The 69,787-nt window shown below is 50.8% G+C and overlaps 1 protein-coding gene across 1 annotated transcript; it reads left to right on the top strand.

Moving 5' to 3' along the window:
• Positions 1 to 5,211: 5,211 nt before the first annotated feature.
• On the top strand, positions 5,212 to 44,617 carry TBX5 (T-box transcription factor 5). Its single transcript, XM_051633622.1, has 8 exons — positions 5,212 to 5,386; positions 7,113 to 7,207; positions 9,920 to 10,039; positions 11,033 to 11,180; positions 13,427 to 13,579; positions 23,586 to 23,677; positions 35,083 to 35,309; positions 44,019 to 44,617. The coding sequence occupies exons 1-8, from the start codon at positions 5,240 to 5,242 to the stop codon at positions 44,600 to 44,602; spliced, it is 1,566 nt and encodes a 521-aa protein (XP_051489582.1). The 5' UTR covers positions 5,212 to 5,239; the 3' UTR covers positions 44,603 to 44,617.
• Positions 44,618 to 69,787: the final 25,170 nt, after the last annotated feature.

Genomic DNA, 69,787 nt, shown 5'->3' on the forward strand with positions numbered 1-69,787 from the left:
CCCACCTTTCCCAGCGGGTGTCCGCGAGATGGGAAAGAGCTCCTGGAAAGCCCCCCCAGGAGCTGGGGCTGCTCCCGCCGCAACCACCGGGGCAAAAAAAAAAACAACCCCAACCCAACACCTCCCGGGTTGTTCGCTCGTTTGTTTGCGTTTGGAAAAGCTCCACGGTTCTTTTCCCCTCTAAAAAGGATGAAAGATGGGACGAGCTTTGTTCTGTTTGTTTAAGTAGCGTTCTCTGGCTGATTCTCTGCGGCTACAAGTGCAGTTATTTTATTATTCTGATTTGCAAGCGTTTACTGTTGGCTGTTTCTTCTCAAGTAGCTGGTTGGACTGGCGTGCACATGGGAGAGGGTTTGGGAGATGCCAAACTACACCCACACACGCCTTCTTCCCCCCCCCCCCCCTCCGCTCTCCCCCTCCCCCCAATAGCCCCTCACCCCCAGACTTTTCCCTTCCTCACCTCCAAACTTTCCGAGGGGCTGCGGTGTTGCCGGGAACAAGGTTGGATTTGCTGGAAAACTTCCGAGAAATGCGAAAGAAATGACCGAGAGGCAGGGGAAAAAAAAAATAAGGGTTGGGTGCTGGTGTTGGGGGGGGGAGGGGGGAAGGGAAGAAGCCAAGGGGGACACGGACGCTGAAGAGAAGAGGGTGGGGGCAGGAGAAGAAGGGTGGGCAGAGCAGATCTAAACCATGCCGTTTATTCCGAGTCTTATCAAAAATCCGCCTCGCCAATCTGGTTCTCTTCAGCCTGCAGAATGCGACAGGGAGGCTGTTTACCCTGCGCTGACCTATTCAACTTTACCCTCCAAATAATACATTAAAAAAAAGGGGAAAGAAAGAAAAAAAAAAGGGAAAAAAAAAAAAAAAGGGGGGGGTGGTGGTGGTGAGGGGGGTGGGTTGGGGGGGGCGAGAGAGAGCGGAGGAAGATGTAGATAAACCCACCCCATCTCCCCGCTGACCGTTTGATTATTTGAGCACGGACAAGAGAAAAAAAAAATAGAAGAGCTCCGAGAAGGGGCTGCGGCCCTGGGCCCTGGGCAGCGCTGCCAGGGGGGAGGAAGAGGATGAGGAAGGGCAGGGGAAGGCTCCTGGATGCCTCCAGAAGCGGGGGGTGGGGGGTAAAGGCCACAACCCCAAGCACACCCCACTTGGTCCACCTTGCTTGGCTTTCAGTCCCGTTCCTCCTCGTTTCATCCGATTATTATTATTATTATTATTATTATTATTATTATTATTATTATTATTATTATTATTATTATTATTATTATTATTATTATTATTATTATTATTATTATTATTATTATTATTGTTATTCCCACTAAGGGAGCCCATGTGGTGGGGGGGATATGATTCTTCCCCACTCCCCCAGTTAAAAGCACTATAAGATATAGAGCTGAGTTTAAATCCACACCTCTAGGCTGCCTTTGGGGGGGGGGCGGGGGGGGGGGGGCGAGGTTAGGGGACCCAGCGATTTATTTAAAGGGGTGAGGGAGGGATGGGGTAAAAGGGTGTGGGGGGGGAAGAGAATATTCCCAGACGCTGAATTTTCTCTTTGGTTGGGAGAGATGGATGGAGGAGGGAGGGAGGGAGGGAGCGGGGAAAGGAGGTAAGGGAGAGGGGGAGGGTTTGCTGGGGAGTTTGATGATTGTCTTTGTGCCTTGTTCTTGTTTGCCGGCCAGAAAAATAGGCTGGAAAAGGAGGTTTAAGGGGGGGGGGGGGGTGGGGGGGAGGGGGTTGGAGGGAGGGCTGTGTGAGAGTCAGTCTCTCCGGAGCAGGATCCCAGCTGGTTGGGCAGTGGGTCCCGGCACTTGGCGAACGGAGTTGGACGAGCCCACGTCACCTCCGCGTTACTCTCCGCTCCGCTCCGCGCCCGGCTCCGCGCAGCCACGGCGGCAGCGCCGCGAACCTGCCCGGAGGAGCCGCAGCTGCCAGCCCGCCCGAAACTTTGTGTTTCTTTTTCTTTTCTTTTCTTTTCTTTTTTTTTTTTTTTTAAAGGGGGTGCTGTTTTCTTTTTCTTCTCTTTTCGTCCTCTCCCTCATTTTTTTTTAATTTTTTAAATTACTCTTATTATATATATATATTTTAATTTATTTTTAACTGGGGAGTAGAAAGAGCAGGGTGGGGAAAAAGATATCTTCCAGATCAGGCTGAGAAAGAGGTGGGGGTGGGGGCTTTATCTTGGTCTCAGGATCCTTTCTAGTGCGTCTGACAACCTGGAAGTGTTTGGAGAGAGCAGGAGGGAGAGCGAGCGAGGAGCAAGGCAAGCAGGCTTGCATTGGATAGATCCTTTTTTTTCCTTTCAGGCTGGGTTTTCACACGCTGATCCGCAAGTAAATAAATAACAATCATCATTAATAATAATACTAATAATAAAAGGAAATATGCACACGAGAAGCCTGATCCCATTGTAATTTCCTAATTGCAAAGGGGGAGGATAAAAAAAAAAACCCAACCCAACCCAACCAAATCCAAGTAGGCACATATATGATGTATATGGAGATGCATTGATTGCATGGAATTCGACACGCAAGGTAACAGCTCTTCCATTGCCATGTCTGTCCGTCGGTGTCTGTCATCTCTGTGTGTGTGTGTGTGTGACCGAGGGAGAGCGAAAGGGGCTGCTTGGCGGGGGCTGGGGGGGCACGGTTAGACACCAACTGCCTTTACCGAGGAGCTTGCGAAGCCTCGGGAGACTTGGGGTGCAGGGGAATAAAAAAGGCAGAGGCTTTGGGGGGGGGGGGGCGGGTTGCGTTTCCCAGGGCTCCCACCGCGGTGGGGTTGAGGGGGGGGGGGGAAAGGCCGGGCCGGGGTGAAGCAAGAGGGTGGCTTGTTTTGCTTTGGTTTTTCTTTCCCCCTTTTTTTTTTCTTTCCCCTTTTTTTTTTCTTTCCCCCCTTTTTTTTTTCCTTTCCCTTTTTTTTTCCTTTCCCTTTTTTTTCTTTCCCTTTTTTTTTCTTTCCCCTTTTTTTCCTTTCCCTTTTTTTTCTTTCCCCTTTTTTTTCCTTTCCCTTTTTTCCCCCTTCCCTCTCTCCAAACCCCATCCCGTGCTACTTTAGCAACGCAAGATGCATTTATTTTTTTTTTTTTCCCATCCGGCCGCCGCGGCCTGGTTCTGTCAAGCTCCATTTCTTCTCAGAAGCTCTTGAAAGGGGAAAAAAAAAAAAAACCCCGACAAAACAACAACCAAAACCAACCCCAAATAATCAGAAGCCACGGATCGCCAATTGCTCTTAGTCGCCGCGTAATTTTTTTTTTGCCGTCACCCTCCCCCCTTTTGAAAATCATTCTTATTTTTATACCTGCTTAATTATGTCTGGTCGCTGAGTCTCCCTGGAGCCGGGTGCTGCCATAGCCGGGTCCCTCTTTGTTTTAATCAACATGTTTTATTAATAAATGTCTTTTTTTTTCCTTTTTTTTCCCCCCTTCCTCGCCCTCTCCTCTGACTTTACCAGCTCAGGAGGAATAATAAATAGCTCCAAACCGGAGAAAAATCGATTTAAAAGTGGATAAGCGGCAGTTCTCGAGCTGCAGCAAGAGGGGAAAAGACAGAAAAAAAAAAAAGCAAAAGCAACAACAAACAACACAAGGGGGGGGGGGAGAAAAGGAGGAGGAGGAGAAGGAGGGGAAGAGAAAAGCCTTAAATGGTCCCTGGAGCTGCTGCTCTGCCCCGCCGGCTGTGCCCGGGTAGCGGCTTCCCCCAGGGCCCCTCGGCCCCGCGCACTTTCCGCGCATTTTCCGCGCTCCTAGAGGCTTCGCTTCGCCCTTCCAGCCCCTGATTGCCGGTGTGCGCTGGGAAAGGGGCGATAGGGAGGGGACAGGGGCCGGGGTTGTGCAGGATCTTTAGCTCCAAAAGCGTGAATCCTTCTCTTTTTGTCCTTTGCAATCCTATAGATTCGTATATATTCCCCACCACTAGCAGGGAAGATCTTTTTCTCCCCCCTCCTTTCCACTCCCAATTTTCTTCTGTATTTAAAGGAGAATTGCCTTTCTCCCCCCTCCCCCCTTTTGATTTTTTTTTTTCCTTTCAATATTGTTGCAGGGAAGAGAAGAACTAATTTCAAAACATTCTCGTGTACTTAAACCCAATATTGCCTCCATATGCTTGGCCTTTCAAAAATGAATCCCTTTCTTGGAAACATGCTAGAGATTTATTATTATTATTATTTTTAAAGCTAGTGAAACTCCTTAAGAAAAAAACTAACAGATAATACCATCGTTTTGATTTCCTTTTAATTTTTGGATTTGAAACTTTTACCCCTCCTGATAAAGAGATGTTAAAGCTGTGGTGAAAATGCTACTTTTAAAGCTCGCTCTGGTTACTCACGTCAGATGTGAACTGTGTGTGTTTTTTAAGCTGCTTTTCTCTGCAGTTTCAGCCGAAATGTTACAGTTTCTATCCCTTCAGCCCCAATCTCACTCCCCTCTTCACCACCCTCTGCACTTTACCTTGCGCAGTGTCTCCCCCGACTGATTTATTTGCACTTTTATATTTTAGTTATCTCCTCCATCCTTCACTTTACATACAACTGTCGGGGGTGGTGGGAAGGTTTTTTTAAATGTTATTGTATTTGGATTGTATTTTTTTTGTCGCTGGGGTGAGAGAAGTTGAATTTCCTTGGGAAATGGGGGGGGGGGATACGTGGGGCCTCGTGTGGCATTTGTCTGGCTGGAGCTGGAGTGGGGTGAAAGTTCCTGCTTCCCTGGGAGGAAAGTGGGGGCCTTCAGCCACAGGGAATTGGAGGTGCTCGAGGCTCAGGGGAGGCTCTGCCCCCCTCCCACCTCTGCCCCCCGACCTCCAGAGTCACTCGTGTGATGAGTTGCCTGGTCCGCAGCCCCCCAAGTGCCTCGCTCCCCATCTCCTACCAGCCAGCCCCAAAAATACACTGCTTACCTTTCCCAAAAGATGCATTTAATAATATCGCCTCCCCCTTCCCCTCCCTCCCACCCCCCTCCCAAATCCTATCATCCCTTGCGGGCTGCGATAATAAATAAAAGTCTTTATTTCTCCCTCTCCCAAAGTTAAAGGGCCTCGTTCTCTCCCCGGGCAGCTGGAAGTGAGTTTGCGGGGCAGCGTGGGTTTGTCGGGCAGCCCTGCCCGGTGCTCCCAGCCCCTTTTCCACTGCCTGTATGGATATGGATATAGATTTTATTAAACGTCAGCGTTGACTTATGTGTCTCTTATCTCTGCTCTCTCCCCGATCTGTGCCTGCAGTGGGGGATTCAGCGAAGGAAGCTCGTAACATGGCGGATAGCGAGGAAGGCTTTGGGCTCCCGACCACGCCAGCTGACTCAGAGGCCAAAGAGCTCCAGGCTGAAGCCAAGCAGGACACGCAGCTGGGGGCCACCAGCAAGTCCCCCACTTCACCCCAGGCAGCCTTCACCCAGCAGGTAAGGACCCACCACCCTCCTTCTCTCCTCTGAGCTCTTTATTTTTTTGTTTTGACTCCCCTTTCCTCCACGTATTTTGCCCCCAGCCGGGCGGCTGCTGCTGCTCTGGGAGGTGCTGGGTTGTTTTAGGCCCCACGGGAGTGAAAAGTGTCACTCGGTTGTCAGGGCCCTTGGGGCCTCATCCTGCTTGGTGTTATTTGGGGTGGCGTTCAAGCGCTTCAACCTGCGGGGAAGCGCACGGGTGAACATTGGGGTGCAGGCAGGGGAAAGCACCCGAAATACCAGGGAGGCACCCACTGAGGCAGCAGCAGCCCCACACCCATAGGTGTCCGTGCCTAAGTGGGCAAATGTACTTGCACAGACAGCTACATCTGCCTGGATCTGTCTGCTGTGGACTCGGGAATGCCCGCGTGTATTTATATAGGTAGAAGCATATATATATATACGTATATATGTATATATATGTCTTTTAGGGCCAGGTGTAGGTGCAGGTCCAGCCTCACCGGCACACACACAGCTCTGCCCTCACCCCCACAAGGGGCCCCGAGGGCAGGATGAGGGTCTCACGCGTGGGCACCCCCAGAGCCCTGGCAGACCCCGGGGCCAGGCCCCCTTCATCCCCTCCATCACCCCCTGACTTGCCAGGCCACTAGTTGGGCTCCCACTCGAGACCCTCCAGCAGCAGCTCCCGGTGGAGCTTGGGAATGCTGGGGAGAGCAGGCTGGCGTGGCAGCGGGTGTCCCGTGTGTGTGTGTCCCGTTCCCCCCCCCCCGGCTTCTCCTTCCCCGCTCGGCTCCGGCCCCCGGCGCTCGGCCTCAGCCGGCTCGGGGCAGCCCGGGTGGGGAGGCGGGGAAGAGGGGCTTTGCTACCGAAATCTCAGGGCTTTCGGCGGCTGCGGAGTCCTCCGCTTGTCCCCGGCAGGTAAAACCCCCCTGGGGGGTGGGGGGGGGGTAGTGGTGGGAACCTCTGCCCGCTGCGGCTGCAGCCCACGGGGGTTCGGGGGTGGGTACCGGTTCCCGTCCCGGGGCCACCGGGTGCATTTGGAAACCCGCCCCCGAGAAGCGTTTGGTGGGGTGGTTCGGATCCGTTTTCGGGGAGGGAGGGGGAGGGGAAGATGTGCTTGGCTTCTGGGGGGTGTCCATTGTGCTTCCCACCCCCACGGTGGGGAGATGCATTGTCCCTGCGATGGTATTTGTGGTGCCCAGCGTGGGGTTGGCACAGCCCCGCTGCCCTCCCGGGGTGTTGGGCCCCTTAAAGGAGCGGGAGAGGGGAGCAGAAATGACCTCCCCCAAGCAGAAGCGGGTGTAAATCCCTCACCGGAGGGGTGGGAATCTCCTCCAGCTGGCTCCGGAGAAGAGCTGGGCCCAAGCGCTGGGGCTGGGGCCGGGAGGATGCGGGGGGCTGGAGCAAACTCCGGGGGTTCCAAGCTTTTCCCTCCGCTCCCCGAAACCCTCAGGATCCTACCCCGACTCCCCTTCCCCTTGACCCAGGACCCCGGGCTTGAAATCCCGTGCTCCCCGGCTTTGCAAACGTAGGAGCGGGAGGTTTTTCCCGGGAATGCCCCGAGCTCCAGCTCCTATCCCGCCGGCCTTTTCCCTCCGAGCTTCCCGCCGGGGCCGTGCGGAGCTTTGCCGCCCCAGGCCGGGTTCCCCCCTCACCCCTCCGGGCTGACGCTTTGTGCCTTTCCTCCCCCCCCCCCCCCCCAAACCTTCCCCCAACTTCGCAGGGCATGGAGGGGATCAAAGTGTTTTTGCACGAGCGGGAGCTGTGGCTGAAATTCCACGAAGTGGGGACGGAGATGATCATAACAAAGGCCGGGAGGTAAGAAAAGAGGGGGAGGGGGGCGCCCTTCTCCCCCCACCCCCCCTCACCCCTGTGTCTCAATTTGCTTTCGTTTGCTCGGGTCTGTGGAGGGAGGGGGGATTGTCTGCGAGGGGGGGGGGACACGCGTGGACGGGGGGGTGCGTGTCCTGCTCTGTTTGACACTGGTCCTGTCGCTTCTCTCGTGTGTGAGACCCTCTCCCATGGACGAGACCCCCCCCCCCCGGGTACAAGATCCCCCCCATGTGTGTGCCCAGGCCCCGGGTGTGTCCACAGAGCCCTTCCTGACCTGCCCCGGCCCCGCGGGGACCCCTTTCCCAACCAGGAGAACATCCCAAAGAAACCCATTTCTTCTGACTCCTTCTAACCAGAACAACTCGGGGGTCGTTCATCCCGATTTCAGAGCTTTGGAAGTTTTCCAGGCCAAATCGAGTTGCAACCACCACTTGGCCAAAAAAAAACAACCCTAACCTTGCTTTGAGCAGCTCGCCGGGCGATTCCTCCATGATGATGATGATTTTAATTCGGAATTGAACGAGCAGCTCGGCCCCGTTGGGCGGTTTTTGCAACCCCTGACGCCGCTTCCCCAAGTTTCTACATTGATTTTTTTTGCTCACACCGGGGGCGAATACACCCAGAACACCTACGCTGCCCTGTTTCAAAATATAGACGTGGTCTTTAAGCTACTGTTTACATACCGATAGCAAAGCTGTTTAGATGCACAGATAAACGTGTCCGCAAATAAATAGCATGCGGGTCTAACTGCGTCCAGATACACAGTTCCTAGATGTGTGTGTTTGTCTGCGTGGGTGTGTAGAAAAAATATACAGCCTTGCAAATCCCACTTTATTGGGATGGAGCATAATCGGTTCCATGACCGCCTTAGTAAACCCTATTCGTGAGTATTTATGTGGGTATTTGAGGCGATTTAACGTTATCTTTAATATCGATCCGCTGGAGGGTTGGTAAATGGGAGAGTGCCAGCGAGCTCCAGTAAAATAGTCTCTCCAGTCCCACCAGCAAACTGGGGGCAGCCCGAGAGAGGTTGTTTTCGTTGTGATTTGAAAGGAAAATCCTCGGAGGAAGGGGAAGGAAAAAGCCTTTCACGCCTAGAAAGAGTCAGAGTAAGGGTGCAATAAACTACGCGGAGTCAGGGTTTCGTTTGGCTCTGTCATCTGGTGTTTGGTGTGGTCTTCCCAAATTTGCCCGAAGAAGAGGAGGGGAAGGAAATAGAAATGCTATCGAGCTGGTTGTGAGAAGTTTTAGGGAATATAGCGGCTTCCCCTTGAGCCTCGCTGCTGGAAAAAAATCGGGTTTCAAGGCGAGTTTTGTGGCCGAGGGGACGTGGTGTGAAGCGGAGGGGAGGGAGAAGTTGTGGGGGTCGGTGGGAGCTGGGAACGAGGGTTGGGGGGAGAGGAGGGACCTCCCGAAAAACCCGAGTTCACAGGGGATTTAAAAACAGAATTTAAAAAAAAAAAGGGGGGGGGGGAGAAAGCAGCCTACGGAGAGAGACATAAACCACCTTGCAGAAATTTCAAACAAATATCGCAGTGGACAGAAAACTCATCTGGAGAGCAATAAAATCGACATTTACAGGGCAGGGGGTTTTAGGGGAGATAGGGGCTGGCTTTCCTTATTTCTATCCTTGCCCGTGTTTGTCGTTGGAGGAGTCCGTGTTCTTGCCGGTCAGGTGTTTTCGATAAGAGTTACAGAGCATTCTTCAGGTGGAATTTGGTTTCTTCTCCCTTCAAATGTTAAAGCTGAAGCCTCGGTTTCTTCCTTGGGAGTTTCCCCCCCTCCACCTCCCGCTTTTTACAGCTGAATTAACCCCCAGTCCCGTTGTCCTGTCCCGGAGATAAGAGCCCGAGAGCAGCGCAGTATTTTTAGAGATGCGGGATTTTTTTGTTTATGCGTGTTTGAAGCTCCGGGCTACATGTTCATCTGCTTTATTTTTAAATATTTGGAAAGCTCCAAACTAAAATAACGGCAGTGTTTTAAGTCCCTGCCTCGCAGTAATGGAAAATATTTCGAAAAGCCCCCGTCTGCAGTGGGTTCCAAGGCTTTGGCAGGTGTGTTTGCTGAGGGCTCCACGGTCACACGTGGGTTTTGGTGTCACACCTGAGTGCGTGTAGGCTTTATTTTTATTGATTTATTTTTTCTTATCCGCACATAACCCACCGGCGCGGTTGAAATAGATGTATTTTAAATATATATTTTTAATATCTATATATATATATTTGCAAATCTCCTCTCCCGTTCCAGCGGTTTGTGTAGAGAGGGAAATAACTAAGAAACTTGCCTCCAAAAGTTCTCACGACTTAGATTTGTTCAAAGAAGGGAAGAGGCGAAGTCGAGGGGGAAACCAATAATTAATAAAGATATGAACAGGCGAGCAGGGCAATAAACCAACCCTCCAGCCTCTTAATGACGATTCTGCCCTGATCAATCGCCTGTTTCTCCTCAGCCGAGGACCCAGCGGCACCCAAACATCTCCCACCCCCGTGAGGGGAGAAGGGTGCACCCTCCTCTTCCCGAGCCTTTCGGGATGACCCAGCCCAGAATGTAGCGTTACCCCTTTATTAATTGACACCCCCCCCGCAAACACACACACGAAACCACGGTGGAAAAAAAAAACAAAAACCACCCCAAACCCTCCCTTTTTATCCTCCCCGCTTTTATCCTTAAGGGTTTCTTCTTCTTTTTTTTTTATAGGCGTATGTTCCCCAGCTACAAAGTGAAGGTCACTGGACTCAATCCAAAAACGAAGTACATCCTGTTGATGGATATTGTACCAGCGGATGACCACAGATACAAATTTGCAGATAATAAATGGTATGCACTCTTGGGGGGGGGAAGGAGGAGGGAGGGGAGCTCTGTGTTAGGCTTTTTGGGTTGCCCAAATCAGCGGCTCATCCTTCCTTTTCCAACCCGGCAAGAGAGAGATGTTGATCTGCACCTGAGCCTCCCGGGATGCTCTTTTTTTTTTTTTTTGGTTTGTTTTCCAGAGAAAGGCGTTTACAAAGCAAAGTAATAAGAGAATCTGTTGCAATTAGCTCATGATAACTGTAATCCCGTTTGACGATGGGATTTTTGGCTGTTATGGAGCCGCCAGTTTAGTTCTATTAAGGCAGGGAATATCTTGAAAGGATCTTGAAGGTCCTTTTGCTCCCGGTATTTTATTTTATTATTTTTTTTGGGGGGGGGAAATATGGGGTTAAACGGGGAGACAGCGAGAGCCATCTCTGACGGGAAAGGTGCCAGGGAGCTCAATTAATTCCCCGAGCAGTGTTTGGAAACTCCTTTTGTCCCCAAGGACTGTGGGACAGGCCGGCACCGGCGATACCTAAGCTGGAGGGTTCCCAGTGGAGAGGATGGATTGGGATGCAGGAGCCCACGGGAGGGGATGGGGGGGGAGCAGGAGCCCACGGGAGGGGACGGATTGGGATGCAGGAGCCCACGGGAGGGGATGGGGGGGATGCAGGAGCCCACGGGAGGGTACGGATTGGGACGCAGGAGCCCACGGGAGGGGATGGGGGGGATGCAGGAGCCCACGGGAGGGTACGGATTGGGACGCAGGAGCCCACGGGAGGGGATGGGGGGGAGCAGGAGCCCACGGGAGGGGACGGATTGGGATGCAGGAGCCCAAGGGAGGGGGTGGGGAGGGAGCAGGAGCCCACGGGAGGGTACGGATTGGGATGCAGGAGCCCACGGGAGGGGATGGATTGGGATGCAGGAGCCCAGGAGGTGGTCCCCTGGCCAGAGCTCAGTGCTTGTGTGTTCCCCCTCCCGCCCGGAGCTCAGTGCTCATGTCCCCTGTCCTCGCAGGTCTGTGACCGGGAAGGCAGAGCCGGCCATGCCGGGGCGTCTCTACGTGCACCCCGACTCTCCAGCCACCGGTGCCCACTGGATGAGGCAGCTGGTTTCCTTCCAGAAGCTCAAACTCACCAACAACCATCTCGACCCCTTCGGACATGTAAGTACCCGAGGGGGAGGTGACACCGCACCCACGGACAGGCTGCTGGGGGGGTCCCACGGGTGCTCACGGCCCTGTTCCACACCCACGCGTGGGTTCCACTGCCACCGAGGTCACGGCAGTGTCACCCATCCCCAAATCCGTTGTGATGGCAGGACGTTATTTCCCCCAGAGAGGGTGGGATGAACCCAAAAGAAAGACATTCCCCCCCCCCCCAACCAAATGAAAGCATCAAGCTGAAAAAGGGGTTGTTTAGCATCGCTGAGTGGGAATCGATCACAGTCCCCGGGGGATGGAGTCCACGAGTGGGCGAAAGGCACCTGGTTTAATGGAATATTCGTCTACCTGGGTTTAATTTCATAAGGAGTCTCGGAGCCTTAAAATCTGCTCGTTACCTCCATGAGTTTGGCTAACAGGTAAAACCAATCAGCCTTAATGAGTGGAGGAAGTAAGGCCTAAAAACCACATGGATCTCGAGAGCCAAAAAAAAAAAAAAAGAAAGAGGCAACAATAATTAAAGACAATTTAAAAAAAAAAAAAAAAGACGAAATGGAAATCCCTCTAGAGCTTCTCGGACAATAAAAAGGTCTTTGCTAGACTCGAGGGGCAGTGAAAACTTGTGTGAATTCTGCAGCCAGGAACAGGCCTCCTTCGAAGGTCTCCAAAGATGCGTTTTCCTCTGAGCAAATACATATATATATGCACATGTATGAATAATATATATATCTATTAAAAAATATATATATATAATGACTTAAGCGGCTATATGAATCCAAGATCCCTCCATCCCTTTCCAAGAGCTTATTTTTCTCCAGTCTCATTTCAACACTTCAGTTGCTTTCTTTTTTTTTTTTTTTATTCTCCCAAGGTTTTATAATTTATTTATTTGTTCGCTTTTTCGGTGATTAATCTGGTGCTATTAAATCCCCGCCCATGTGGTCGTTAAGAAGCTGGGGGGGAGGGGGGGGCTTGCAGGGCAGGACCCCCAGCCCACCCCAAAGCTCAGCATCTTTTTAACTAGCTCTCCTTCCCCCCTCCAGTGTGTGTGTGGAGGGATGTTGATATTTTATTTGTTATACATTTTGATTTTCTTTTAATTTTGCCTTGAGCTGGGAGAGAAGGGCTTTTCAAGCGCTGCTTTCCAGGGATCCAGTTCTTCCCCATCCCGCCCAGGAAGAGGGAGGGGAAAGGGGGTCCCCGCAGTTGAGCAGCCCTGGGGGGATCTTTCCCACCCGTCGGGCTGGTTTTGGGGAGCATTCTCGGGAAGAGCCAGGGAGGAGGGACACGCCAGGGCCAGGCACCCCCCGCTGAGAACAGGCGGCTCTGGAGAAAAGTCCCTCTAAAGAAACCGAAGGCACGGAGGGGACAATGAGGGACTTCAGAGGAGGGCTTGCACCAGGAGTCTCTCAATTAGAGTCGCTGTAATGAAATTAAAAACCATTAGATCGTTCACCGTTGATGTCTACGACTTTCCTGGATGTCAAAGCAATTTGCTTAAACCCCCGGGACGGGGGAGGCGGCGGCGGGGCGCGCCTCGTCTCTCTGTCGCCAGGGTCCGGCAGTCATTATCGTGACCGAGCGCTGTCCCCCCCCTGCCACCTTCCCCCGAGATTAACCCGGTACCGAGCAGGGACCGCTTTTTATCTTGAAGACAGCGCGTCGTCATCCCCCCCCTCTCCCCCGCCATCCTCCTTTCCCATCCTCAGCGGGGGGCTGGCGTGGGGGGGGACACGCACACACACACAAGAAATGTCCCCAGCCCTCTGCTTCCCTCTCCCCCCTTTTTGCCTCTTGGCCCTCCTGGGGGTGGGAGGTGAGGGGGGTGGCTTGAGATGCCCGGGTCGTGGTGATGATGACCTGGGAGGTTTTGGGGGTTTTGAAGGACCTGGAAAAGTTGAGGAACTCCCCCACCCCACCCCAGCAGCAGGTTCAGGAGGCCAGCACGTGTTGGGGGAGCAGCTCAGGGGGTTCCCAGAGGGTGGGGGGTGACAGCTGGGGGGGCTGCAGCGGGTAAAGAGGTACCGTTCAAAGTATCCTCCAACCCTGATGGGTTCCTTGGTTGGGGGGATTTATTGAGAGGTACGTTCCCCCCCCACCCCAGCACCTAAATCAAGCCTCCTGGGGGAGCCAGTTTTGAGGCAGGGGATGTGAGGACCTGCGGATTCCTCTTCCTCGGGGGGCCGGGATGCGCCGCGCTGTTCCCCCTCCATCCCCACGGAACGTCCTCTCCTTCTCCCCTTGCCCAGATCATCCTGAACTCCATGCACAAGTACCAGCCCCGGCTCCACATCGTGAAAGCGGACGAGAACAACGGCTTCGGCTCCAAGAACACGGCCTTCTGCACCCACGTCTTCCCGGAGACCGCCTTCATCGCCGTCACCTCCTACCAAAACCACAAGGTGAGGGGCTGGGCCGGCGAGACCGGCAAACCGCGTCCTGCTCCTTCCCTCTCCCGCTGCTCCTCCTGGCGCCCCTTGCCCCTTCTCTATCCCTCTTCCTTCTTTCCTTTCCCTCATTCCCTCTTTCTTCTTTCCCTCACTCTTCCTTCTTTCCTTTCCCTCCTTCTTCTTTCCTTCCCCTCCTTCTTGTTTCCCTTCCCTCCTTCTTTTCTTTCCTTTCCCCCCTCCTTCTTCTTTCCTTTCCTTCCTTCTTTCCTTTCCTTCCTTCTTTCCTTTCCACCCTTCTTTTCTTTCCCTCCTCCTCCTTTCCTTTTCCCTCCTCCTTTCCTTTTCCCTCCTTCTTCTTTCCTTTCCCCACTCTTCCTTCTTTCCTTTCCCCCCCTCCTTCTTCTTTCCTCTTCCCCCCTCCTTCTTCTTTCCTTTCCCCCCTCCTTCTTCTTTCCTTTCCCCCCTCCTTCTTCTTTCCTTTCCCCCCCTCCTTCTTCTTTCCTTTCCCCCCTTCTTCTTCTCTCCTTTCCCTCCTTCTTCTCTCCTTTCCCTCCTCCTTCTTTTCTTTTCCCCTTCTTACGTTCCCTTCTTTTCTCCCTTTGCTCCCCTTCTTTCTCTTCTTTCCCCCTACCCTCTTTCCCCTTCCTTCCTTCTCCCTGCTTTCCCCCTTCTCCCCCCTTCCCCCCCCTTTCCTCTCCCCACACACCCATCCCATCCCCTCTGTTATTCCTGGCGACACACAAAGCATCTAAAGATGGGGCGAGCAGGGCGAGGGGGGGGGGGGTGGAATGAGCTCACCAGGATGGTTTGCTCAGAGAAGAGACGACCAACCGAGGAAGTTGACTTTATCTTTCCCCCCCTCCCTCATCGGTCAAAGCCTCCTAATCTGGAGGAGGGAGCTCGTTGCTCTCCTCAGCGGCCGGGGAGCTGATAACCCCTGGGCTGGGGACGGGCTCCTTCCCCTGTGGGGGGCTGAGGGTTGGCAGGGGGAGGCCCTGGAAGGAAAGGGTGGCTCTGAGCCTGAAATCAATTCCCTGCCTGCCCAAGAAAACAAAGCAAAAAAACCAAAACAAACCCAACAACAAACCCACAACAAATCTCCAAGGAGGTTTTCTTGGGGTGCAGCCGGGGGTGGTTCCTGCTGCCAGCTCCCCTGTCTGCCCATCTGGGGGGACCCCAGCACGGGGCTGCAGTCCCATCTCCTTCCCCTGCTTGGATTTTGGGCTTCCCTACCCAGTGAGGAAGGAGGAGGAGGAGGAAGGCTCAGGGCTGGGGAAGAAGGCTCAAGGCTGGGGCGGAGGAAGGCTCAGGGCTGGGGAAGAAGGCTCAAGGCTGGGGAGGAGGAAGACTCAGGGCTGGGGAGGAGGAAGGCTCAGGGCTGGGGAAGAGGAAAGCTCAGGGCTGGGGAAGAGGAAAGCTCAGGGCTGGGGAAGAGGAAAGCTCAGGGCTGGGGAGGAGGAAGACTCAGGGCTGGGGAGGAGGAAGGCTCAGGGCTGGGGAAGAGGAAAGCTCAGGGCTGGGGAAGAGGAAAGCTGAGGGCTGGGGAGGAGGAAGACTCAGGGCTGGGGAGGAGGAAGACTCAGGGCTGGGGAGGAGGAAGACTCAGGGTTGGGGAAGAAGGCTCAGGGCTGGGGGACTTCCCAGCAGATGTTTTTAGTGGTGCTTTTCACTGACTGCCCCTCAACTTCTGCCCGCAGACCCCCAGAGCCCCACGAAAACCCTGTTTTACCTTCAGGGGAAAAAGCCCCCAAATTCCTCCCCAAATTGCAGAGAAAGCAATTGCAAACAAGCTTTTACTGGTACTTACAGGCAGGTAGGGTGGCTCCTTTGCTCTTGAGGGAGTGAAATCATGTCTTTCTATTTTTCCAACGGAGAAAGGTCATTTAACACCCTGGATAAATCCTGGAGATGGGAGTAGGAAGCTCCTAAACCTGTGTGAAAAGATTGCTTTTCCTCTGTCCATCAGCTGGCAAGGCAGAAGGCAGGGAGCAGAGGTAGGCTGGAGAAGAAAGAGTGTTTCACCCCGACTAGGGAGAAAAGAAAATACTTCCCTGCCCTTTAAAATAGGAGTTGTTGGCACGACCAGAACAAGCAAACTGAATCCAAATTGAGTCCTGGCCAAATTATGCCTTAAATTATAACTCCGCTGTGGATGCAATAAAATCAAGTTTAACTTCTGCTTGATGGATTCGGAGAAAAAGAATATAATATTAATAGAAGTGGGAGTTAATAAAACAGGACACACTGCTCGGTTTAAAGACATTTCCCTCTGAAAAAACAGACCTGAATTTAACTGCTTTCCTTTGAGGAAAAATAGGACTGTTTTATAGAAAGTAAGGGGGGAAAAAAAAATTATCATGCAAATAAACCAAAAGCAAAGCAGAAACATGTAAGTACAGTAGTTTGGGAAAAGTGCCATGTTAGGAGGAGCAGGAATATTTGATTGTAAATCAACAACATCTGGTTGATAAGAAATGACATCTGCGTATCTGTCTCTGTCAAAACAGAGGCACTGACAGAGGCAGGAATCCCTACAGACACACACGTGCTCGTGTCCCACCAGACCCAGGCACACACACACACACACAGACCCCACGACATAGTTTACACACCCCCCTACACGCTGTACACACTCTTACATCCCCCCTTTCCTCCCCCCCCCCCCCCCCCAACACACACGTTCCTCCTCTTGCTGAGCTGAAGCGTTTGGGGGAGCGAATGAAGTGTGGCTGTAGCCCCGAGATAAAGACCCAACCCAGAACGTTTCCAGCCATAAAAATAAACCAGGGAATGATCTACCCTAAATGGCATCTCCCTCCAAGGAAGGGAATAAAATCTGTAGCTTGCCCCAGTGCAGATGGAGAATAACAGGAGGGCTGAAGCTGCTGCAGATGCTGGCTGTGCAGAAGGGGTGACATCCCCCAGCTGAGCTGAGGGGCACGGGGGGGGGGGGGTCTTTTCCACAGGCAGGAACCCAAGTTCAGCATTCCCAGCTGAGATGGTGCTTGGCAAGACCTATTTTCCTGTTGCAGTGCAGACTGCATTTCCCATTGCCATCACCCCTGGCAGCCCCAGTGGGCTGTGTTTGCATCCAGCTGCCCACCCGTCCTCACGCCTCTGTCAGGGTCCCACCTACCTATTTTTTCCCATTTCCAGCCACCTCTCACTTGCACCCACCCCCTGCAGTGCACCCTGCGTGCAAACCTGCTCACCCACACACTCACCCACGCTTTCTAGCCACCTCACACCATTTCTTTGCCCAGGGAAGCTGTGGCTGCCCCATCCCTGGCAGTGTTGAAGGGCAGGTTGGATGGGGCTTGGAGCAACCTGGGCTGGTGGGAGGTGTCCCTGCCCGTGCAGGGGGGTTGGAACTGGATGATCTTTAAGGTCCCTTCCCACCCAAACCATTCCATGATATTTAAAAACATGGTTTTGATACACCCACGTGTTTTACACACACATACATACCCAAACAATCTATGCATGCATGTGTTATAGGTTTCAAGAGCTATGTGAGAGGTGAATTCAATTCCAGCATTAATTGGGTGACTTGCCCACAAATGCACTTGAGTCTGTGCTCACACAGCTCATAGAAATACCTGCCTGATTTCCCACCCCTCCATTTATTTCCATAGCACAGCTGCAATCCCAAAGTAGGGCTTGGGCTTATTTCCCCTGATATTTTAGACAGCCTGAAAAGATATTTCAGCAGATTGGGATCTCCCCCTCCCCAGCCCTGCTCCCCAAGAGAGAGACTGCAGCTAAGGAAGAAGGCTTGGGTGAAGTTTTCAGTGTGGTTGTCAACAGCTTGGTCGACCACCTCCCCCCTGAACACATACCCCAGAAATATTGAGGTGTTAAAACAGGTCACATGCCCCATTTCATTTCCTTGCCATTTACACAATGGGTGCTTGCAATCGGGTTGATTCCCAAATATTAACTTCCCCTGCAGTTAAGCACCATTTTGCTGTGGCTTAAATCATTGTGTTACTAGCTCGTATTTATTAGGTACTAGCTTGCTGCTTAGGACCAGGAAATGAACCCTAATAGACAGAAATAATTAAGGTTCTGCCCTCGTGAGGGTTCTTTCAAAAGCAAGAATTCACAACAATTATTCTCATTAATTTTTACAACCTGCTTTCCCCCCTTAGCTGGGCTTGGGCTTTATATTGGTTTTCCCCCCTCAGGATATCCGGTTTTATGCTGATTTTTTTTTGTTTTCTCCCCCCCCCCTTAAGTTATTTAGCATTCTTGGTAGCCCAACTTCTTTTTAAGGAGAGCAGCTGGGATGCTGTAGGCACCCAATAATGCAGAGAAGCAGCACAAGGCCTGGCTGAAGTCTAATTTGATGTGGTCTCATTTGGCTTCCTGAGCAGAGAGGTCCATCCCACCCCCAGGAAGACCCCTGTACTAAAAGAGGGTTGTTGAGTTGGCAAAACGAGGCAGATTCTCTCCTTGTTCAGGGCAGATTACTCTCCAAGGGGGGGTTCCCCAAGCACTGAGCCCAGCAGGGCACCCTGGGGTTAAGCCAGGTGAGAACATGGATCTCCTCTTCAGCATCAGGTCTTGGTGCTGTGCAGCCCTTGGTCTCTCGTGGACCAAAGGCTTCAGTGAGCTCTTCTCCTCTCACTGAGCCTCCTCGTGGGTCCTCACATCCCATCTCTCAAATGCTTTGATCTGTTCCAGGCTTTGGTGGGAGAGTGTTTCCTTCAGGAGCTCTTGTGTCCTTCACAACTTTTGTCTCAACCAGTCCTGTCCCTTTGTCCTGCCAGCCCTGAGGACAGGGTGTTCAGCCAGCCCTGAGCCCCCAGCCCCTCTTGGTCCTGGATCCAGGTCCCCTCCCTAAGCTCTGCAGACCCCCCATCTCTCTCCAGCCTCACTCCTGCCTCCTGACCCACTCCCTTTCCCCCCAGCTCTGGGCAAGGTCTGTCTCTCCTCATCCTCCCTTCTTGTTTGCCCATTCAGCCAACATCTTTCTCAATGAGCCCTTCTGTCTCACACCAGAGCTCCCAGTCCCTCCCATCTCCTTCACTGGCTTCTGGGTTCAGCATCTTCTCCCCCTTGCCAGCAGACCCCTCCTCCCCTGGCCTTTACCTCAGGCTCCAAGTCCCATCTCCTCCGTTTGGTCCAGCCAGATGTAGGCAGTCTCAGCAGGCACCTTGTCTTCATCTATTTCTTTCCTTCCTCCTGGTTTGGTTTCCTCCTCCATGCTGACTTGGTTTCTACCTGGGGGAGGTGAGAATGCAGCAGAAAAAGGCTCTGTGCTCTCCAACCTGAAGCCCAGCCTCCCAGCTTCTCCCAACACAGCCAGTGGCAGGGATGGTCCTGATCTGTCTCTGCCACCCTGAGCAGGACCATGGTCCCTTGAAGGGCAGGGTCAGGACATATCTCCACAGCATATGGAGGTCCATGGATGCCCAGCTCAAGGGTGATCACCTCAACCTCTGCATCACTACAGGGGACAATCTGAATGGTGATTTTTTTTTTCTCCCACGCAGGTTTTTAAGTTGTCCAAGTGGGGCAGATTTTCACAAGAGAGCTTAGAAACTAAGGATCTTCCCTTCGCAGAACATATAGTCCCTTCTCCAAAAGGTCTCAGCCTTTAGGACAGTTAGAGAAAAGCCTCCAGAAGAGCCCAGGAGGGTCAGGGTGGTGTGTTTTCCCTCAGCTGAAGTGCTCAGAAGACGTGGGACCAGTTGAGAGTAAAACAATAAATAAAAAGGAGCCCAGGGCAGACACCTGCTGAGCAAACATTTCAGCCCAAAGTTGTGTAAAACGAAAAGCAGTTGAGAAAAATCTTAATCAATAAGTAAAAGAATCAATAAGTGAAAGAATCAACTAAAAGCAGCTCAGAATAGACACCTGGTGGGGAACATTTCAGCCCGACGTTTTGTCAAATTAAAGGAAATTGAGCAATATCCTAATAAATAAATAAAAACATAAGTAAAAGAACACACAGAAAGAAGCCCAGGGCAGACACCTGGTGTGGGCCATTTCAGCAAAAGTTTTGTAAAGGCAATTGAGAAAAACCTTGTTCTGGTGAGTGCTTGACAGAAAGGAACATTAATTGGTAGATTTAACTCTGGCCATAATTATGGACGAGCCTGAAGATGCACGTCCCCGTAGAAATCCATGGCTGTGCACAAAATAAAAAAGGAAGTCAAGCATCTTTCCTCCACCTAACTAGATGCAAGGCTGAATTTTATCAAGCTGGAGCCAGGGAGGCCACTGGGGATGTGTGAGCAGAAGGGCTTTGTGGTCACTCAGCCCAGAGAGAGACGCGCGGGGCAGCGGCGCCGAGGTTTCGTTGGCAACTGTCGCTTCCCGTTAGAGTGAAGATGAACCCATAGGTCAGGCAAGCCCTGCAAAGTGTAAAAACGTGGAAGGTTTCACCCTTGGCAAGCTCTGGTCTCCGAGGGGTCTGCAGCAGCTTTAGAAATCAGGGGTCAGGAGTGAACTTTGCCATCGGATCCTTTCAGTAGCAAACGCACCAACAAAGGGCCGTAGTTTTATTCAAGCTCTGCCGTATAATTTAGCTCCAGGCGTTTTGTCTTAATGACCTTGCAGGATGTTGTCTTCATTCAGTCATTTATTTATTTATTATGTTTCGTGATGTAATTGTCACTTGACTTTCTGACAGCTTTCTTTCTCCCCCCTTCCCCGACGAGTTCGAGTCAATTAAACCCAGTTTCGTTATGGCCGAGTTGCTCCAGAAGAAGGTTCTTTCCACCCCTTTTGTTTGCTTTTCCACCTCTGACATAGTTTGGAAGTCAGACAAAAACTGGCCAAACAAAATAGCTTCCACAGGCTGTTTTCTAAAGCAAGGGATTCACCGCCTTTTTCTCCATTTTTCTTCCTGTTTTGTTGTGTTTTTGTTCAACCTGGCTTGGACTCTCCCGGGTCTGTGCTGGGGCTGATGCCATGAGTTATCATCTAGGGAAACTGTGCTCTCCAAGCTCCTGCTGAAATCCATTTGAGGTGCAGCAAAGAGCTGAGGCCTAATGGAAAAACATGTAGTCCTGGTTTTTAGATGCCTTCAAACCAGCAGATCTTGAATTTTAAGAAGGCTGAGGTCAGCTGTGCTTCACATGGGGCTTCCTGCCATCAGCCCATACATTAGTAGTGTTGCTTGTAAGAGCTTTCCCTGTGAGGATTAGGGGAATTCTCCACTCGTAAAGCAACATATTGGCCAGGTAGAGGACATGGAGTTCCTGGAGAGAGTCCAGAGGAGGCCACAAAGATGATCCGAGGGCTGGAGCAGCTCTGCTCTGGAGACAGGCTGGGAGAGTTGGGGTGTTCAGCCTGGAGAAGAGAAGGCTCCAGGGAGACCTTAGAGCACCTTCCAGTGCCTGAAGGGACTCCAGGAAAGCTGGGGAGGGGCTTGGGACAAGGGCAGGGAGGGAGAGGACAAGGGGGGATGGATTAAAACTGGAGGAGGGGAGATTGAGGTTAGACATGAGGAAATTCTTTGCTGTGAGGGTGGTGAGACCCTGGCCCAGGTTGCCCAGGGAAGCTGTGGCTGCCCCATCCCTGGCAGTGTTGAAGGGCAGGTTGGATGGGGCTTGGAGCAACCTGGGCTGGTGGGAGGTGTCCCTGCCCATGCAGGGGGGTTAGATCTAGATGATCTTTAAGGTCTCTTCCATCTCAAACCATTCTGTGATTTCGTGGGTGATTAAATGCTTGATTCACCAACCAGAGCATTCATCTGAGACCCTTAAGTTAAGCCCTAACGGCTCCTTCTCCGGCGAACAGAGAGTGTTGGGGACCTGTGAAGGCAACACTACCCACCCACCTCAGAGCCCCAGTGCCCTCTGGCACTTCCCATCTCCCTCCACGAATCCCAGCAGGAGATGAGGTTCCCAGTGCAGGCGCCTTGGTTAAAATGCCTTTGGTCAGGTGGGGATGAATCCGGCCCTTTGTACCTTGGTGCGCTGGTGCCAACGCTGTAAATCCTTGCTCACTGAAGGACCTCACTGATGTGAGCAAATATTGCCCTTGGGTTCAGCAAACGAGGACAACTCCTACACTGAGTGTGCTTCAGAATGCAAATTGCACAGAAACAGTCAGCAAAAAAAGAGTTGAACAATGTCTATTATTCATGAGAGAGGTGCCACCACCTCCCCGCTGGAAACGGAGAGGCAGTTTCTTTGCAGAAATACTTCATTGGCTAATTATTCCAGGCCTTTAATTAGAAAATGAGCCCCCGTGTTGCTGCTGGAGAACTGCTCCAATGGCAAATTGGAGCAAACAGGTTGGTTGTTCCCCCCCTTCTCTTTGAAATCTGAAACGAGGGACAAGGTTAAAAAAACATATGGGCAACGGTCTGTCTGCTGGTTTCCATCCTGGTTTAATGGGAGTGACCAACAGTGCAAGTGTAGGGGTGATGGGGTCTTCGTGGGAGTTTTGGGGCTGAATTGGGCAGAAATGGTGAAGGAGCAAATGGGTTTTGGGGCAAAAAAATAGGCTGGAAGGTGAGGAAACAGCAAAATAATCTGGTTGTGAAGACACCTGGAGGGGTTTGCTGTTGACAGCAGCCAAGGCAGATGTTTTGCCTTGATTTTGGGCAAAGAGGAGGGTCCAGCTGTGTGGGCTTGACTTGGTGAACATGATCTTCCCTCTGTTCTCCCACCATTAGTCTCAAGGTCTTTTCTTCCCACTGGTCAGCTTTCAATAGGAAGGAATGGAAGCAAGGACAGTGTTTCCATAACACACAGTGAGCCCGTGAAGTTCTTCCAGTGGCAGACACAGAGTTGGCTCTCCTGACTCCTGGGTGAGGGTTTGGACTGCCAGAGAGTGATGGAGAAAGAGGCCCAGATGTTGTTGGAAGGTGGAATGATGTTGTAATAGGACCGTAGATAAGAGTCTGAGGGGGTTGTATCCCAGCAGACTTTAGATATTGAAGGTGGTCAACTGAGCTAGCAAACTAGTCACTGGAGCAAGTCTTGAGGAGGCCATGGGGATGATCAGAGGGCTGGAGCAGCTCTGCTCTGGAGACAGGCTGAGAGAATTTAGTGTTCAGCCTGGAGAAGAGGAGGCTCCAGGGAGACCTTAGAGCACCTGCCAGTGCCTGAAGGGGCTCCAGGAAAGCTGGGGAGGGGCTTGGGACAAGGGCAGGGAGGGATGGGATGAGGGGGAACAGTTTAAAGCTGAAAGAGGGGAGGTTGAGATGAAATCTTAGGAAGAAATTCTTTGCTGTGAGGGTGGTGAGAGCCTGGCCCAGGTTGCCCAGGGAAGCTGTGGCTGCCCCATCCCTGGCAGTGTTGAAGGGCAGGTTGGATGGGGCTTGGAGCAACCTGGGCTGGTGGGAGGTGTCCCTGCCCGTGCAGGGGGTTGGGACTGGATGATCTTTAAGGTCCCTTCCAACCCAAACCAGTCTGGGATTCTATGATCCTAATGGTGATGCAACTGTTCCTCCAGGGCACCATGGTCAGAGGTGGAGCTGCTCTGTAAGGTCCTGCAGTGCTTACAGGTGTGGGGCTGGTTGGGGAAGGTGTCAGATGCAGAGCACCTGGAGAACATTTAGCTGGTCTGAAATAGAAGAAGGGTGGGTGTTACCAGTCTGAGTGAGAGGGTCCCAGGTCTGTGAGGTAGGGTTTGGCTGTGGCTGCACCTTGCTGAGCAGATACTTGCTGGTGTCAGTGGGACTTGTTCAGGCAATATGGATTTCATCCCTTGTCCCTGGTTCCTTTCTGTCCCAGCAGCAAAATGAAAGTAAATAAGCAAGCAGATTTCCTCCAGAGAGCAATGTGGGTGTGTGCAGGCCCATGGTTTGGTTATGGGACAAGTCTGAGAGAAATGAGAGCTTGATGACAGGAGATATTTTTCCAGTGGAGAGACCTAGAGAAAGACCTCTCTGGAGTGGTCAGTGCCTCAGCTGGAGGATGATTTGAGTGCCTGAAACCTGTTTCCCACCCTATCTCCCCCAGTCTCTATTGGCTTGGCTTTAATAAACCACCTCCCTCTCTCCCAGGCCATGCCTTGGACTTGTGATGGACCTGTTGTCTTTCCTCCCTTGCAGATCACCCAGTTGAAGATTGAGAACAACCCCTTTGCCAAAGGCTTCCGTGGCAGCGACGACATGGAGCTCCACAGGATGTCCAGGATGCAGAGGTAACACTTGGCTTTACGTGTCACTTGTGGCTTGAGCTGAGCCAGGACTCAGCAGCAGTCCCTCCTCTGCCATCTGCATTTTACATCAGGCTGTAGAGGTGTCATCAGGAACTGGGGCCAAAATCCAGGACTTCCACTCTGAGGTGAATGCCTTCACTGCTGGGTTGCAGAGGCAGGATCTCCTGTGGGTTGGCCTCTTGGCTGCAGGGACCTGGTATTTCTTGCTGACCTGTCCCCATCCAGAACTACCTCTAGCTTTGTGCTCAGCAGATGTTTCTGTGGTTGCATGTGGGATTCAACCTGTTTCAAGGAACAAGAGACTTGGACTAGGTCTGAGAAGCTCTGCTCATCAGGCTGTGGTGGAAGAGCTCTTGGGTCTTTTTTTCTCCAGGTGCTTTAAAACCAGAGCTCCCAGTCTTGTCCTGGGAGCAGGTTTGCTAAGGATGCTCCAGATGCCTGTGGAGATCTTGGTGTGCAGACCTGTGTTCTGTTGGTTTCTGGGTCTTTGGCAGGAGGGACATGTTTGCCTGGTTGGTTCTGGACGTGCAGAGCAGGAGGATAGATGTGGTGGTTTCAGGTTGAAAAAGGAAGGTATTAAAAACTGTTGGGGTGGCCAGGGCCAGGTGGCCAAAGAGATCTTTTTGAATCTCAGTTTTGGATGTGAGCTCTTCAACTGCAAATCAAGCCTAAATCCTGTTTCAAAATCCTGTTTCAAGTCCTTTCCTAAATGTCACGTCCTGCCAGTAATGAACTTCAGGCCTTTCACTTCACTTGGAACTTGGTCCCTGTGTCAAGTTGCTTCCTGGTGCAAATGTTTTTCAGGAACAGTGCCATGGCCATGATTATACCTAAGACAGATGTAGGTGCTCAATATAACATTTTCCATCCAGGAGGGCAGGAGTGACTCAGATCCCTCATTCTCCAGGACCAGCAGAGCTGGCTCCTGGTGGAAGGTTGTCAGGACCTGCCTTGGGACCTTCTGCTTGGTTGGGCTTTCTCCACCTCCCACTCGGCTGTCGATGGTCACTGCTGGGTGATGTACGGATGCTGGTGCAGATGTTGGAGGCTCTCCTGGTTGCTCTAGGTGGTGGCCTGAACGTGGCTCTGGGTAGCCATGCAAGCCATGGTGGTGGGTAACAAATGCCCACTGACCTGCACACATTCCCAACTCCAACGGGCGAACGTTTTCATACGTCCACTTAGATCTATAGAAATGTCTCCATGACACTTACTCTATCCCAATCTAAATAATCCCTGTGGTCTCCTGAATGTGCCCTGTGTTCCCTGCCTGCCCAGATCCTGGCATGATATGTCAATATTTATTTATTTATGGGTGCCCTACCACTTGAAACAGGTTTTTTTCTCCTCCCTCCCGTGCCAACCTCTGCTGGAACTTTGAGTAACGACGTTTCTCCCCACTGCACATATTTTTATTTAGCCTTTTTTTTTTTTTCTTTGGCTGCTAAAACTGCCTTTTCATTAGGGTCGATGGAAAGATTTGAAGGTTTACATTCATCCCGGGGTTGGTTTTTTGTTGGTTTTTTTTGGTTTTGGGGAGGAGGTGGAACAGGGAGGGTTATGAGAAGGGCTTCACGCCATGGGAAGAGCGTGGCATCTCGCCACCCTGGGCTGGTGCTGAAAGCTGCTTGGCATTTTTCTGCAAGGCCTGTGGTCATGGGGAATGGTAGAGGGAATAGAAAAGATTTGGAGTATATAAATAAACCCCCTCCCTCAGGGTGTCGACCTGGGTAGGAAGGGTTAAAATCCACAGGATCATTCCTGATGCTCACTCCCTTGATAACTTCTCCTCTGTCCTGATAGCACAGGAATGGCCGTGTATTTTTACAAAGATCTCCTTTTTTTTATATATATATAAAGAGACCAGGATAGGATTATTATAATAAAATAAAGGCCCATTCAGGGTTGAAAATCTTAGAGAAATACCTGCCCACTTTGGTGGTTTTTATATGTCTGAATATCTCCAAAATTATGTGCATAAATACATGAAAATGTATATAAAATAAATTATAGATATAAAAAAATAAATTGCAGATGGAAGATAAAGAGCCATTCAGGGCTGAGTGTGTTAGAGCAGTAGAAACCTTTGTGGGTTGATAGATATTTCAGGTAGAAATATATGTTAAAATATAATTACATACATAAAAAATAGATTTGAATATAGAAATGTGTGTGTGTATGGAGTGAAGTTGATTCCCAGTGATGGAACCAGTTCCCCACTGGAAGGTATCAGTAAGTGCACCTTGGTTTTAGGGCAGTGATGGTTGTTCATGCCCTTGGAGAATATGGTGGGTTGGATTTTCTAGTGCTGTTCCTTCCTTATATTATAGAGAAAAACAGTTGCTGAAAAAAAAACACCCATAGTTCTAAAAACTGTGCCCAGCTTTGGTACCAGGAACTGGTGACCTGACATTCATCAGGTCACCCATCATCTCATTTGTCACCCTGAGGAAAGACTCAGCACCTCTGAGGTCTCTTTATTTCAATGTTTCTCCTTTATTTGAATCTCAGGGTGGTGAGACCCTGGCCCAGGTTGCCCAGGGAAGCTGTGGCTGCCCCATCCCTGGCAGTGTTGAAGGGCAGGTTGGATGGGGCTTGGAGCAACCTGGGCTGGTGGGAGGTGTCCCTGCCCGTGCAGGGGGGTTGGAACTAGATGACCCCTTCCAATCCAAACCATTCTATGAGTCTGTGGATCTCAAATGACTCCTAATTCCTGGCATAGGGCTATCCCAGAGGGGCATCACCCAGCTGAAGGCAACCCTGGGAGAAGCAAAGCCCAGCAGAGGAGACTGAGCTGAGCCAGCCAGGGCAGTGAGCTGGCTTGTGGCCCCCCCATTCTGGGGGACACCTGTCCCCAGTCACAGAGTCCTTGGGGTTGGATGGGATCTCTGAAGAACATCTAGTGCAATTCCCCTGCCAGAGCAGGATCACGTACAGCAGATCACACAGGAACATGTCCACGTTTGGAACGTCTCCAGGGGAGGAGACTCCACAGTCTCCTTGGGCAGCCTGTCCCAGTGCTCTGTCACTCTCACATGGTCAGGGTGTGCCCCTCTGCCCACCCCACCCCTTTCACACAGAGTAGCCTTGAGCCCTGCTGAAGATGTTCTTCCAGTACTAAACTTTCAGGTCCTAATGCCTTGTGTGGGGCTTGGAGCAGGTGGGAGCAGGCGTGTGGTGGTTGGACTTGCTTAGTCCATCCTGATAGAAAGAGTTGCCACCTGGCCAGCTCTGGTGGTCTCCTTGTGCCTTTGGTTGTCAGAGGATGGGAGGGAGAACAGTTTGCTGGGGCCAAATGGTTTCACTCACCTCGGAGCAGGTCTTGCAGTGGGGTGAAGCAGAAGCAGGACTAGATGCTGGTGGAGACCTGGCTTGGGGACTCATCCGTTGAAACCCACCCTTGGCAAAAAGCAGAGACTGAGAGGAAAGAAGATGAAGCAGGGAAGAAAGACAACTTCCAGGGCCAAGAGTGAGCTCAGAGCAAGGTCTCAGGTGCCTCGTTGAGGACTCTCCTTCCATCTCTGCACGCTCTGGCCAAGGAAGAGCAACACAAGTAGCCTCTGGGGACAGGAGCTTTGCAGGCGAACGGCCACATCTTTTTCAAGCCCCTCTCCATGGCTTTCTCCTTTCCAAGACCTCCATGTTGATTTTCCTCCTCTCATTTCCCAGAAAATAAGTGAATAAGTCGATCCAGGTAGAAAGATTCATTCAGGGGTGACCTGAAACCTTTCAGCAGCAGATGATGTCATTCAAAAAGAGCAGCCAGGAGCTCCAGAGAGATCCAAATTCCCATGGCCACCAGCTTCTGATGCACGTTCCTGTTCTCCCCACTGCCTTTTCTTCCTGAGGCACGTGGGACCCCTTGAGCAGTTTCTCTGAAAGTTTCCAAGTTTCTGAGCATGAGGCTGAGTTTCTTTCTTGGATTAAAAATAAATAAATAAAAAACCAGAAGCTGGAATTGAAAAAATAGGAAGAAAAAGGAAAATACACTAGAGGAAAACGTGCTGTTGGGGCTACTGCATCTGTGTCCTGTGGTCACGCTGCAATTCAAAACCAGAGATCAGGCAAAAATGAAGTAGTTGTGCTGTTGGGTGTCCTGGTTTGAGCCAGGATGAAGCCCATTTTCCTTCTACTGGTTATTTTTTTCCTTCAGCAAGGTTTCTTTTAACTAGTCCTAGAGCCTTCTGACTAAAGCTGATAAGAGAGGACATTGGGAGGTTTAGCCTGATTTGGTTTATTTCATTTAGCCTTCTGAATGATTCAGCCTTTATTCCCTCTGGATCTCTTGCCCCTCTGTGCTGTAAAAATTCCTTGTGTCTCCACTTAGAACTTCTGCCTGTGCCGAGGGGAATTTGGTGTGGGGAGCAAGAGCAAAAGAGGCAGCAGAAATCCAGGGAGGGTGAAGTTTATGGAGAGAGATGATGAGATCTGCAGTTTAGATGCCAGAGTAGGACTTGGCCCTAAAAATCCCCTGTCAACAGAGCTGGGCTGACAAGCCATAGCTCTTGGGTGATTTTTGGGGTTGCGTGCAAGTCGTAGCTTTTAGGTGGGTTGGTTGTGGGTTTTTTTTGTTGTTTTTTAATGCTCTTGAATCTGTGGTGGCCAAAAAAGCAGCAGGGAAGAGCTTGTGGGTCTGGGGCGAGAGCACTGCGAAAGAGCAATTTGGTTCAACCCTTTAACCAATTGTTGCTAATCATCTGCAACCCCCATTGTCTTCAGTGCTTATTATGGGTGCTGAAGAGCTTCTGGAAATCTTAGTCAATTAATACAATTGAAGCTTCTTAGTGGGAAAGCTTCAGAGAAGGAAGATGATTAGGTGAGAGGGTGGTTCTCAGCTCCCTGGATGGGCATCCCAGGCTCTTTCAAATGGAGACAAAGATCCAGAATAATCCACCAGACAAAGAAGACTGGCATGTCTGTTTTCTCTGTTCTCATGAGGTATAGTTTGCTGCCCTTGCCAGTAATCCCCAGTAACCTTCCTGGCTCCAAAGGAGTTACTCCAAAGATCTCCTGGTGTAACCGAGGGCAGAAACTGGGCCAGACACACGGGCCATAGAATCAGTGCCATGATCCAGAGGTGGCATCACAGGGAAGATGGTGCATTTTGGGGTGCTGGGGGAATAAATGGATGAGCCTCGAGGCTCCCAAAGGGTTGTGTGCCCTGGCAGGTTGACATTGTGTTGGAGGCACCACCCTGACTAACCCCAGTAGGTCTTTGTCCACTGAAAATGACCTTGCTCTTCCTGTGCCTTCTCAGTGCATCTTTACATCCACTTCCATTTCCCATGTTCTGCCCCTGAAACCTCCCCAGAGCCACGTGCTGGCTGAAGTGTGAGAGTCCCAGTGTAAGCAACTGTTGGAGAGCTGTTTTCACCTCCAGCAAATGTCCCCAAGGAAGTTTTCCTGGTCAGAGCTCCCAGGGGAAACTGTAGGCTTGACCTGTGTTCTGCAGGAGTTGATGGACTTCTGATTAAATCCCAAGATTCTGAAGACTTCACTGGAGGGTATCCACAGCTCTTTGGAAGTGGAACACAGGGTGGCTCCAGGTTCCTCCATTGCCCCTTCTTTGTGGAATCTGCCCAGCAGGACCCAACCTGCAGAAGCTCAGCATGATGGCTCTGTTGGCCAACATCCATTCTCCATTTCCTCTTGTGCTCCTCTCCTTCCAACATACACAGGGGTATTTCTCTGCAGGAATCCAGCTTGTCCTTTGATGCTGGTATCTCTGGACCTCTGGCTGGTGCTTTTTGCTGCTGGGTTTGTTGCAGAGCCCATTTTGGGCAGCACTGGTTGGCAGCAAACCATCCCCACACCCAAACCAGGGTTATCAGACCTCTTCACATTCTGGCAAGCAGGTCAGGACAGTTGGTATGTTGGTGGAGAACACTGCAGTAAACAGCCTCCCATATGTGGGAGGAGATGTCCCTCCTCCCTTGGGGGGAGTGGATCTAGATGATCTTTAAGGTCTTTTCCACCCCAAACCATTTTGTGATTTCTCAGTGAACGTTTTGACTTCTATCACCAGGGTATGATTTGCTGTGGGGCTTGGCCTGCAGTCCCCAAGCAGAGAGATGTGAGGCAAAGCCTGAAGGAAGTCCTCAGTGGTTCCTCTCCTACCAAGTCCTTCCCTGCTGTAGTTTATTCACTTCAGCCTCTCCAGACAGTCTCTTGAGAGTGGTTCAATTTTATTTCAAGATGCTGGAAAGAAGCTGCAATGAATGCACATTGACAACTGACAATTGTCTTCTGGTCTATTTTTTTCCTGGGAGGTGGTATTTTTATTCCAGTCACTTCCAACCCTCTTTCTATATCTGTTATGGCTGACTTCCATTTCTCTCCTACTCTCAAGTCTCAGCAGGAATGACAACCATTCGTGGCCTGGGAAATATAAACCCACATGCTTTTGAGTTCTGTTTGTACATCTGGAATTGGGGCTGATTCTGCACTCCTGGATCCAGGGGTGCTGGGTGGATGGAGGGGACAGGAGTGACAGGACCCCAAACATTTGTCCTTTCGTAGTGACTGACCCAGGAGGAGCCCAAGATGAAAAGACTGGGTGGAAATCCCTGTGTTTGGCCACTGAGATACTTTTCATAGAATGGTTTGGGTTGGAAGGAAACTTCAAGATCATCTAGTTCCAACCCCCCTGCATGGGCAGGGACACCTCCCACCAGCCCAGGTTGCTCCAAGCCCCATCCAACCTGCCCTTCAACACTGCCAGGGATGGGGCAGCCACAGCTTCCCTGGGCAACCTGGGCCAGGCTCTCACCACCCTCACACTCCAGAATTTCCTCCTCACGTCCCACCTCAATCTCCCTCTTCCAGTTTTAATCCATTCCCCCTCATCCCACCCCTCCCTGCTGTTGTCCCAAGCCCCTCCCCAGCTTTTCTGGAGCCCCTTCAGGCCCTGGAAGGTGCTCTAAAGTCTCCCTGGATTCTCTTCTCCAGGCTGAACACCCCAACTCTCCCAGCCTGTCTGCAGAGCAGAGCTGCTCCAGCCCTCGGATCATCATCTTGGTGGCCTTTTGGTCAAGTTTTAGAGCAGGAATTGCTGTTGTGCAAAAGATCTTGACAATGCCCAGCTCAGAGGCTTCAAAGGATGCTGTAAGACCATGGCAGCAGGGAAATACGAGGAAACCCTCTTCCATATCATGCCCCATCCTGACCTTGAACAGATATCAGAATGGTCCTTGGGACCTGACATTTAATAAGACTTTTGAGGCCTCATTGCCATGAGCAGCAGCAGCTCTGGAAAGCCCTGGTAGGTGATGCTTTGTTGCAGAAATATCAGAAGTTGCATCAGGGTTGGATGCTTCAACACAGAAGCTTCCTGGTTATTAACTGTGGATCTTGAAAGAGCTTTTTAGCCAGGTTTTTGTCTGGCAGCTGCACTGGCTGGTACATTAGGAAACTTTGAGGCTGCACATGAAAATACTTGGAAAATGATGACTCTTGCAGTGTGGTGACAAGCAGGGAAGGAGACTGGATGTCACTCTTCAAAGGACTAGGACTTCTCCAGATTTTATTAGTTTGCAGAGGCCAGCAAGGTTTCCACCTCTGAGGTTGCAAAACCTTCTTGAGTTTGCTCCTTTGAATTCTTTGCTCGATAGGAATTTGTGGCCTAAGTGACCTCCTGGAGCTGCTGAGTCTGTCCCATCATGTGGCCAGGGAAGATGTCACGACAGAAAGTGAGCCTGAGTTTGCTGACTCCATCTGGAAGAGGTCTGGTCTGGGTGGAAGTGCTTGGGAAACGTGGGAAGGACTCACCTGACAGGCTGGATGTGCAAGGCTGGGGTTCTAGGATGAGGTCTAAAGAGGAACACGTGCTGGTAGGAAGAGGTTCTCCAGAGCTGGTGTTTGATCCTGTGGGTCTGGGGAACATCCAGCCAAGTGGGAGCTGAGAACAGAGTCCAAGCTTCATGGCTGAGCCCCTCCACCATAGTCTTGGACCTCATCTCTGACTCTTTCCCCCGAGCTTGAAGGGAAATGGAGTTCATGTTCCTCCTGGTGGCCCTGCAGCTGGGAGGCTGATGGTGTGGAGACCAAGCAGCACCTTGAGCAAACCCAGCTCCCCCTTCCTCCCCAGCCCCTCTGCTATTGTACCACTAACTCTGGGAACTGAATACTCCTCATCAGCCTCCAACAAACCTCAAGCAGACCAGGGACAACTTCCTTCCTTGTAAATTCCTTCCCCAAGCAACTTTTTCTTCTTCTTTTTTTCTTCTAATTTTACAATCCTCAGTGCAAAATAAAAAATGTAGCCTGTTAACACCCCCATGGAAAACTAACCCACATTCTGGCCCAGGAACAACAGCCTCTTCCTCACTGTGTGGACAACTTCTCACATTGCCTGTGTAAGTCAAACTTTAACCCTTTTTTCCCCCCTTTCATCCCATTAAAGTGTGGCCCAAGTTTCCAATCAGCTATTTTGGGAAGAGGGACTTTCAGGCACTGAAAACCAAGCAAACACAAGGATCTGCTGCATTTTTTAAAGGCTGAAGGACAAACTGAAGTGGTCGAGGTGTGTATGGAGGGGGCTGAGGAAACAGGAGGAATGTTTGGAGCTGAATGTTGCTTTGCAAGGTACCCGAGATGTCTCTTTCTTAGAGCCCAGCTTCTACAGGGAAGAGAAAGGCAGAAATACAGGGATAGCTGCCTTTGTGGAGAGAAAAATGGCAAAGTGAAAGAAAGAGAATAATTTAGACATTTAGTTAGAAAATACTTTCCTTCCTCTCCCTCCTGAAATAGCTGGGTTTTTGGCAAAAATAGCACCCAACATGTTTTGACTGAAATGGAAATGTTTCAGTCTGGAGAGAAGTCATTGTGATACCTCCTGGGAGCTGCCGTTGGGAAACTTGGTGTCTCCAACCTGTTGCCTCTCCAGCAAGACTCCCTGCTCCTGCAGAACACCGTGGTCCTCTCTTAGGGCCGTGGAGGCTCTTGTGTCCCCCTGGGAAATGCAGTCTGAAAGGGGTTTGGTCACCCAACAGGACCAGGCATCCCGTGGGATCAGGCATCCAGCTCCTTTAGGGAGTTAAAATCGTTTTTAATCCAGAAAAGAACCCCATTCAGGTCATTCAGTTTCCCCCCTTTCAGCTCTCCAGTGACCAAGTGTTGATTTAGGTGAGAAGCAGCTGGGATGGGAATGGCTGTGAGGATCTCAGGTTGATGGGGTCCCTGTGAGCCACCATGGGAATTTACTGGAAGAAACCCCCATGGGGATCTAATCCCACATCCCAAAGAGACATCCAGCTTTTCCCCATTGAAGGAGGGAGAAACTGGTTAAGAAGTCATCTCTACGACCTCCAAAAAAGCCCAGGGAACATGATGTGGCATCATGCCATGGCATGTCCCACCTTCTGTAGCTCACAGGTACCAGACTGAAAAATTAATGAAGCTCTGGCATTTCTTGGGTGATTGGGTGGTGGAGCTGAGGAAGAAGGAATCAGCCAATCCATGTAGCAACCTGTCATCAGGGAGGAGAGCTAAGGGCAAGGTCCATGTGTCACCTCCCTGCAGATTATCTTCTCGGAAGGGGAACATGGTGGAGTTGCAGCTTTGGGGTGTCATTGGTATTGTTTCCCTGAGGATGGCTGCTTGAAGGTGGAGCAGGCAGCTCAAAACCATGACCTGGTAGGGCTGGGAGATCCCTTAGAAATTAGAAGATTTGAAGGTCACTTATGAGGTTTGAAAGCCATAGCTCTTGATCTTTCCACAAAGCCACCAAAGCTGCCCTCCAGCAGGGAGATGTTTCCCCAGGCAAAGAAGTCCTCTGAAGACCACCACATCTATTGCTGCCTTGTGTATCTTAGGGATAACTTTCTGCTTCCCCCCATTCCATCTCTTTTTTTGTATCTCCCTGTGCACAACCTGGACTTCAGCTCTGGGAAAAACCTCCAGCCCAAGCTGGTGGAAAGCCATGGTGCTGCCAGCTCTGCAGGGAGGAGCTGCTGGGCTTCCAGGGGAAGAAACCCCACCTTTGGAAGAGGCTCTCCTTGGCAAGCCACCAGTGCCCAGGGTTTGGAAACCTTCCATGGGACAATGAGAGACACATTTCTTTGGGTTTGAGCTCCTGGGTGAGTTTCCCCTCCGTGGCAGCTCAGTTGCTGGTGTTTCTGGCAGCCACCTCAGCAGTGGTTGGGATGAAAGCTCCCTGCTGTCAGGAGGTCTATGTAATTGGTATTGTTCAATTTTATAAATAAGTTCTGGGCTTCTCCAGTGATAGGTCCTCTCCAAGGGACCTAATCCAAGATTCAGGGCTCCTCCTTCCCACGTAAGCAGCCAGGTGAGCCTATGGATGGGATTTAAGGATTCTGTTCCAGCAGAATGACTTTGGGTAGGTGAGCAGGACACCTGAAAGCCAGCTTGGTCCAAAGGTTATAGCCTCAATGGAAAAACCTTCTGTTGGGATCTGGGTTGGTGGTTTCCCTGAGCCTGGTGGCACTTTGTGAGGTGCTGCTCCACCACCTGATCTTCACACATTTGAGCAAGTCCTTGGGTTCAGGGAGCACCCAGGTGACCTGGAGACAGCCCAGGAGGAGGAGGCTTTCACCTCACCTGAAGTCTCCAGGACCTCCACCTAGCTTCAGTTCTCCTCTCAGCAGAGCAGGAATAATCTTGTCCAGCTTGGAAAAATATCTCCAAAACACAATGTAGGGTCTTTAGGAGAGGGGGGGGGGTTTCCAGCCAGCCTTGGCAAAGCATCCCTGCTTCAAACCAGATCTCAGGGGGATTTTCAGAGGGAACAAATTGGACTTTCCACCAGTGCTTACCCTCCCAGCCTGGCTCCTCTCAGGAAGGTGGCTCCAGCGTGGGTCAGGTCTTGGTGCTCGATTTATTTCTCTTCTCTGAGCTTGTCCTCTGGTCCTGGGACCCTCCATGCAGGACAACCAGGCTGGCAGACCCTGAGGGAAAGGAATGGGGACAAGTACCATGAGGGGAAACACCAGACCTAAATATTGAATCCTTCTCCAAGTCACCCTGGCAGGAATGAGGCTTTTATTTGCCTGCACGTGCCCGTCTACGTCTACACTACAAATAGTGTCTGATTTCAAAATGTTATCATGATATGTAAATGTAAACCTTGTGTATTTCACTCTAACTGCATCAATCTGTTTTATGTGGGGGTGTAAAGTAGCAGTTGTGGTGGCAGAGGCAGGAATCTAGAGGGAAAGGCACAAAAAGGAAGGGGAACTAGCAGATTGCTGCAAGGATCAAATGTGACGGAGCTGAGATCTCCTGGGAGGGATGTCTCTGCATCCCTGAAAATCTGAATAAACACCACCATCCTGATGTGCTGCCTTCATTTGTTCATTCAATGGTCTGTTTAGGAATGGATTGTTTTTCTGCCTTTTTTAATCCCTCCCCTCTTCTTTCTTTGCTTGTAGCAAAGAGTACCCGGTTGTTCCCAGGAGCACGGTGAGACAAAAAGTGTCCTCGAATCACAGCCCCTTCAGTGGAGAGACCAGGGTCCTTTCTGCCTCCTCCAACCTGGGCTCCCAGTACCAGTGTGAGAACGGGGTGTCCAGCACCTCCCAGGACCTGCTACCACCTGCCAACCCCTACCCCATCTCCCAGGAGCACGGCCAGATCTACCACTGCACCAAGAGAAAAGGTCAGACCTTGGTTGGCGCTTTCTCCTTCCTGACAGCACCGTCGGTGTCTTGTTTGGATGTGTCCCCTTGTCCCCAGGCTGGCCAGCCCCAGCCTGCTTGGTGCTTGAAGATGAGTGAGGGGTGAGGGTTGTTGTGTGCTGGAGTTCCCCCAGGCTGGGCTGGGAAGCTCCTTTTGCTGGTAACAGCCTAAAATCCCAGCCCTGCTCCCAAGTGTCCCGAGGGGTGACATTGCTTTTCACCCACCTTGAATCCACATGTGGTGAGATACTGGGACAGGAGATAAAGATGGTTTATCTGTCTCCACAGCCCCTCAGACAGGGTTAATCTCCGAGTGGAGATACCTTGGCAGCTTGGGTTTTGTAGTTTTTTGACCAAGAGTCTCCCAGCTGGGACAGAATTGCCCTTAGGCAGGAAACACTCCCACTGAAATGCCCGGGCTAAGGGATGGGATCTGGGATTGGCAGTCGTGGTATCCATGGTGGTTCCCCTCTGGTGCCACTCACCTGCAGATCAAACTGGGAAGGGTCCTGTGATATCACCAGGATATTGTTCTCAGGCAGGAGCCAGGGGGTTGCAGTCTCTCCCTTCCTCTCCCAAAGCAGTGGGAATGCCGAGATGCAGGAACACTTGCCTCAGATCAGCTCCATTCCAGACACTCAGAAGAAAACAGGGAATTCCCAGGGCTGAATGCAACCCCAAAGGGTGGGCAGGAGATGGTTACTGCCTGCCCCTACTCCCCTTCCTCAGGATTTGATCTTCGTTGCCCAGAAAATGTACCAGGACCCAGCATGTGACGTGACATCTGAACGTACCAAGAATTCCTCCAGCCCATTAGCCTGTCCCCCCAGTAGATCCCTTCCTGCTTCCCTGCATGGTCCTTATTTTTAGTAACATAACCCCAGGGCACGGGGATGTGCAGTGCAGACAGAAGGTCTCAGGGAGCAGCTGCTGGGAAGGGCTGGCAGATGGGGCAGGAGGAGAGTGGAGATATCTCTCCCATCCTTGGTGAAACCCCTGGATGTTGTAAGAGCAGGTGTGTGAGGTACAGGTAGATAAGCAAAATGAAACGTGTTGATGAATCTTACATTTCCCTGGTGTGAGATTAAGCCAGACCATGGAGATCAGGGGCATCATTTTCTGTCCCTTCCAGCTGACCAGGAGACCCTTGTGCTTTCAAAGTCTATCGAAGTTGTGATCTGAAATGGTGATGCTAGGCTGGAGCTGTGAGGTAGGGAATAAGGAGCTGCAGTGGACTCCTGGAGTGTCCCTTAAGGTCAGAGATGGGTTGTGTGGCCCTTGCTTACCCCCGTGCTGGACTTGGGGCTTTGGGCCACATCTGGGCTGCTGCCAAACCCCCACTGTTGGTGCTGGCAAGGTCCCATTTGCCCTCGGTGTCCCTCAGCCAGCGATCCCTCCTGGGTGCTCCTGTGCCCTGGGAGCTGAGCTGTCACCACTCCCCTTCCCCTTTGGAAAAACTAACCCAAACCGAGCTGGCCCAAAAAGCAACAAACCCCTTTGGACAAGCACGTCCCCCACCCCCTCCCCACCACAGGGCAATTCATCATTCTCCTCCCCATTGGTGAAGGTGATAAGGAATCAACAGAGGTTTCCTTCCAGGTTTGGGATTCCCGCTAAGTGGTGTCTCCATGGGTGGTTTCCTTCAAGCCCCCAATTATCTCACTTCCTCTTATTGTCACAAAAGAGACGACTATCTGCTCTGGAATAAGCTCCCCGGCCCCTTTTTGGCCTTCTTGGCCCTTGCAGAGGACAGACCAAGCCAGTCCTTGTCTGTGTGGTTGATGGCCCCTCATTATCTCCTCAATGCCTTGAGTGGCACAAGCAGTTAAGGGCCTTTTATCAAAGCCGCCAAACGCTTTAATCAAAGAGAAGCAATGTCCTGGCTGATACCACCAGCTTCTTCCCTAGAGCTGGAGGTCTCAGGAGCTTGAGCCTCTGCTTTCCTCCCTGTGCCTTTTCCACCTCCCCCCCCCAAGCCCCTCCCCACGCATCCAGTAAATCGAAAACAGCCACCAGGGCTTCAAGAAGAGAAACACAAAGTTAATGGGAACCAGAGAGCCAAGAGCAGCTGCCAAGGAGCTCTTTGCAAAGTGAAATGAATTTTAAAAAGGGGGAAGAAAAAAAGAAAAAAATGAAGTTAAAAAAGAAGTCACTAGAGATGAGCAACTCAGTTCAGATCAATCAGAACGTGATCCAAGGTTTCCTCTCAGTCTCAGGCTGAATGTGGCACTTTCTTCCAGCAAGGGTCTTTCTTAAGCTTGGAAAAATCACCTTACCTGTGACATTCCTCTTTCTGCCTCCTTTTCCAGCCTCTCCTTTCTAAGGCAAACATTAAGCTTTCCTTCCTCGCCCTCCTGCTTTTCTGCAGGACTCTCACCAAGCCTCAGCATCTCAAAAGCATGAGAGTGTGGTCACTCCTGCAGCATCTCTGTCTGCTCTCTGGGCTGGAAGTGTTCTGGATTTTGTTGGACCATCATCTGCCCAAACGTTGACTCATCCTCAGCCAGTTTAGGATTTATCTCCAGCTGATTATTTCCTTCCTAAACAGCTGGATAAATGCTGGCAGGGGCAAAGGGCAATCCAACTGGGTTTGAGACCAGCTGGTGGCTGTATCTTCTGTAGCAAATGCCACCCCTGCTTTCCAGGATAACCTCTCAGATATGGCTCCTTCCAGCTTTGACATCTCCTGATGTTTCTGCTTAATCAGGAGCTCAAGTCTTGGTTTAAGCTGGGTCTGGGTTTGAGCAACGTGAAGGCACCGTGTTCAACTTCTCCTTCCTTGGTGACCTCAGACAAAGCTTTGGCTCAGGGGTTGGCAGTGTTGTTCTTAGCTGGCAGGTCAAGATGGATTCACTCTGGAGATCTGATATGGAGTTACATTAGGGGAGAGCAGTGGGGCTGTGAGGGGATCTTATCTCTGAAGGCTCCTCTATTGCAGGGAGCTGATCTTCTTCTGGATCAGAGAGGAAGGGAGGACACATCCCAGAGCTCCAAATCTGACAGTTCCTGGGGTGTGGGTGGGAGTGTGGGGTAGCAGCATGGGGAATGACCCCAGGGTGGTGCAGTTCTGCTACTCCAAGCACCTTCTGCACATGCTGAAGGCTGGGGAGCAGCAATCCTCAAGGTGAGAATCATCCTGCCTTGAACCCCAGCTCCACACTAAGGTTGCCAATGGCCTCTGCCAAAGAGACTGGCCTTGAGAGGATGGATTCCCTCCCGTCCTGTCTCCTACCAATGAGGAGCTTCAGTTGTTCAGGTGGATTTTTAGGTTGCAACAAACACCAGTTAGAACTTTGCCTTTTTTTCTGGTTGTTCTCCGTCTCTCCCTCTCTCATTGTTGTGCTTGGAGAAGCCCAAGAGGGCTTTCCCAGCAGGCAACTTGCTTTCTGGCTTTCTGGCTTTCATTTTAGCCCCACGTCCCAGTTAGGGCACTGGGGCTTGTTTTCCCTGGTGTTATCCTCTCCCTCAGACTTCCTTCTCACTGAACCTCTGCTCCCTCCCAGCCTTACACAATCTCAACCACTTGGCAGATGGCTGGGATGCTTGTGCTGCTGAACAGGAGGCAACTGGAACAGCCTCTCCCTGGGGAGGTTACACAAGTTGTCATGTTGGCACTCTGAGGACCAAGAGGGATGTGGCAGAATCCACTGGCTCTGACTAGAGAGGACCATGTCCTTCAGCTTGGACATGACCTTGCTCATGGGGAAGAATGTAGCCTTCATCTCCTTCCTGCTCTGTTGAGGTGGGTGGAGGCACAGCAGTGCCTTCCCCCTTCTCCACAAGGATGTGGATGGACCCTTTCACTGATTTCTCCCTCATCCCACCCATTTTTTTCTTTCACTCAAGGAATGTGAAGGAGAAAAGTCCAGTATGGGATGTCCTCTTGGAGGGCATGCTCCTCATCCTGCTGAGGTTAGGAGATGCAACGAGTTGGCCAAGGCTTGAGCAGCCAGAGGTGTTTGCAGCTTGGGTAGACGCAGTGGAGCCCACCCCAAGGTGGCTGCTGGGACACCAGGGGTGAAGGAGAGCCTGGCTGCATGGTGGGGAGATGTTTAGGGGGCTGGTGTGCACCCAGCTTTTGCTGGGCAGCCATGGTCCTTGTGGCACTGTAGCTTCAGCAGCTTCGTGTGGGCATCTGCCTCTCCCACCAGGAGCCTCCTGGGCCTCTGCAGGCAGTGCTGGCAGCTCCCTGCCTCTGGAAGAAGTTCCAGCTCTTGGTGTTAGGTTCTCTCTGCCCCACAAGGCACCTTCTCCTGCAATGCAGCACAAATATGCTGCAAACCATGGGATTGCTGAAATACCCAGCGTGTCTTAGGTGCCATGTCTCAGGCCAGAGGTCTTCTTTGCCCTTGAGGGATGTTCATTTTGGTTGAATCCATCTTTTTGCTTTCCTTCTTTGCCAGCCCCTGTGTCAGCCTTGCTCACTGGTGGTGGCCATTCAGGCTGGTGCTAGATCCATCCTAGACACCACACTGGATGAAACAACAGTCTTGGTGACAATCACCCATTGTGTGTCCCTCACAAAGTCAGGATGAACCTACTGAAGTGTCCTGGAATTGAGGGTGAGCTTTAAAACCAAAACCAGTCGGGTCTCCTTCTTCATTGTCTTCTGTCCCAGGGAGCTGATTGTCATGAATTGGAAAGGAGCTTTCCAGCAGGGGAAGAGGTGAAGTCCAGAGATCTTACATGTTTGCATTTCGTTCTGGATGGCCCTAATCTTGGAATTGGGAAAATTCCATTTAAAAAGCCATTTGTGTGGTATTTACAACCCAGCTGGAAGTAGTAAATACCGGAAATCTTGGAGCTGCTTCTGCTCTTGCTCGAGCTCCTTCATTAGATAGATCATCAAATTCCTTGTGAGGGAGCCAGTTTCCACCCCATCCTGCAGGCTCCGTTTTCCTTGGATTCACTTTGGAGCAGCTTCTCCTAAGCTCTGGCAGCTTCTCCTGCTTGGCAGATCCTTTTGCTTTTTGAGGTTTGCTCAGTATCAAGGGGCTGGTCACAAGAGCTGATGGTCACCTTTGGCTTCCAAGAATAGCAAGAAAAGGGAAGGAAGGTCAGCATCCCCAGGGAAGGAAGGTCAACTTCCCCAAGGAAGGAAGGTCATCATCTCCAAGGAAGGGAGGTCATCATCTCCAAGGAAGGGAGGTCATCATCCCCAAGGAAGGGAGGTCAGCATCCCCAAGGAAGGGAGGTCATCATCCCCAAGGAAGGGAGGTCATCATCCCCAAGGAAGGGAGGTCAGCATCCCCAAGGAAGGAAGGTCAACATCTCCAAGGAAGGAAGGTCAGCTTCCCCAAGGAAGGTCAGCATCCCCCAAAGGTGCCCAGCACCTCCTAGGGCTCAGTAGCAACAGAATGAGGATGATGAAGTGCTACCAGGGAGCCAAAATCAAGAAACAAATCCAGAGCAGACCAGGCAGTTGTCACCCATGTCCTGCTTACTCCGATGCTGAGGAGGTGAGAGGACCTTCAGGAAGAGGAATATGGCCTTGGGACACACTGGGCTGGCTCTGGGGCAGGTGGGGATGGCCCTAAACTGCAACTCTGAGTGAGAGCTCTGTTTGACTCTTCCTTCTTTTGCCATTCTCCTATTCCAAGATGTCCCCTTCCCACCCCCAGATCTGCTCCACAGACACTTCACTTGCTGTGTGCTGGCTCTGGTCTCCTCTGTGAGGAGTGGTGGGACAAGGCCAGATCAGATTAGGGACCAGTGTAAGTTCATCATCTGGCACAAGCTGAGGACTTCTGGTCTGCATCATCCTGTCTGATGATGAAGATGGACTGTTGTCTTCACTCTCCAGCACTTTGAGGCTACATAGATGGGAAAAACAACATGAAGAGAGGCCATAGGACAGGAAGAAATGCTAGGACAGGCTAGGACCCTTCATTAACCACTGGGTCCTCTTTGGAGATGGCTATGGTGTCCCCATATGTCTTAAAATCTGGAGTGGTGGTGCCCTTTCCACACAGGACACCAGTGAGCTTGGCTCTGGAGAGGCCAGTAGAAGGATGATGAGAACTTACAGAAGAAGACAGGGCATTTCTAGGCTTTCCACTGAGATCTTGGTTGGTTTTGGTTCTTCCCTTCACCTGTGATGGGTTCCGGAAGCAAACAGGGACCCAGCTCTGCCTGGTTGGGCTGGAGAAGGCAGCAGAATGTCTGGGCTGGCTGAAAAAAAAAAAGCAGCAACCTCAAGCTGTAAAGTCAGGAGAGTTTTTACACAACGGAAAAAGCAGAGTTTGGCTGGTTTGTGTGGTAGATTTTTTTAAAAAAATGAATAAATGAAAAGTATCATTAAAATAAACAGTCAAACCCCAAGCCAATGGTTCCTGATGCCAGCAGAGTAATGCGGTTTAATGCTGAAAACTTTATTAGCAGAACAATGCTTCATTTTACAAGACATTGTTTTTCCACCCTAGTGTTCTGATTACTCAGTGGTGGGTTAGGGATCCAAAACTTTGAGGCTGGCTGTAAAAAAAACTCAGGCTGTTCTTCCATGTGTACCTCCTGTGATAAACCCGTGCTCGGGAGGGAGCTTAGACCTTTGCTCCCAGCTTTTGTCTTTCAAGGAGCTACATCCTCTCCACTGCTCCTTATAAAATCATCAAATCCCAGACTGGTTCGGGTTGGAAAAGGCCTTCAAGATCATCTAGTTCCAACCCCCTGCATGGGCAGGGACACCTCCCACCAGCCCAGGTTGCTCCCAGCACCATCCAACCTGCTCTTGGATGCTTCCAGGGAGGTGAAGTGAACTTGAGGAGGATGAAGGGGACTGATGTACTTCTGCATCTCCCTGCTTATTGTTTCAGCCATTTTAAGGCTGTGATTGCCCCACTTGCTCATCCCATCCTAATTTCTGTCCCTACTTAAGAACAGGCAGAGGTGGAAGAGAACTTGGTTCTCAGGGCTCTGCACTGCTGGGGCTAAGGAGCTGGGCTTTGCTGTTGGGTAGAAACGAGGGTGGAATGGGACTGGGGGTCTCCAACTGCTGTTACAAAGCCAGAAGACACCAAGGGGAAGGTCCTCATGGTGGGTACCTTCTGTTTTCTGGGATTGTTGGCCCAAGATGACCAGCAGTGGTTCTTGCTGGAGCTGGCAGACACCTGAGTGGGAGTAAGGGGTTATTTTACAAGCAGAGTGGGTGCAGGTGCCAGGAGAAAACCCGTGGCTGTTTATAGCAAGGAGGATACGTGCCTGTGTGTGTTTACGAGAACCAAAAGGTGCTGCACTGCCCTTCTTCACCTCCTGAAGTGAGGCGTGGCCACTCTTGGAGACCCACGTTCTTGCAGGTGCTTCTTGGGGTGGGGGGCAGATGCTTTTATTCCTCTTCTTCGTCAAATGATGTATTTGTTGTCTTCGTCTTTTGGGGGCGAAACAAAAATCGCAGCTTTAAAACAACGTCGGTTGAGAAAAATTGGGAAAAGGCCCAATTCCTTGCAGTATCCTTTCAAATGTTACCCCTGGTGAAAGGGTTGCAAGAGGGGATTCAAACAAAGCGGGATGTTCTCCTGCCTGTACCAGGGATCTTCTTCTTGAAGCAGCTGCACAGTTAATCTGGGTCAAAACGAGCTCCCCTTCCCTTGCCTGGTTGTCCTTAAAATCTCTTGGTGAAGTTCTTGTCCCTGGGAACTTTGCCATCCATTCCAGCAGGGCTGGATTTCATTTGATGACCCTGCAATGAAGAAAGAAGCCGGGCACTCATTCCTTCATTTTGTTTCACCCGGGGGATTTCACCTAAATTGTTTATCTCCTCCTCTCCGCTGGCCCCGGCCGTTTGCAGGAAACAAAGGGCTCTGCAAACGGGTCCTTGTTGTTTCTAGCTGGGAAATTGACTTCTCTTTTGGGTTGGGTTGCCCTCGGCTCCAGCACACGCAGCCCTGCGTGGATTTGTGTGCTGAAGTTGGAGGCTGTGAAGCTCCAAATCTGTTGGGCTCAGCTGTGTCACCTCTGACGCTCTCCTGGCTGGGGGGGGATTTGTGGTGTGAGCTCCGGTTTTGTCTCTTCTGTTGTCAAAATATGGAATTGCAAAGGATTTTTAGTGAACTGCTCTGAGCTTCTCAGCTGGGAGTGGGGACCATGGTGAGGTGTAGCCACTGGGAAGATTTTGCTCCTCTGGTCAAGGTGCTGGCAGCAGAGAGTAGATGAGGAGTTTGGTGGTATGGGGGGTAACTTGGGGGGTATCACCAAGCAAGCTAAGCCTCAGGGTGTGTCCAGCACCTTCCAGCTTTGCTTTTCCTCCCGGAGTTCTTAGCTAATCCCTTCCCCAGTCCAGCAGACAGGAACAAGTGCAAGACTTGGTTTCAGCAGGTTGGCTTCAGGTGGTTTCCAAGGAAGGAGATGTGGATTTCACAGAATCCCAGCCCGGTTTGGGTTGGAAGAGACCATAAAGATGATCTAGTTCCAACCCCCCTGCATGGGCAGGGACACCTCCCACCAGCCCAGGTTGCTCCAAGCCCCATCCAACCTGCCCTTCAACACTTCCAGAGATGGGGCTTCCACAGCTTCCCTGGGCAACCTGTTCCAGTGTCTCACCACCCTCACACTACGTTTCCACTGCCATCACTGAGGGAAGGGTCTGGATCAGCTCTGTGCACCCTGTGTGCTGGGCAAAACATGGGTTGTGGAGGGGGTGGGATGTTCACCCGAGGGCTGTTGTTCACTACCAGAAGATGTTTCTCTCCCAACAGATGAGGAATGTTCCACCACCGAGCATCCCTACAAGAAGCCCTACATGGAAACTTCTCCAGCAGAAGAGGACCCTTTCTACAGGTCCAGTTACCCCCAGCAGCAGGGACTGAACACATCATACAGGACTGAATCAGCCCAACGCCAAGCCTGTATGTACGCCAGCTCCGCTCCCCCCACGGACCCCGTGCCCAGCCTAGAAGACATCAGCTGCAACACGTGGCCCAACGTGCCCTCCTACAGCAGTTGCACAGTGTCTGCCATGCAACCCATGGACAGGTTACCCTACCAACACTTCTCAGCCCACTTCACCTCAGGGCCACTCATGCCCCGGCTCAGCAGCGTGGCCAACCACACCTCACCCCAACTAGGAGACACCCACAGCATGTTCCAACACCAGACCTCGGTCTCTCACCAACCCATCGTCAGGCAGTGTGGACCTCAAACGGGCATCCAGTCCCCTCCCAGCAGCTTACAACCAGCAGAATTCCTCTATTCCCACGGAGTGCCTCGAACCCTTTCCCCCCACCAGTACCACTCAGTCCACGGGGTGGGGATGGTGCCAGAGTGGAGCGAGAACAGCTAACGGGGGACGCGGGAAGAAGCTTCAGTTGTGGGGTGAGGTGGGAAAGAGGGGGGGAGGGGAAACAAAAAAAAAAGAAAGAAAGAAAAAAAAAAAGAGAAAATCAACCAAAAAAAAAAAAAAAAGGGGGGGGGGGAAAGAGGGGAGGGAAGAGATTAAAAAAAGAAAAGACCCTGTTGATGATAAAAGCAAGAGGATTTTGGGGAGACTCCTTGAACGGGATCTTCACCGACAGCGCTCGAGAGGGACGGACCCTGGTTGAAACCACAGCTGAAGTGATGGTGTGACTTGCCCACCCCAGCCCTTTTGCTTTGCTTTTTCTTTTGTTTCGAAGGGGAAAGAAAAAAAAAAAACAACAAAACCACCCAAACACAATAATCACGGTCCCCGCCCGGTTTGTGTTGCTGCCACCACCAGCCCTTGTGCCCTTGTCCCCCCCCTCCCTCCTGCTCGTTTTGTTCTCCAAGGGACACGAAGCTCCTGCTGCCTTTCTCAACACGGGCCGAGGGCTTCAACAAAACCAACTTGGATGTTACCTTTTTTGGGGTTTGTTTTGTTTTTTTTTTGTTTGTTCTTGTTTTTTTTGTTTGTTTGTTTTTCGTGGTGTTGATGTTGACGATGTTATATAATAAATAATAATATATATATTTTTTTTCCTTTCAATTCTCTCCAGAAAAGAAAAAAAAGACACCCTTCCCTTTTTCCCCAGGGGGAGGATTTTGGGGGTGGTGGTGCTTTTTTTTTTTATTGTTGTTCTTTTTTTTTCCCTCCTTCTTTAGTTTTCTCCTCGTTACTTTTCAACAGGAAGAGGTTTTCCAAAGCCACAAAGAAGCAAAGCAGGTACCTACCTCACCCAGGTGTTGCTCCACCAGTGAACTCCTTCCCTCCTGGCTGCCACCTTCCCTTTCCAGCCCCTTCAAACCACCTCCTGGCAGGAACCAACCCCATCAACTCATCTTCCCACTCGCAGGGAATTCTCTCCCTCTTCTTCCCTTTCCCATCTCCCAGTCTTTCCCAGTCCACCAGCTGAAAGAACGGGGTGGTTTTCAAACCTGACATCACCCACAGTTTGGCTCCTGCTGAATTTTAACCAGGAAGGAGCATCCCAAGGGGATGGGAAAGGGGAGGGGGAAGAGGATACAGGTAGCAAAAGGAAAAAAGTTTGCTCCTAAAAATGATGATGACACTTGTTTACAAGCCCAGACTTTCATTTTATGGTGTGGGTTGGTTTTTTTTGCCTTCCTCTCCAAAAAAAAATAAACCAACCCCCCCCCCCTCAATGATCCTGCTCTGGGTATGTTGGCTGAGATGTGAAGGAAATGAGTTTCAAATGATCAAGAGAGTTGGGGAGGCAAGAAGAGAAGCAAAAGCAAATGTGTGTAAGTAAAACTGCTGCAGAGCTTTTCAGGTGTCAAAATTTCCTGGTACTATTTATTGAATCATTTCCTGGTATTATTTATTTGAAGGTGGGAGTTCAAATAAGTGGCAGGATGTCAGGAAGCAGCTGCTCCAAGAGGGTTAAAGGGTTTTTATTGACATGAATTTATTGACATTTCTTTTCTTCTTCTCCTCCTTTCTTTTCTCTCTCTCTCTCTCTCTCTCCAAGCTGTGCACACTCTCTATAATTGCCATGTATTTTTAATTAAATGCAATTCTGACTACCAAAAGGAGACATACCTGTGTGTCAGCCAGTGGGAATGTGGGGGTGGATGGGTGGGAATGCTGGGGGGTGGGAAGGGTTACAGACAGGTTTCCAAAGCTGGGCAGCTAAGAAGCCTAAAAAAGAATCCCTTCCTAGCTTCTCTTTTCTGTTCTTCTGGGTCAATGTCTGATGAGCACCATGTGCTCTCAGTGACAAGGAACGTGTCCACCTGTTTTGGAGGCTGGACCAAAGGGTCCTTGAGGTCCCTTTCAAGGTGACGTTTTATGATTCTCTGGCATTTTGGGGGTGGGTTTTTGTGGTTCTCCCTGTAGGTCGGTGGGGTGTGGGTTTGATTTTTCTTCCTTTCTGGTGTGTCAGTGGAGGTAGAACATCCCAGCTGGCTGTCAGGTAGGGATGGGCTGCAGGGCTGTGTGTGTTTGGCCCCTCCAGAACTGCTCAGGTCCTCCCCACCCAGCCCATCCCCAAGGGGACACACTCTCCTGAGGTTCATTTCCTGTCAAGGTGGATTTAAAAGTGACCTTGGGAGTCCAGGTGGGTGCTGGGGTGGCACCAGGAAGCCCTTGTGGAGGTGGAGCTGCACCCCTCCTCTTCCCATTTAGATAAGATGGGTGGGGAACACCTGGTCCAAGGGAGGTGTGGGAGCTTCAGTGATGGAGGAGAAGATGCTGGATGCTTCTTGGGTAGGAAACAAGATGGGAAAATCAGCTGCAGAGAAAAATATTGCAAAGAAGCAGCCCAGCAGAAAGGTCTCCTGTGAGAGCCATGGCCACCTGACGGGAGCAGCCTGTCCAGGTCCTGGGAATGAACTGAGGAGGTGTCCCCAAGGCAGGTGGGACCTGGGGGACCATGTCTGCTACCCCAGAGCTGGCTACAAGGTGGTGTTCTTCCTTCATCTCTCTGCTTTTACTGTCTTCTCCTCGTGATGACCAGGTTTCACTAAGGTTGGGTCAGGATGGGATGCTGTGCTGCCCTGGGAGAGACCTCCAGGTATCAGCCACAGTTGCAGGCAGGAGGAGATGTAGACATGGTGCAACCCCCTTTGTGGGCATGGCTGGGACCTCAAGTCAGACACAAAACTGTCTTTTTGGAGCCTCCTCCAGGGAATGACTCAAACGTTGCCTTGCTCCACAAATCACATGCTGCTCCTCCAGAAGATGCAGTTGGCCAAGATGAAGGGTTGAGGAAATAGCATTTGGAGTTGAGGAACAAGAAGCTGACACTGTATTTAACTGTCAGTTACATTGCCAGGCTTCGTTATCCCACTGCTAATCATGTCATCAGCTTATCACCATGTGGTCAGTTCCAGCTGATGAAATGGCCAGTGGTTGCTCTGGAAGTGAAGAGGTCTTACCCCAGATGTGTGCCATTCATCTCCAAGGGTATTAAGTAAACTAAACTCCCATGCTAAATCATTTTTGAAGGTTTGGAAGGAAAGCCTCAAGCCCTCAACTTGATGGATTTCCTGGCAGTTCCTTGCATCATTTTTTTTGGCCCTTCAGGGAAACGTTGAGGTTCTTTGGTGGAGCCCGTGATGGGCTCTGATCTCTGGGTTTTGACTGCTGGAAAGCCAGGTAGGTCTCCAAGGACATGGCTTTGTGGAGCCATGTTGGCATGAGGAGCAAGGAGGATGGAGCTGTCACACCAGGAACACCTGGGATGAAGGCAAAGGTGGGTGAGAGGGTGTGATATAACCTTCTCTTCTTCTTCTTGAAGAGCTTGGGAGAGGCTGTTGCTCCAATATGGCATTTCTAGGCTTGAGCCATGGTGGAGCCCACTTGTCCCACATAATCCCAGCCTGCTTGGCCATTTGAGTTGGACAATCAGAACATGAAAGGAAAAGATGACTTCTTCAAAGGCCCATGGACTCCCAGCCTGGATATAAATGTGCCTGAGCCTTGGGAAACACTTTGGGCTTCATCCCAACTGGTCCAAGCCAACCCTGGGAGCTGGCAAAGAGGAGGGTGTTCTCTCCTTTGGGTTGGGGTTTGTGGTACAAAGAGTCTTCCCTTCCTTTCTCTTCTTGTGAACTTACTCCTTAACAGAACATGGTCATGATGATGCTGATGATAACCAACCAACCAAAAAAAATTGGGAAAAAAATACAGGAGTTATTGAAATAATTGGAAAATTCACCCTGTTCAGAGCTACACTGGCAATTTCTCCATTAGAGGCCTTGAAACTTGAGGAAGACCATCCCAGGGTGGTAGAAGGGACCAAGCATGGTCACCACCAGCCTCCCCCTTCTTGCCTCCAAGTCCCAGGAGGCATGAAACTCCAAGTCTCAGAGTTGGCTGGTGGCTTCCCAGCACCACAAGCACCACTGAGGTGATGGGGTGAGCTGGATCTGAGGTGCTTCTGCTATGGATGTGGGGACAGGGATGGTGGAAGAGTCCTGGAAAGCTGGATTTGCTAGAAAGTGACCTGGAGGGTGAACCATGTCCCCAGGTGAGGAAGGAACATGGAGGGGACACAAAGCTGGTGGGGGAGGAGGTTTGGTGTAGTGGGTAGAGGAAGTGGTGGTGGTCCATCATCCTCATCACAGGTGGGAGACCTTCCTCACCACAAACCTCTCCCTTTTGGTGACAGCCTTGGAGCTCCAGAAGGGTGGAAAGTAACCATGAACCATCACCAGAAGAAAAACCAGGGCTTCCTACACAGCCTGTAATAAATAACTGCAGGTTGTGCAGCTCCTTTGAGAGGAGAAGGAGAGAAGGAAACCCAACCTCTGCTCAAAACATCTTTGCAAGAGCCAAGAGCAGCTCCCAGGCTGTGGTTATCAGGCTGTTTTCTCAGCTGCTGCTTTCCTGGGCTAAAATGTTCCCAGCAGTTCCCAGGGTACCTGGGGAGGGGGGTACACACAGAGCTCTTTGTCCACCCCTCACCTCCATGGGTCAAACTTCTCCAGCCAAGGAGGGTTTGGGGAGGTGGATTTTCACCCTGCTGAGGGAGCTGTTGGGACCAGCAGCTCCCAAACCCACCCTGCTGAGGTTCCTCCCAAGGGATGAAGATGCTCGAGTGGGGCAAAAGTCCTCCCCTTTCTCCTGCTTAGGGTTCCCAAGGGTCAAGTTGACCTCCCTTCCCAGTTCCCAGGGCCAAAACCTGCCTTGGTGCCTCCAGAGCTGAGGGGAAAACAGAAAAACATCTCAAAACCTCAAGATTCTTGCTCATCAATCCAACCACAAGATCAGAGATTTTTTTTTCTGGTGCTGCCAACTCTGGCAATTTGATGATGGGTCTCAAGTGATTTGCAAAAGTGGGGTTGGTTTGGGTTTGGTTTTTTTTTTTTTGGTTTGTTTTTCTCCTTTCTCTTCAAGTTTCCAGTTCCTGGAGTCTTGGGATTAGATGAGACTCTCAAGGGATTTGGAATCTTCCCTCCCTCCACCTCCCCCCACCCTTGGATTTGTTTTCTTCTCTGTTGGGTTTTAGGATCTAGAATAAAATGGGAAATGTTCCTGGTGAGGAAAAGGAGGCAGAGAAAAGGAAGAACTTGTCTGGAGGTGGGACTGGAGCTCATCACCAGACCAAAAATATTTTGCTTTTGTTTTTTAGCTCTCTCTGGAAAAACAAATGACTTTGCTGCTTTTGTTTATTTTATTTTATTATTTTTTTTGACTTTTCTTTGGTCAGTAATAAATACGTCAAAGTTCTCAGTGAATGGAAAACGTTCAGAAAGTGGCTGGAATAAATTCCCAGCCCCCTCCCCCCTCCCACCCCAATAAAGAAATAACTGAGAAGTATTTTGTTGATGTTTAGATTTGACTCTTTTGAAATTTGAAAGGATGGATTTTTTTTATTTCAAGCTGAACGAGTTTCAGAGTGAAATGCTGAGATGTCCCACTTGGAGCCCCCCCCAGCTGGTGGCTCACAGAGACACGGGATGCTTGAGGCTGGAAAAGACCTCTGAGCTCATCAAGTCCAGCCTATGTCCTCACACCACCACATCTCCAGACCGTGGCCCTAAGTGACACCTCCAGCCTCTCCTTAAACACCTCCAGGGATGGTGACTCCAGCACTTCCCTGGGGAGTCCATCCCAATGATCTGACCACCCTCTCCGTGAGGAAGTGCTTCCTGATGTCCAACCTAACCCTCCCCTGGAGCAGCTTCAGGCTCCTGTGTCTTCTGCTTCCTTTGGTTAGTTGAAGACAAACCCTTCAGCCTCAGTGGCTGGGTCTGGCTGGTTTTCTCCTGCACCCAGGAGGACTCAGCAAGGGTAGAACGGGGTTATAAATCAGCACCTGCCCCCGGGAGAGAAAGATGTTTAGGTGGCACTTTCAAGGTGGGGCAACATGTTTGTTGGGGCATCCTGGGAACACTCAAGCAATGCCCATTGGTGCCCATCAGCAAGAGGTTCCCATGGGACCTGCAGCTGCCCTGAATTAGGCAGCACCAGCAGCTGGAGCTGCTTCCCAGAGCTTCCCAGCAGCACCAGTCCCACCCGGATGGGTGGAGAGGGATTAAAAGCAGGGCTGGGGGTTGGCAGTGGCAGCTCCTGGAGTGTTGGCAGCACCTTGGGAGCACCTTCAAGCAGAGGGGAAGTGATAAAACTGGGGAGGTTGTGCTGTGGAGGTGGGTCCCTGTCAACTGCTCCCCAACCTGTGCAGTGCCCTGGGGGGAGCTCCTCAAGCTTTGAGGCAAACCTGTGGCTGCTGGGGTGGGAGGTGAGGGCAGGGTTTGTAGCAATGACTGAATCTTTTGTTATGACAACTTGGTCTGGGTTTTTTGGTCTTGTTTGGAGGGGGTTTTTTAAGGTGGAAAAAAGGCAATTCTCACATCATGCCTCTCCACCACAGCCAGATGGTCCTCAGTTCTAACCAGTGGTCAAAAGGAAAATGACAGGTGATGGAGTCAGGACTAGGAACCAAAAGGGTCACCTCATTCCCAGCTGTGCTGGAGCATTAAAACCCAGGAAATAATTCTGAAGGCTTCAATATTTTTCCTCATCTCTGGCTTCCAGACATTGTGGTTCAGTGATGCCAACATCTGAGGCATCACTGAGCCTGTGAGGAAGGGAGCTCCTGGTCTGAGCAGGACTATCCCCATCACCAGCTATTGCTGATCCTTATTTTTGACTTTACTATTCTTGGGAATTTCGGAACCCTATTTTTTTCTTCTTTAAATGGTGTTTTTAATGTTGTTTTGCTTGGATTCTTCTCCTGTCTCCTGTACAATGAAGCACAGGCAAGCTGGCTGTGATGTCTCCTTTCCCAACAGATTGGGGCAGTTTTTAGGACAACTTCAACAGCTTGATCAGTGACTAATAAATGGGGCAAGACCCTCCTGGGGTCCATGGGCTGGGACCAGCCCAGAGTGCTGCCTGCTGCTCCTGCCTTCTCTTTTTTGACCTCTTAACCCAAAATGTTGAACCCTCTCTTCTTGTTGATGGTTCAACTTGGCTCACAAAGGTGAAACACTCCCAAGAGGCAGCTGCAGTGATTTAATTAGAGGCTCGTTTCAGCAGGAAATTAAGCTACAATGTCCTCTCTTGGAGCATCCAGTCTTTAACCCAAAGGTTTGATCCATCAGTCTTGGCTCCAGTGGGGCTGTTGTTGGGATTCCAGTAGGAATATCCATGTGGACAGGTTACATATGTGCCCGTGGCTGGAAAAATAAAGGTCATCTGGGGTTTTATTCTTGAGCTTGAGCCATCCTGATGCAGGAAAGTTCAGTGGAGTGGAACTGTAGGAATTGGCTCCTGTGCTGAGCTGGCCCTTTTGGTTCCTAGTCCTGACTTTGTGGGGTCATTTTTCTTTTGAACACTGATCAGCAACGTTTTGGGCTGGTGGGGGAGGCATGATGTGAGAATTGCCTTTTGGTTTTTTTCCCCACCCCAAAAAAGAAAACCCCCAAAGCAAAGCAAATTGTCTGAAGGAAAGATTCAGCAACTGCTACAAGAATTGTCCTCACCTCCCACTCCAGCTTCCATGGTCCTGCTGCAGGATGGTCTGAGTGGGAGAACTGGGTGGGGGGGGGGGAGATATTTGTGTATTCATGCCAACCCAAGGGCAGCCACCAGTTCAGTCCTGGTTTGTGCAAACCATTCATTGCACTGCTTGGGACTCAATCAAGGATGTGATCCTTGCCTGGAGAAGAGGGCTACAATGATAGGATAAGAAGAGTCAAGTGGTAAAACCAGGAAAAGATTCCCCTGATCTGGACTTAAGAAAAAAAAACCAACAACCCAAGTGGTGGGGGTTTTATTGTCCCCTTCTGGAGTCACCCACAGTGCCAGGGGGGGAGATGCTCCCTTGGATCCCAGCCCTTCCAAAGTGCTTCAGTGCTGCTGGTCCTGACAAGCAAGCAGCTCCTTGGGGACACCACCCTGGCCTGTCCTCCTGTTGCTAGTGCCAAAGGGGCTCTTGATTGGTGTTGTTGATGACTATGACCTTTCTGTGCAGCTTTCTGCTCGTGGTGGGAAGGAATCAGGCTGGGAGACCTGGCAGGGCCTCCTCCCCATCCACCTCCTGACTTGAGGTGGGATGGAAAAATCTTCAGGCTACCTGCTTCTGCTTCTTGAAGAGAAGGAGAGGAGGGGGAATGGAGGAAAACCCCTCACATCTCTGCCACTTTTGAGACATGAAAGCTTTTCCTTGAGAGCAAATCCTTCTTTTTCTGGTTTTTTTTCCCCCTTCCTCGTGGCATTAAGGCTTGAGAAATTCCTCAGAAAATAATTTGTCAAGGCCCTGACTGATCAAAGACACATATAAAAGGACTCTTTTTTTTTTTTTTTCTTTAAGGGGGAGGGGGGAAAAAAGAAATCCCCCTCTGAGCTCAGAATGAATTGGCAATTCATTTACCAACTGTCAGATAAAGTAGCTCAATCCCTATCACGTCTTTAGCTGGAGCTGTGGCCAGAAGGAAGCAATTCTCAGCCCACTGTGCTTCCATGTTTGGGGTATGTTAGTGATTAGGGTGTTCCTGCCTGGGGGATGCAGAAAGATATGCCTCAGATTTGCAAAAGGGCCATAAATCTCCCTCTTTTTTTTCCTTCCAAATGTGTGTTTTATAGCCCTTTCCTGGCCAATTTCTGCCTCGAATAAATATGTAACGTATCTCTGTGTCTGTGGTGTATTTTTTGAGGTCCAAGAGTTGGGTTCCCTCAAGAATCAACTGTCTGCTCAGGAATGTGGGTCTCTGCTGGTTTTATCATTCCCAGAAAAAAATCCATTCATTGGGTTTTCATGGGCTGGACAGTGGCCTGGTGGCACCTGTTCTGGTTCATCCGTGGTGGGGTGACCTGGAAGTAGATATGATTGGAAGAACCTTCCCCAAAAGGTCAGCCAGCCCCCAAGGCTGGATCAGCTAAACTGAAACTTGGAGTTGTTGGTCCAAAGGCTCAGGCAGGATTGGGGCAATCCCAGCCATGAACCAGGCCTCACATGGGATGTCAGCAGCAAGTGAAGCTCAAAAGCTCAGTAGATGCTCTGCTAACAGCCATGGCTGGGTTGGTGGAACTGGGGTGCTGTGATGTTGAAGCCCACTTGTCTCTGCAGCTGAAATCCTGCCCAGTTCCCCACTGGTGTGTGACAAAATACCTCCAGGACATGATACTTCTGGAACTGCCCTTCTCCAGCTCAAGAACAGCAGCAAAGCCAGAGCTGTGAACAAGTTCCTCCATAATACATGGCCAGCAGTAATATTGTATATTCTTTGCAGCTGGATCCATGAGGAGATTCCCTCTGTGCTCTTCACAGACACAGCAAAACCAGTTCTCCCAGTTCTGTGGCTGCAAAGGTTTAACTGGGTGAAACACTGATTCCAGGTGTTCAGGACAACCTGGGGGAGGAATGACACTTCTGGTCAAGGAGCTTCTTGTGCTGCTGGGCTGAGGAAAACCCCAAAAGGATTCTTTTTCCCCACTTTTGACCAAGTGTGGAGCACTCACAGCCCAACAAGTGGCTTCAGCCCCCTTAGGGCTTTGAGATAAAACCAGATGGTGGCTTGAGCTGCATTTTCTATGAGGTGTTAAAATAGGGGTGGGGGGGAGAGAGAGAGAGAGATGGAGCAGAGCAAGCCCAGAGTGCACATCATCTGCACCTACACTCACTAACCCCTGAGCACTTTAAATGAGCACCTCAAGGGGTTGTCCTGGCCCCTGGGGGACTGGCAGGCACAGGATGGAGCAGCAAAGCAGAGGGCAGGGGGTTCCTGCTGAGATCCCTTTTTTTTCATGATCCTTTGGAGCCCATGAGCTGAGCAGCAGGGACCAGGCTCAAAGCCCTGGCCCCACCCTGCAGTCCCCCAGCACTTTCCCATTTCCCCAGCCCTACAATTTACCCCTGTCCTTTAGGCTTCAAGGAAGAACTCTCTTAAAGACCATCTGGATCCAACCCCCCTGCGTGGGCAGGGACACCTCCCACCAGCCCAGGTTGCTCCAAGCCCCATCCAACCTGCCCTTCAACACTGCCAGGGATGGGGCAGCCACAGCTTCCCTGGGCAACCTGGGCCAGGCTCTCACCACCCTCACAGCAAAGAATTTCCTCCTCATGTCTCACCTCAATCTCCCTCTTCCAGTTTAAAGTCCCTTGTCCACCTCACCCCATCCCTCCCTGCCCTTGTCCCAAGTCCCTCCCCAGCTTTCCTGGAACCCCTTCAGGCACTGGAAGCTGCTCTAAGGTCTCCCTGGAGCCTTCTCTTCTCCAGGCTGAACACCCCAACTCTCCCAGCCTGCCTCCAGAGCAGAGCTGCTCCAGCCCTTGGGTCATCTTGGTGGCCTCCTCTGGACTCTCTCCACGAGCTCCATGTCCTTCTTCTTTTAGGTGCTCCAGAATTAGACCCAGGACTCCAGCTGGGGTGCTGTTTTATTCCCTTTCTGCTTTTTCTGTCCCCCCCAGCCCCATGGGAATAGGGAAGATGTCTGTGGTCACCTGCAGCACCCAACAGCAACGGTCCCACCTCGAGGAGGAAATCAAAGCAGCAACATAAAGTAGGAAAATTCGGGATGAAAATCAAATGTTATGGCTTGGTCACGGTGAACACAAACCCACAGCACAAAAAATCCTCAGGCTCCTGCTCCAAACTCTCCTTCCAATTCCCATATTGCACCTTGTAGCCACCAGGCAAGGATTTGCCATCCCATGGGGGCAGCTCAGAGGGTCCTGGCACCAGTGAGGGCTGGACTTGGTGTAGGTGACTCCCTGCATGGCCTCCTGCTCAGGAATGGAATTCTAATCAGCTGTAGTTAACTCTAATCATCCTAATTGATAGAGAGGGGGGAAATATTAGCTGGGAGAATCCAATCTGATCAGTCTGATGCTGCTGTTGCCAGGGAAACCTGCCTGGTGGGGATGTCAACTCATCTTGCACTTGTCATCACTGCACTTGTTCTACCTGTCAGGGTTTTAGGAGTCCAGGAACCACCGGGCTCCTCAGAAATGATCCCAGCTGGGGTTTGAGCTCTGACCTCCTTCAGCTAATTACCAGCCCTGAAGTTAATCACGGAGAGAAGGAAGGGTTGGGTAAGATGGGAGAGGTGAGAGGAGGGGGGAGTGCAAGGAGGGAAGGATGGGAGGAGCAGGGGATGGGAGGAACAAGAGATGGGAGGAACAAGGGATGCAACGAACAAGAGATGCGATGAGTGAGGGACGAAGGGAGGGGAGGGATTGTTTAATCCCCCCCACGTCTCTATCTGCTCCAAATAAAAGCTGGCTGGGAAGGAGCCAGCCCCTTCCCTGAGCTCAGGAACTGGGAGGCAGGAGATGCTGTGGGATGTGGCCGGGCTGGGACTCACCCTGCCTGGGGACCGGGGCTGAGCTGCCCCGCGGTGGCAGCTGCTGCAGAACTTCCCAAGCTTTTCCAGGTTAATTCCAGCACACCCCTTCTCAAATGATGCCTTTGAACATCTTGAGATGGGTCACACATCCTTGCCATGCTTGCGTATGAAAAAAACCAATAACCAACCAACCAAACCAACCAACAAACCTGGCAGGGACCGTTTCTTCCTCCTGCGGAGGTTGGGGAGAGGTTTTGGTGGGGGAGATAAGAAAGGACCTGGTTCATTTTGCTGTTTGGAGCAGGGTGCCATGCAATGAAGTGAGAAGCAAGGGTTTGGGAAATGTTTCTTCCCCTCTCCAAATGTTTCATGTCATCCTAAGCTGGAAAAACCTAACAAACCTTATTTGCAGGCTGTGAGCCCAGAGCCCCTTTGCTCCCCCCTCTTTGCTGGCTGAGATGAACAGGCTCTTTCAGCAGTGAGGACCACGAGGTCCATCAGGCCCCAAGAGGACTGTGTTTGCAAAGAATCGAGGGTCTTCCCCTTGGCAAACTCTTCAAAACCTTTCTTCAGACATTTGGGACCAGTTGGATCAAGCTGCTGGTGGTGGGCACCGATGGGCAGCTCTCCTCTTCATCAAATATTCAAGGTGGACATTTCTTCATCAGCTTAATTCATACTCTGCATCCGTGGCTGGGGGGGTTTTAGACCTTAAACTGTATTTTGACCCTTAACAAATAGTGTCCCAGGCAGGAGAAGCAGGGGGAGGCTGCCAGGCTGCTGCTGCACTGCAGCATCCAGACCTCTGCCTGTCTCCACCTTTCCTAAACCAAAAGTGACTCCATTCCAGTGACCTCCAGGAGTGAACTGGTCCCTTGCCTTTGAAGAGAGCCCTGTGGAGCAGAGCCATGGAGCTGGAGCAGGGAAGAGGTGGCTGGTGAGGAAGGGTATGTCCTGCAGCTCAACCAGGAACAATTCACCTCTCTGGGGAGGCTGCTCCTGCCATTTGGGGGAGTGATGAGAACAGCACGGCCATGCTGCTGGGGACATAGGGACCTGAGCAGGATGGGAACTGCAGGTCCTGCTGCTCAGACACCTGCAACGTGTGGGGCTGCTGGGAGTTCTGCTTGGTGTGCCCACAAAAGCCCCTTGTCTCCACGGTGGGAGGGTTTACAAGCAACTAAACCTGCCCAAACGATGAGCTGAAGAAACCAGCAGCCCTTGTGCCCAGCCCCAGCTTTCCAGCACTGGCAAGTAAAACCCCTGGAGGCACAGGGTTTCTCCAAAAGGCTGATGACAGCCCCACCTCCCCCCAGAGGTACAGGGGTGCTGGTGCTAATGAGCCCAGCTGTGCTAATTAAGCAATGGCCCCCAGCTGCCCCAGTGGGGCTGTCCCACCCCCACCAGCACAGCTGTGTCCCATTGTGAGGGTGGGCAGGACCCATTCCCAGGGTGCCTTAAACCCCTCTGGGAGGTGCTGGGGTTTTCTGGAAGTTGACTGGGAGTTTGCTTCTTGGGGAGGGAGGAAGGGAGGGATGGATGGATGTGCTGGGTGATGCTGGCTAGCCAGCCCTGGAAGCAGTGGGGTCCCCTGTGGCTTGTCCAGCAGCAGAAGAGAGGGAGAGAAGTTGGAATCTGCAGTGCCACATGAGTGAAGATGGTATGAGAAACCACTGAGACTGGGACCACCTCTGTCCTGTACCAGCTGAGGAGGAGAGCAGAAGGTAGGTAGTTGCAACCTGAGATTTTACACCATCCTGCAGACTACCTCAACCTGTTAGAACTTCTAAAATTACTTCTGGGGAATCTCCCAAGCTCTAGAATTAATAATTCTGTGCCTGGGGGGGACAGTCTGGTTTCAAATGAAGTGTCTTGCAGCCCTGGCTGCAGCTTTTAGCTTCATTTCCCCCCCTGCCCCCCCCATGGTATCTCCTTTTAAGGCCCACTCATGTAAACATTTATAAGCACATGATGGTTTTAACCATGATTCATCCTATTCAAGTCAAAGTAGCCACTCACAGGATAGTTTCCAGAACTAGGCAATAGATATAAAAAGGGCAGGGACCATGACTCTTCTGTGCTATCTCAAGTGGGTAACACTTCAGGCACAGCAGGCTCAGTTCAGAAGAGCTGGTTTCCCTTGCCTGTCTATTAAAGCTGTCTGGAAATAGGGAAATAGGGTTATGTTTCTCTTTCCCCTCTAGGAAACACTTTGTCTTTCAACATCCCAAATATTAGCACGTTGTTGGGGCTACCTGAGTTTTCCAGGCAGCTCCTGAGCTGGTTCAGAGCAGTGATCACCTGTAAATGGTCCCCTAGGAGGAGGAGGGTGGGGATGTGACTTTCAGTGCCAAGCAAGCTTGTATTATCAGCCAGGAAAAAAAAAATTATCAAGTTGAGACATTCCAGCTTTGCAGTTTTTGACCCAATTTTGTGTTTTTGGACCCAACCAGAGGGCTTCAGGGCAGGAGCAGGGAGCTAACACTTCAAAGAGCCTTTTTTCTTTTCCCCTGGCGTGGGACACTTGTGTTTTAACCAGCCCCAAAAGGCAGAGGGTGGAAGGGCCACGGAGGGATGTGTCTGGTCCCCAGCTTGGCACAGCTTGGGAAGCCACTTGTGTGGGGACCACATGATGGCCTGGAGGAGGCACTTAGCTCCAGGCTGTGTTCAAGCACTTCAAATACCACTGTGAAGTGGCCTGTGTACCCAGAGTCACTCTGTGTCCCCTGGCCTGGGAAGCCCCATCCTAGCTGGGACAGGCAGGTTAGACTCTCTCTGTGCTGCTGCAGGCATGCTGGCAGCTGGGACCCTACCTGGTGGTGTCCTGCAGGATGTCCCACCACTGCAAAGGTTCTCCAGGAGCCCACCAGGGGGGCAGGGAAAAGGCAGGATGGAGAAGGGACAGCCCTGGATTCTCTCTGAGCTCCAGCTCGTGAAAGGCTATCAAAGCTGCCTGAGGAGTGAGGGGGTTTTGGTGATGCCTCCCCATGTTTTGGAGGCAGTGAACCTCAGAGGGATTTCAGGGGACATCTCTGTAGGCTTCTTCAAGGGGAGGTGACCTTCTCTGCCCATACCCTCAGCTGGCTGGATGTCAGCCAGCCCTGCACTAGAAGGCATGTTGTTCTGGCAGCCCAAGGCTGAGCTGTTACTAAAAATAGGGATTAAAAAAATGCATTAAATGGTTATGATTTTTTAGAATGAAAAGTAGCAGGAGTTCTCTTAGCAAACAGTGTGTTGTTCGTGCAAGGCTTTGATGAAAGCCAAAAAAACCCAAACCAACCCCAAAACATCTCTCCCAAACTGAAGCTGTGGCCAAATTCATCTTTTGTGTTACGAGATGATTCAATGCAGACAGATGTTGAACTTCTCACATGATTTATCAGCTGCCTTCAAATAGATCAGGCAATTGAAGTTAAAAATTATCATTCTGTTGAAAAATCACTTCTTTTTTTTTTTTTTTCTTGAAAAAGCACAACAAATTTCAAAGCTTTCTCTGGGTACCAGTGAAGAGCTCCTGGAGGTGCTTATCTTCATGCTATGGTGATAGGGAAAAGGAATTAAGTGGGCTGATATTATATCTATATTTTTTATAGATATATTTATATATGTGTGTGTTTAAGGTGTTTTTAAGGTGTCTATACAATATTTTTAAAGTGCTTGACTGGTGGGCAATCAAACATCAAGGCAGAGATGCCAACATCATCTCTTTGTGGGAGTTACAACCTCATCAAACTTTTGAGGTTGGTGTTTGGGGATCACTGGGGCTTCTGCAAAAAGCCAAGTGGCAGGAGGGTGTTAGCAGGGAGAAAACACAAAAACCCAGGACCCTGAGCATGGCCAGGCAGTTGTTTTTGTTGTTTTTTTTTTTAAAAAATGAATAAATGAAGAACCAGAGTTGGCAGGAAAAGCTTCAAGGTGCTGGTGGTATGGTTGAGTGAGGGAACACCTGGGGAAGATTGATGAAGAGCTGGCCAAGGTGTGTGTGTGATTGATGAGGAGTGGTCCTGGCTTTAGTAGGAGTTCTTTGGAGATATGGCTGCTATGGTGCAGGACAAAAAGCTCCAGGATGCAAGAGAGTTACCTGATTGTCAAATGTCACTCGATAAGGTTCCACAAGTGGGATTGTTAGTTGAGCAAAGGAGAAATGGAATATGAGGTCAGATGTGCTGTGGGGCAGAGACTTGTTTTAAGGATCTGTTGTTCTCTCTGTGCATCCAAGTCAATGTGTCTATAAATATATCTGTCTCCATCCATCTGCCTGCCTGCCTGTCCATCTAGCTGGTTCTCAGCTCAGTCACTCCTTCCTGGCAGCTGGGAGCAGCCCAGTGTGGTGAGGGAGCAGCCCAGTGTGGTGAACTTCCAGGAATTCCCCCTTGGACTCCAGTTCTGTCCTGCAAGGGGAAGGGTTTGAGATGCAGCACCTGGGGAGCAGCCCTTGGGCTCTGAGCAGTGGGTGGGTATGTTGGCTGGGAGTCATGGAGCAAAGTTGGGCCCCCCCCTGGGGGCTGTACCCCAGGGAGCATGAGGCCAGTGCTGTCTCCTCGAGCCCACCATGGCTCTGCAGGTTTCCCCCCTGGTGCCCATCCAAGCTGCATCCCCTTGGAGTAAATGCAGTGGTAGAAGTTACACTGGGAAGAATGCAAATGCACCCTCAGCTGCTTCTCCCCACCTCCTGAGGGGCTTCACCTCCTCCTTTTTCTCTTCCACTATTACCATTTGGATCAGCTGCCTGCCCAGAGGCTCTGAAAAAGTTTCCTGTTGCAGAGGTGAGCATCAAGCCTGCTGGCCCCAGCCCTTTCCCTTTGGATGTAAGCCATGGAGACTCCAGGGAAAGATGGTCATGAGTGGAAAACCACAGCTCTGATAGGTCCATCCCTCCTCTTTCAAGTGCTCAAGGCATTGGAGCCTCCACCTTAAGATCTCATTGAATAACCAGACCATATCATTGATGACCCACTGAACACACAGTGGTTTCCAGCTGGATAAAAGACAGGGGAGCAGATAAGAAGCTGGGTAGGTTTGACTTTTGGTGTGAGACCTCAAAATGATGGAGTTGGAGCATCCCTGGAGCTTGCAATGCCTGAGGGTCTGGAATATTCAGCCCAAAATGGGCTTTCAAATGCACGGGGAGAGAGTTTTCTGCCAGTGTAATCTGTGGAATGATTTGTTGTCATTTGGGATTCCCTGGGGAATGCCAGTGGCTGGGCTGTGTTCCCTCTCCTTTGATAAGGATGCAGCTTTTGGAATTTCACATGAAAGGTGAAGCTTTGAAAGATGTGTTGGGCAGGGAGAGAGGCAGACAGCTTGATAGACTTTGCTTCTGCTCTTACTCAAGGTACCAAGCTGCTTCTTTCTGCTCTGCTCTCCAGAGTCTCCATAACAAGCTGTCTTTCATTCCTGGTCCATAATCACTCTTTTTGGCACAAAAATGTGTGTTTCTGAAATGGTACCATGAGACATCAGAAATGCTTTTAAGGTCATGTTGAGAAGCCAGACAAAAGGGGAAGGAGGAAGGCAGAAAGTCTCCTCATAAATCACAAACCTTTTGATGCCTTCAGCTCTAAGGCTACAATGGAGTAAAAACTGCAGCTAGAAGAAGAATGTGGGACACTGGGGTTCCCTGTAACAAATTGTCAACTGGGAAGTTAGAGGAGATGCAGTTATGGAATCATTCTGGGACAGTGACCATACTCCAGTGACTGCTTTTGCTCGTGGTCAGAAGGAAAGATGTTGCTGTCCTATGGACTTGGGGTGATCAAGATGAGTCCAGGTCCCAAGCACGCTCTTTGAGGGGGAATCTAACCCCTTTAACTAAGATTTTTCCAAACCAGGAAGGGACTCAGGGGGATGAATGGCTCCTGCTGGTATTGGGGAGGAGGTTCAAAGCCAATGGGGCCACAGTCTGGCCAGTAGTGAAAAGAGAATTCCAGCCAAAGCTCTTCCTTGGCAGGGCACTGAAATGATGGGGGCAGTTGCCAAGAAGGCCACAAAGGCCTTATATGTGCTTTTAAGACCCAGCTGGATGTTTTTATAAAAGAGGAACTGTATGTGGGGAGGCTCAGAAGGACAGGAGTGGAAGCAAATGGGAAGGGGGGGCAGGATGCCATGAGCTGGCACAGGGATGTGCTTTGAGGCTCACAGCCCTTTTTGAGAACAGTCTGTAGGGCTGTTTGTCTGTGTCCTGACCTCCCTACTGCCCACCTGGAAGGAGCAGATTTCCCCTCTGGCTTGTTTATGAGCCTGCTTTGAAACAAGACCTGGGGAGAGCAAATGAAGCAGAACTCATCAGGTTTCTTGGGGGGAATGTGCCTGTGAGCTCCACCTTGCACTGCCGTCCACCTGATGGATGTTCCTACAAGCAGTGCAATCACCATCCACCTGCTGAAAAGGGTACTAAACCACCAAAATATACTTGGGAGCCTTTACTTTGCATAGGCTGCACCAGCACGAGGAGGAAATTTCTGCATCCTGGAGAGATCAGCTGTTCTTGCAGGCAGGGCTGGGACTCCTCACCTGCTTTTAGCAATTTAAAATATAGGTGTGAAACGGAAGCCACCCATCCAGGCTTTTTCTCAGCACAAGAAAGATGTAGATCTGTTGGAGAGAGTCCAGAGAAGGGCCACCAAGATGATCCAAGGGCTGGAGCAGCTCTGCTCTGGAGCCAGGCTGGGAGAGTTGGGGTGTTCAGCCTGGAGAAGAGAAGGTTCCAGGGAGACCTTAGAGCACCTTCCAGTGCCTGAAGGGGCTCCAGGAAAGCTGGGGAGGGGCTTGGGACAAGGGCAGGGAGTGATGGGAGGAGGGGGAATGGATGAAAACTGGAAGAGGGAGATTGAGGTGAGACATGAGAAGGAAATTCTTCACTGTAAGGGTGAGGAACTGGGATGGGTTGCCCAGGGAGGCTGTTGATGCCCCATCCCTGGAGGTTTTTAAGGCCAGGTTGGAGGAGGTTTTGTGCAGCCTGGTCTGGTGGTTCCCTGCTCATGGCAGGGGGGTTGGAATTTGATCTTGAAGGTCCCTTCCAACCTTAATGGCTCTATGATTCTTTAAGCCAGGTGTCCTTTGGCTCCTGGAGCCAGGGCAGGTCAGTGCTGCAGCAGGAGGAGGGAGGAAGCTGGTGGCTGCAGGGACGCCCCGGCCCTGTGAGACCATGCCCTGGCTTGGGGTGAGGACACGATGCTGGCACAGGCTCAGATTTCTGCTCTGAGCCTCTCGTGTGCCTAGACAGAAAGATAAACAGAAATGGGAAACGAGGGCTGGATCAAGAGGAATGCAGCTTCTCTTCTGATGTTTGCTCTTGGTGGTGGCTACAGGCTTCTAAAGCCCAGACAAAGTCATCGACCAACTTTAATAATCGCAGCAACAATAAAAAATAATCCCTCCCCAGGCCTGTTTCCTCCCTCCTGCCTTGGCAGGGACTGCCTGCTGCTTGCTCCTTGTGTCAGAGCACTGCTTGGGAGTGATAAGGAGCACACAACCTCCTGTACTTTCAAGTGCACTCGAAATAGAAAGAGAGATAGAGGGCTACAAAAGGAAACCGACTGGCCTCAGGCTTCCCCCGGGCCTGGCTTTGTGCTTCACCACCCAGGAGCCTGATGGAGCTTTGCAAATCAAGGACAAATTTTCCATCCCTTTTGGTGGGCAGCAGGTCAACCTGCTGGTCAAAAGGGAGATGGCTCTGGTGGGACCAACCGTGCTGGGGTTGAGGCATCGGTGGGATGAATGGCAAATGTGTTATGGACACCATCAGGCTGTGGCTGAAGGTCTTGGGTCCAGGACCTCCTTTTCACTTTAGGTATGAATCAGGTGTGGACTTCTGAGTGTGAGGAAAACTTCACCCAAAGCTGATGGTAAAAAATAGAAGCCAACCTCCTGCTGCTGCTGTTTGGAAAGGAGGAGGTTTGAGGTGGCTTCTGGCTCGTCAGACTGGCCCCTTGTGGGCTCCTGTTGTTCTTCACTGAGTCTGTTGCCTTTTCTTCTTGTTCATCCCAAAGATGGCAAATCCGTTCCAAACCAGTATCTACATGGTGGGTGATGGAGTGAGGGAACTGTTCCAGAAGATGTGGGTTTGGGCTTCCAAAGCCAACAGAGTGCCAGGCTCTCTGGTTTCCCTGTACTTGTTGAGGTGTGCAGGAGAGGGAGGTGTCTCTGTAAAGCCAAGAACTTCACCCCAAGACCAGCTTGAGGGAGTGCTTATTTTTCACCAAGCCTTAGACCAGTAAAAAAAAGGTAAAACTTAACATCAAACATCTGTTTAGATCCCTTGAAGTCAAGGGACCATCCAGCCTTTGGCCACATGTGAAGGTCAGATCATGGTGTTTGCTTGCACAAGCTGACAACTCAGTTCAAAGCATCTCTGGTGGTGGGCAAGTGCTGAGCTTGCACTTCTGCATCTGCCCCAGCTCTGTTCTCCTGCTTGATCAGCACACTCTCCCCGTGCATTTTCATTTTTCAGCAGTGAATTTCGTTGTGCACCTGCTCAGCTCTTCTCAAGGTGGACCCAGGAGATCAATAGCTTCCCAAGGATACTGAATTCCCATTTTCCACCCCACTGATGCAGGTGTTCTGCCCTCCAAAGCAAACATTTCAGCATGCAAGAAGATGAGGGCTGCTTTCCATGAGCAGTTTTGCTCTGCTCTTCGAGAGGAGACCTGGGAAAATCTGTGGAAACTTTCTAGCTGGCCCGAGTGAGTTGAGAGAAAGAAAACACTGCTTTAGAGTCAAGAAGTAAAAATGGTTTGGGTTTTTTCTGGTGTGCAGAGATTAAGATGAAAGGGAATTCATGAGGGAATGGCTGCCTGTAGAAACCACACAAAATAAAAGCTTTCTAGGACCTGGCTCCAACCTTGCTGTGATGAATCACTGCTGCACAGCTTGGATGGCAACAAGGTTGTGATCAGCTCCCCTGTGAAATGGGGCAGGGGAAGAGGGTCTGTGGGTGAGATGCACTGCTGGACAGGCTAATGACCAGGCAAGTGGTGGTAGATGAGAATTAATTCAGTTTGGGGCTGAGTTTGCTCATCTCTGCTGAAATTCTAACCTCCTCCTTCCTCTTGTGCTCCTCCCCAGCTCAAAGAGAGAGTAAAAGAAAAGGAAGTGGTTGAAAAAGTCTTTTAAAGAGGAAATTCTTGTCTACTTCTAGGTCAGGGCAGGGGCTGCGTGTTCTGCACGAGGAGATGATGGAATCTACCATGACTGGAAAAGACATTGGCCATTTCCAACCCAGCACTAAAGACTTCCTCCCCTCTGGCCCCAAAAAGAGAGATGGGGGGAAAAAAAAGAGAAGCATTTTTGTGATGGGAAGGGTGGCTGGTTACACAGCAGGAATCATGTCCTGGCTGCTCAGGGAGGCAGGATGTCAAGCTGGGAAGGCCAAGAGGTTATTTTGGAAAAGCAAGCTCCAAGTTTCTCATCTCCCTGTCCCCTCTCCAGCCCCCACCTCTTCTGTGTCTTTCCTGGGAGGAAGAGGAGCCACGTTCCCCCCCGGGGCACAGTGTCACTGCCACATGTTGGCAGCAAAGCTCCTGGCAGAGGAGGGTGAAGCTGGAGGTTGGTTTCCTCCTCGCAAACCTGCTGTGGTGCTGCCCTGCTGGGAAGCCTTGGCTCCTTTGACTTCCCACACTTCAGCTCCCTCCTTCCCTCCGTGAGGCTCCAAAGTGCCTTGTGAGAAGCCAAAACACCTGCTCCATGAACACAGCTCCTTGGGGGAAGCTGGCAGAGGTGTTCCTCCTGGACTGGTAGGATTTTTAAAAAAGCACAGATAGATACAATTCAGTCTTTCTCCTTTGAGGCACCTTCCCTGCTTCTTAGCTCTCTCTCCTTTCCCCCTGTTGCCAACAGCATCTCTTCTCCACCCCTTCCCCTGCTGCACTGGAGCTTCAGGAGGGGCTGGAGGTCACCTGTGTCAGATGTGTCAACTCTTGTCCTCTATCCCAGCTACAGGAGGGTGCATCTCCCAGCTTGCCAATGCCACTTCCAGAGCTCTGGATGAATCACAGCATCACTTGGCTGTGCCAGCTCTTCTTTCTGCCTAATGCAAGTGTCTGAAGTCAGTCCAGGAGCCTGATGTCAAATTAGAGAATGGCAGCGAGGACTTCATGTCATGTGCAATTAGTGATCAAGACTCTGCTCTAGAGATAGAAGCAAAGAGACACAGCTTCTGCTAATTCACTCCTTCAGCAGCAGCAGTCCAACCATTCCCTAAATCCAAACATTTGGACGGCTTGGCTATTATTTTGGAACAGGGGAGCAAAAATAACATAGCTAAGCCCACTGCAGCCCCTTGAAGTGGACTCAAATGGAAATCAAAGCCTTTTGTGGAGGGAGCTTTGGATGGATTTTTCATTTCATGGCCAAAAATGACTTGGAAGGACCATGTGGGCCAAAGGCCAGGGTCTAGTCTGTGTACCTGTGCTGCTGGCCAGATGGAGAAGAAAAAGAACAGATGCAGGGAGATGAAGAAAAGGATTTCAGAACGTGCTTTCAAAGCTGCCTGTTCACTGGGAAGCGATTTAGAAAACATCATCTAGGGTTTCCTTTGAACATAAGGAAAAAATGGAATTGGATGATGCCTTTCCAGGCTCACCACAGTGGGGAAATGTCCTTTGCTTGCTAGGAACTCGACCCAAACTCTCCCTTGGGTCAGCTGTACTGAACAGGCTGGTGTGGGAGGAGACGAGAACATAGGAAGTCGAAGGAGACTCTTAAAATTCTTGGCCTTCCTCTAATGGAGGTTAAAGTTGGCAAAAGGTTTGGGTTTGTTTTCCCCCCCCCTTACTTTGCCCAAGGGTCCAAGGAGGTTTGTGGTGGCAGTGCTCTCAGGTTCCTTCCTTAGAAGGGAAAAGCAGGAAAATTCTTTGCTTGGCTCAGATTTGGCTGGCTGAGGCTCCCATCCCCTCAGGATGAGCAGCTCCACACACCTTGGGTGTGCCTGTGCTCTGCTGGCTGCTCCAGGTGGGCTCTTGCTTTCAAGTCCTTCACCAAATCTCCCCCATCTCTACCCCAGCATCTCTCTTTGGCCACGGGCAGATCTACCTTCTACCACAGAGGACACGGTTCTGCCTAGTTCCCTTCTTCTGGGATTCTTCTTGGCTGAATAAATGAAAACTCTGCATCCACTGTCCCACCTCACAGGAGGTGGAGGGAGCCAGCACCTTCCCACCCTGGTCCCAGCATCAGTGTGGCTCCAGCTCCTGGCAACTGGGCTACCTTGGACCCTGAATGTGGAAATCAGGCTCCCTCCCTCTTCTCAAGCTCTTCAATGTGGTTTTCCTCTACAAAGAGACATCCTGAAAAACAGATTAATGTGTTTCTTTTTCTACCATGTTAGCTGTAGGCAGAGAAAAAGAAAAGGCAGACATCTAGACCAGTACCAGCAATGGTTTCCATGGAAACCAGGGGGTTTTGTTAACAACTCTGGAGCCTGATGATGATATATGTTCACTGAAGGTGACGTTGTGGCAGCTGGAGCTAATGCTGAAACCAGGGGATCTAACCTGGAAAGCAACGTGGGACTAATGTTGAGTGGGATGGAAAAACATGGTGCTCCCAGTGAAAGGCTCCAAGGCCAGCTGTGCAAACCAGGTAAAGCCAGTGTGGAAGGAAACATCTCGCTTGACCAAGAGTGACCAAATGGAGGGCTAATGGCCAATCTCAGATATATGGTCCCTGCTTCCCATTTATAATACTCCTTTACAACCTTCTGGCAGAATTCCTTCGCCTAAAAGTTGTGCTCAATTCCCTTTACACCCGTGTGTTCCACCACTGTGGAAGAGGTTTTGGGATAACAGAACTAGTCTCGGCGAGTCCAGAAACCACACAGAATGAGAAAAGCAGAGTTGACAAGTGTAGAAAGTCTATTTTTACAAGGCCAAATGATGTAGCTGAGCTGCAGCAAGCTGGCAAATGCAACATGGGCTGAATGGATCCAGATTTTAGCCTTTGCTGTGGGAAATTATGGAAGTTCCTCACCTCCTTGAGAGAGACCCTGAGGAAAAGGTGCTGAGGTCTGAGATCCGGGTCTTGCATTTTATTTAGTCTTGAAGTTTTGCTGTGATTCTTCTGTGAATGTGGATTTAGGGACCTCTTCAGCTTAGCTAAGATGTGTGAATTGGTGTATGTCCAGACCTGTTAAAAGAAACCAGCATGTGTCCATCACTGATATAAACCAGAAGTTTCTGGGCTTGAATGTCTAAGGAGGGAAGATCTGTGTCTTGGATGTGAGGCTGGGAGTGACAGTTGGACAGAAAATGGGATGCTGCCATGGAGAGCAGGAGACACCTTCCTCTTGCTTGTTGGGGCTCCTCAGCAAAGCTTTGTGAACTGGGGCTTGGGTTGGCCATGCCTGAGCTCTGCCCCAGGGCTGGCTGAGGCTGCAGTATCTCCAGGAGTGCCTTGGCAATGCAAGAAGCTTCCTACTGATGTGTCAATTGAGGAACCTGGAGCTGGAGTTCAGGCCAGCCTTATCTCCTGGACTTCCCAGGCTAGTGGTCATCCTGGAGGACTGTACTTCAGTCACCACCCACCTAGAGAGCCTGGCTTTGGGCTCCTACTCCGCTCGCCGTGACTAACCTGTAGCCTGTGTTAAAAAGGGGGGCTGGAATAAACCCCGAGTATGATGCATGCCTGCATGGAAGAGAGAGAAAATTCCTCAGCTACATCCACAGCAGTTGTGGACTCCTGCATGGAATAGCTGTGCCTGAAAAATGGTCTGTCTTCAGCTGTCGTCCAGCTTAATAAAGGCAGGATGGAGAGGGAAGAGCTTTTCTTACCTCCTCCAACCATCACAGCTACTACAGCAAAACTGGATCAATATGCAGCAAAGGAAGAAAAAGTTGTCTCTTTAGAGAGACAAGCAGACAGACAAATAGACAGCCAGCCAGATTTCCCTCTGTTATGTGCATGTAACTCCAAAACTATTAAAGGAACTATTTGTAACCAGGAACAGAACCAAACTTCTGGCGCGGCTCCCCGTAAAGGATCTTCAGTTCAATCTCTGATGGCACTTTAATAGCAGCAGCTACTCATCAGCAATGTCAGGGTTAAATAGTCCCAGCATGTGTGCAATTGCAGAAATACCCCGAGAAAGAAGCAGGGAAATATTTCCATCTTAAATTCTGATAAGGAGTGAAAACGTGCAACTGGTTCCATATGGTGGCTGGAAGGGCCGAGCCAAGCGGAAAGCTGGGGAGTCTGCCAATGCCTGGGAACTTGCAAGCCTGATAAATGAGCATGTTGCTTTGGGAAAGCCAGAGACAAAGTCACTCTGGAAAGGAGAAAAGAGAAGAGAAGTGAGGAGTCTTCTTTTTTTAAAAAAAAGAGAAGTAGGGGGGGGAAGAGAGCGCCAAGTCGTACCCATTTTTCTTGTTGGATGGCAGCAAGAATTTCTGGAAATGTTTTACGTGTCAAAGATTTCACTGAGCTGGGATGTTTGTGGACAAGGCATTATGCAATGGATGAATAAATCAGGAAAAAAAGCTGAGGGAAGAGTCGATCTTCTCTCCTGCTTGACAAAAATGACCCTGGAGGGAGCTGCGTTCTTCTGCGGAAGCCGGGATGAAGGTGCTCACCAAGTAGAGATGGACCTTGCTTGGATTCCTCCATGGAAGACAAAGCTGTGCTTGGTCGTGAGGCAAGGAGGGGAGAGGGCAGCAGGGGAGAGCCAGAGGTTGGCTTTGGCCAGAGGAGCATCTGAGCATCCTCCAGCTACAACCCCTGGCACCAGGCAGGAGTGCTGGGGCAAACTGAAGCCTGGCCCCTGGGGTCAGGGAGCAGGGGAGAGCTGGGCTGTGCCAGGAGGGAGCAGAGGGTCAGAGCAGA

This window comes from Apus apus, chromosome 16, assembly GCF_020740795.1.
Source record: "Apus apus isolate bApuApu2 chromosome 16, bApuApu2.pri.cur, whole genome shotgun sequence".
NCBI classification, from domain to species: Eukaryota; Metazoa; Chordata; class Aves; order Apodiformes; family Apodidae; genus Apus; species Apus apus.

Bases quoted from the DNA above. Each gene is read 5' to 3' on its own strand.
- TBX5 (XM_051633622.1), top strand. From the start codon at position 5,240: ATGGCGGATAGCGAGGAAGGCTTTGGGCTCCCGACCACGCCAGCTGAC. The intron at 5,387-7,112 runs GTAAGGACCCAC...CCAACTTCGCAG, and splicing joins AGGCAGCCTTCACCCAGCAG to GGCATGGAGGGGATCAAAGT. The intron at 35,310-44,018 runs GTCAGACCTTGG...CTCTCCCAACAG, and splicing joins CCACTGCACCAAGAGAAAAG to ATGAGGAATGTTCCACCACC.